The 72,089-nt window shown below is 37.8% G+C and overlaps 1 protein-coding gene across 1 annotated transcript; it reads left to right on the top strand.

Annotated features, from left to right (window-relative positions):
• Positions 1-55,587: 55,587 nt before the first annotated feature.
• On the top strand, positions 55,588-57,846 carry LOC133788473 (pentatricopeptide repeat-containing protein At3g62470, mitochondrial-like). The gene has a single exon (XM_062225965.1). It carries the CDS (start codon positions 55,739-55,741, stop codon positions 57,707-57,709), a length of 1,971 nt encoding a protein of 656 aa, XP_062081949.1. The 5' UTR covers positions 55,588-55,738; the 3' UTR covers positions 57,710-57,846.
• The last annotated feature ends 14,243 nt before the right edge of the window (positions 57,847-72,089 follow it).

Raw genomic sequence — 72,089 nt, 5'->3', positions numbered from 1 at the left:
TCGATGTCTCGGAGGCTAGGTTTTGGTTTGGGAACCTTTGTTATTCATTTTATTGATGGAATCCCATAATTGGTTATGACCAGGTAACCGCTAAGGGACAAAAAGATAGGTCATTCTCAAGGGTAGTTCTTATATTAATTCTCGCTCGAACCAGAGGTAAGAGAACTGCACCCCATATGTGACATGCATGGTTGTTCATGAGGCATGTTGATTGTGTAAATGTGTTCATGGATTGATTATCGAATGCTTAGCAAATCTTGCTCACATGTGCATGGTACTGACTAATTAGTCAGATTTGGCAAAGGTGTCAGTATCAATTGTGAAGTTGGGACTTATTAGTCAAGTTCGGCAATGGTACTGGGTGCTGGTCACACAGTGCTGACTTATAAGTCAGGACGGCCTTAGCGTGTTCAACGCCTTCCAATAAAGACTAGATCTAATCGATATCTGCATTAAACGACTCAGAAGAGCGTTAATGTCGGACCGACCTCAAGTTTGATGAAAACTAAAAGCGCTTGTGTGACTTACCCATCAGTCACTCATCTGTTAAGTTAGAGACTTATCCATCAGTCTCTCATCTGTTTGAGCTAGTGACTTACCCAGCAGTCACTCATCTGTTAAGGCTAGTGACTTACCCAGCAGTCACTCATCTGCTTAAATTAGTGACTCGCTTGTCAGTCACTCAGTATGGTTTACCAGAACCTCAAGTGTTGAATCACTCATCTATTTAAGAGCTATAAGCTCTGTGTGATTATAATTATAATCAGTTGTTAATATCTATATGCATTAATGTGTTTTCTTGCTGGGCCATGGCTCATGGGTGCTATGTGGTGCAGGTAAAGGGAAAGAAAATCTCACCCAGCCTTGAGTGGAGAGCTTAGGTTGTGATGTGTACATATGCGGCCGCTTGACCACCACGGCCAAGGAGTTCTCAGAGGAACTAGGGGGTTTATCCTATTTTTGCCACTTAGGTCGACGGGTTTGTAAATTTGAAACAGTAATGACCATTTCGAGTTGTAAATAACTTGCAAATGTTTTTATGGGCCCATGAACAGTTTTATGTATTTAATAAAATATATCCTTTCCTTTTATTGGTTTTCCACCTTAGCCTGTTAATAACACTTAGATGCACGTTTTTAACCAAAGGACTCGGGTAGCGAGTCAAATTTTCGATTCACCGTAACTGTTCTGGGGTAACCAGGGTGTTACAAGAACATATTCGTATCGTAAACTCATGGAAAATATATCATAATCATATTATATTCATACTCATAAATCATAATCATAATCATATTTATACATCATGTTGACTAATGATTTAGCCAACGACACAGAGTCACTAAAAACAAAAGAATTTATAAGCTGAATGCAAGAACTAAACAGCACAAAGATATATATTGGTTCGGCCCCAAAGATTGGTAATAACCTACTTCCACTTAGTGTTTCCACTGATGTAAATTCTGAAACCTATGATCAGCAAACTAGGGTTCACTAAGTTTCACAAGCTCCAAAGGGGGATACAAAAGTCGTGTATAAAAACATTTGTTCTCTCCGAATACAAATTATTGTGTGTCTTTAAATGAATCTCATGAGTCCTATTTATAGGCTCAAAGATATACATATGGGTCAATGGGCCGTGTTTAAACTTTGTTACAAGCATATTTGAATAATAATATAAATCATAATAGTTACATATAAAGAGGGTAAAATATCTTAGAAATATCCAACTTATAACTGTATTTAAACTCTGGCTTCATTACTACGATCATACCTGGTCGCATATATCAACACATCTTCTTTCATATTGTTTAGTATATTTCTTGAATCCGTCGAGCAGTTGCTATCCTAGTCGTTGGTCGACCAGACTATCATAGTAATGATCGTAGTAATGTGGGGTATAGGTACATCGATATCAGGTTCAAAATCGAAGTGAAAATTTGATTTTGAGTATTTTGGAAAAACTGGGTTTTTCCCGCTTGTTTTTAGAGTTGAAAAGTTATTTCGAAAAAAAATTTCACATTCACTTTTTGATCTATTTTTTCAACCTTCACACATGTTCATTGTGTTTTTATCAGGATGTTGTTGGTCATATAAAAGCTTAACTTTTATACACGAGCAACGTTATCCTTGCTTTTCTCTTTCTTCTACCTATTGGTCGTAGATTCTCACTTCCCCTTTGCTCTTCTTAGATATTCATGCATGATCCCTAGGAGGTGAGAGACCAATAGATGAAGACCTTCTCACTATGTTGTTCAAGGATCAAGAACAGCCTTCTCTGCCTTTTTCTGAGCCTTCAGTCTCACACCCAAACCCTACGACCAGTCCTCCTTACAATCCGTCACAGAACCAATCGAACATGAGTTGTGTCAAACACATTGCTCGTAGAAAAAAGAAACCCACAAAATCTCCTTCCAACCAGCCTACAGCCAATGTCGAGTGTCCTTCAAGCAATCCTCAACCTTTAAACTTTTCACCACCAGATATCCAGCCCAAAGCTCGTCTTCGTGATGGCCCTTGAGCAAAGGTAGCCTAGTACATTTCCCCTATTAGCGTCATATCGACCAGGATGGTGGCCAAATATCCCAAGAAGTACGGGCTTCCTAGAATTACTTCATACAAACCTACACCTGACCAGAGGACAAATGTGCGTGGAGGCGCCTGGTCAAGGTATCATATAGAAGCAAGGGCAATCTTTCCCTTGCATGACTTTTTTTGGGGGGTGGCTAATTATTTCGAGGTCACCCCTTTCCAAATAACCCCAAATGGATATAGAGTACTTTCAACACTCTATATCCTATATAATCACAAAAAATTGCATGTGCCTAACATGTATGAGATCAACTATTTGTTCGATCTCAAATCTAACCCCAATCAGAACAACACGGGGCTTTTTCATTTCTACCACCAGGAATCCCCTCGCACATTCTTGAGTAACATTACCTATAATTCCAATGTAGGAAGGTAATTCCAAGAATACTTCCTCACGACCGACTTGGTTGCAGACAATGTGACCTTCACACGAGGAGGTAAACTTTTAATCTCTGATCGATAATTATCAGTCATTTTTCATCTTTCCTTAGTTGAATGTGTCACTGAAGAGGGAATTAACTGTGGGGAGTGCACTGGAGAGGGCACTGAAGGACAAGAAAACTCCAAGCAGTAGCAGAATGGGTCACAACCCAAAGGCGCTGACCAACAAGAGTGACCATTCGAGAACCTACCCCCAACACTCGAGCAGCTAATACCCCTCCCCAACATGGGAGGGGAAAACAAAATCTACCAGAGTACACTGGTCCTATACTCGAATCTCCGATGAGAACGATATATATTTCTCACTCTTAAATAAACTGCCCATCCCTTATCAATTATTTGATAGGGATGGCAACTTTAAATTTATGACCAATAATTTTAGCTCGGACTTCTTCGAGGCAGATAGTGAGTGTAGCAGTAGTTCTTTAGATAATGTTGCAACCAGTAATAATAGTTCGGGTATACTACTTAGAATTTCTTTTTAGTTTGTTTCTTTATTGTGCCAAACTATTTCGTGACATATCTGCTCATTTGTTTTTGTTTTGTAGTCATTCCATTCGACGATGCCTTCGATATCTACGCTTCTGTAGACACTCCAACGAGCAAGAAGGAGTCGAGTAGAAGAAACCCTGGAGAAGGCAGTGGGGAACCTTTAAGAAAAAGGGCTCAACAAGAGGTCCCTCCAGCTCCCATTCCTTCTAGATCAACTATGCCTCCTCCGCCTCGAACTGATCCTGCTACCGACCAGACAGGGAAATCTTTTGCTGCAGAATTGCTGAGCAATGCCTATAGCTCAACGAACGACAAGCTGCAGAAATTGGCTAAGCACAATCGCAGCCAGGAGGCCTTTGCCTATCTTTCTTCATTGAAACCCAGCCAGGTCCTTGCTTGTTGGTTCAATGAAGTCCTCAGCGTAAGTTTCTTCTGTATTGTGTTTTAGTCGAACAACATTTCCTTTGATGATCTCTAAAATCTTCATTCTTCTATTGTTTGCAGGGTATCTTGACAATGAACAACGGCTGGCACCGCCCTGAGGAAGTCGATGTAAAGCATGCCGAGGAGATCAAGGCATGGGAAGCCAAGGTTAAGGCAGCTGCCAAGGAGACTAAGGCATGGGAGGCCAAGATTAAAGCAGCTGAAGACAAAGTTTCCATTTTAACCGAGGAGTTGAAGAAGAGCCAAGAAGATCTGGCCAAGGCTATTGCTGCCAAGAAGAAGTTTAATGAAGCCTCCGAGACCAACTACAAGGAAGCAGCCAAGCTTCAAGAGGGTCTGGAGGCAAGCATGAAGGAGGCCATTATTCTAGAGGAGCGAGTCAAGCTGCTTGAGGAGAAAACCCCCCAAAACTTGGAGAGGTTCCGAGGAGCCACCTTCAACTGTTTCTACATGTTTTGGAAGAATAATCCAGAGGCAAATTTTGACTACCTTCCCAAGCAGGTAAAACAAGTCGAACTTGCCAAGTGTGCTTATACCCTAGAGGAGGAGAAAATTTTTCAAACTGCCTTAGATTCTACTAAATTTCCTTGGCAACAGGCATCATTGGTGCTGAAGAAGAAGTTGGACCTTCATTCGACCAACACCCTCAGTAGGAGCCCCCTTCAGCTGCACAGTAAAAAAAAATATTTATGTAATTAAAACACACAAACAATTGTTCATGGTGTTAAGATAATTTGTTGCCTAAGGCAGCTTTTCTTTCCTTTTAATATTTTTAATTACATCCGAGCAGAAATTGCTAGCGGTGTAAAGACGCTTCATTGTGATATTATAATATATTCTTATTGCTATTATAACATCTGCTCGTATGACTGAACTTAGCATAACACTTTATTAAGATTTCACAAAATTGACTAAATTTTTTGAAAAATAAAGTGTCGTAGTATGCTTTCCCTTATTTTGCTCGTGTGTTTACATATGTCTATGTTGATATGCTTTGCTCGCTTAGTATCTTATATGCCCCCCAAGTGATCGTGGAGTCTAAGGTTCTCGATCACTTGCCATGACCAATACCTATTCGAACATTACTGCTCGCGTACTTATAAATAATCAATGATAATATAGCAAAACAACACACGTAATGAGCAAATACTTGTAATAAACACAATGATTGGCAAGAATAACTGGCTGCGCACAGTTCCTTTTATTTCTCGTAATAAAATGGACAAGATTCGTGTCTATACGAGTGATCAAAAATTGATCTTACACTTATAAGCAACCAACCATCTAACTGGCCAGCCCTTGTTCACAAACTTGTATAAAGTAAAATTAATACAAGCCAACTCTTTAAAAAGAATTGTTCATTGATAATACTTGCGCAGATGTTCTCCATTCCAATAGCGAGGAATGAGATTTCTATTTAAGTGGGCAAGTTTGTATGTGCCTGGTTGAAGAATTTCTTCAATTTGATATGGACCTTCCCAGTTCAGTCCGAGTACTCCAGCAACCTGATCGCGAGTGTTTAGAAAAACTCTTCTAAGTACTAAATCTCCCATGTCAAACTTTCTTCCGCGTACCTTAGAGTTAAAATATCGAGCGACCTTTTGTTGGTAAGCTGCAACTCAAAGTTGAGCCTGCTCGCGCCTTTCGTTGACCAAGTCCAAAGACTCCATTAATAACTGATTATTCATTTTCTGGTTGTATGTCAGCCTTCTATGCATTGGTGGATCCAGCTCATCGAGTAACATGGCTTCATACCCATAGGCCAAGGAAAATGGTCTATGGCTTGTTGCTGTTCGGTGAGATGTTCTATATGACTAGAGTACTTTTGGCGATTGTTCTGGCCAGACTCCCTTTGCTTCTTCGACCCTTTTCTTCAACGTGTCCTTCAGGGTTTTGTTAACAGCTTCAACCTGTCTGTTGGCTTGTGGATGAGCAACTGACAAAAAGCTCTTTGTGATACCATGCCACTCGCAAAAATCGGTGAAAATTTTGCTGTCAAATTGTGTACCATTATCTGAGACAATTTTTTTCGGCAACCCATATCAGCATACAATTGTTTTGACAACGAAATCCAATACTTTCTTGGTCATGATTGTTGCGAGTGGCTCAGCTTCAGCCCACTTAGTAAAGTAGTCGATAGCAACTACTGCATACTTGACATTCCCTTTTCCTATAGGAAAAGATCTGATTAGGTCAATTCCCCAAACCACGAATGACCATGGGCATTGCATCTATTTAAGCTCATTTAGGTCTACTCAAAGTATCTTAAAAAATTGTTGGCAGTTATCACACTTCTTAACAAATTCCATAGAATCTTCAATCATTGTAGGCTAGAAATACCCTTGCCGGAGAATTTTCTTTGACAAAATTCTCCCCCCAGCGTGATCTCCACAGAAACCTTCATGTACTTCTCGCATCAATTCCTTAGCTTTTTCCTTAAAGACACACCGTAATAAAGGCATCGAGTAATCTCGTCTATATAAAACTCCATCGAACAAAATAAATTGAGTCGATTGCCTTTGAAGCATCCTTGCTTTATTCCTATCTGCTAGTAATAATCCTTGTTTGAGATATTGTATGATGGGAGTCATCCATGTGTCGGACACTTGTATTATTAGCGAGGATTCTTCCGCTTGAATGCTTGGTGCCAATAAACGTTCGACCGGTACTATGCTCAAAGTGTCAGCATCTTTGGCACTTGCTAACTTAGCTAAGGCATCAACATTTGAATTCTAGTTGCGAGGTACTTACTGGAGAGTATATTTTTCAAACTGTCCTAGTAAATCCTTCGCCTGGTTTAAATAATCAACCATCTTAAGACCCCTAGCCTGATATTCTCCAATAATCTGATTAACTACTAGCTGGGAGTCACTATATATTTCTAGTGACTTTATGTTCATGTCCTTGGCTAGTCTTAATCCTACGAGTAGAGCCTCGTACTCGGCTTCATTGTTGGAGGCTATAAAGTTGAATCTGATCGTACAGTGAAACCGATGTTCCTCAGGGGTGATTAAGATTAGCCCTGCCCTTGTGTTGTGCTCGTTAGAGGACCCGTCTACGAACAGTTTCCAAGCAAGGATTTTATTTTGATTATCAGTCTCTATCATCGGTTCGCTGGCAGGGAGTCCAGTGAATTCTGCAACCAAATCCGCTAAGGCTTGTCCCTTTGTGGTTGCTCGTGGTGCATAGGAAATTTCAAACTACCCCAACTCAACTACCCATTTTAATAATCGACCAGAGGGTTCTGGTTTTTGCAAGACTTGCTGTAGTGGCTGGTCAGTAAGCACTATTATAGGGTGAGCTTGAAAGTAGGGTCAAAGTTTTCTAGACGCCAGTATCAAGCAGTAAGCCAATTTTTCTATAGGCCGATATCGTAATTCTGCTCCCACTAGCCTTTTGCTTAAGTATACTGCTTTTTGAATGTTGTCTTTCTCTCTGATTAAAACAGCACTAGTAGCATACTTTGTTATGGCTAAGTAGATGTACAAAGTCTCTCCTTCGACCGGCTTGGACAAAATGGGTGGTTGCAACATGTGGACTTTGAGCGCCTGAAAGCATGTTTGCATTCCTCTGTCCATTCAAACTTTTTGTTTCCTCTAAGTAGATTAAAAAATGGGACACACTTATGTGTAGACTTAGATATGAATCTACTCAAGGCAGCAATTTTTCCTATCAGGCTTTGCACATCTTTGACTTTGGCAGATGACTGCATCTCGATCTATGCTCGAATCTTTTTTCAGGATTGGCTTCGATTCCTCGTGACTTTACTATGAATCCCAAAAAAATTCCTGATCCAACACCGAACAAACACTTTAGAAGATTTAGCTTCATCTAATATTTGTTCAGGATGTTGAAGCTTTCTTGTAGGTCCTTGATGGGTTCACCGGCCTTTTATTACTTGACCAGCATATCATTGACGTAGACCTCCATTTTGTTGCCGATCAGCTCTTTGAACATGTGTTTGACTAGTCGCACCATCGTTTTTCAAACCGAAGGGCATTACTTTGTAGCAGTAAAGTCTCGTATCTGTTCGAAAGCTAGTGTGATCTTCATCAGGTGGATGCATACTAATTTTATTATAACTGGAGTACACGTCCATGAATGATAAAACTTCATGTCCTGATGTAGCATCGACCAACTGGTTGATTCTTGGAAGTAGGAAACAATCCTTCGGGCAGGCTTTATTAAGGTCTGTGAAATCCATGCATGTCCTCCATTTACTATTTGGCTTGGGAACTAGTATGGGATTAGAGACCCATGATGGATAAAATGCTACCCTGATGAATCTATTTTCCTTTAGTTTCTCAACTTCTTCTTTTAGGGTTTTAGATCTATCTTTGTTGAGCAACCTTCTTTTTTGTTGTACAGGTGGATGATTTTTATCTATATTCAAGACATGGCTAATTACTGCTAGGTCTATCCCAACCATATCTTTATTCGACCAGGAAAATACGTCCTGGTGCCTCCTCAGAAACTCCACCAATTTGTTTTTTATAGTTGTCTCTAAGTTTTTATTGACTTTCACATCCCTGGTCGGATCTTTCTCTTCTAGTTGGACCTCCTCAAGCTCCTCCACAGGCCTAATATTTTCTTCAAAATCCCCAAAGCAAGGATCCAAATCTGTATCCTTACTTTGAGCAACGCCGTATTTGGTGACTTGTTCACCTGATTGGGCTTGCGCCTCATTTACCACTAGCAACCTTTTTTTGGCTCCGCTTCCCGATCCACCTCTTCTTGCCTTTGTGATAGATGAATTGTAGCACTCTCTGGCTTCTCGCTGGTTTCCCAACATGCCCCCAACTCCTGCATCAGTTGGAAACTTCATGGCCAGATGCCAAATCGAAGTTATGGCTCGCAGATCGACAAGTATGGGCCTTCCAATCACAACATTATATGCGGACGGACAATCACCTACTATAAAAGTAACGAGCAATGTCCTATCGCAGGTGCAGTTCCTGCTGTGACTGGGAGTCTGATCTACCATGTTGGTGCTAGTCCTTCGCCAGAAAAAACTATAGATGGTTTGGTTGCATTGCTCTAAATCTTCCAGTGACAATTTCATTCTTTTCCAGTGAAGACTTGTACAAAATGTTGACCGAGCTTCCTGCATCCACCAACACTCATTTTACCATCATGTTGGCGATCTGAACATCCATGACCAGAGGATCTAAGTGGAGAAATCGAACATGTTGTGCGTCTAGCTCGGAGAAAGTTAGTAATTCTTCCTCTGTTCGAGCTTTTTTGGGAGTTCGCTCCTTGCGTTTAGCATTTCGATGTCCTGATCATGACGTAGTGTAGTGCACCAAATTTTTTTTAGTTATTAAATTTTTGTGTTTTATTTTATTTAATTGTTAAGTGTTGTGAATTATTTTATTTAATTGTTTGTTTGTTTAAATTAATTGTTAGAATTGTTTGGTAGAATTTTGTGAATTTATTTGTTAAATGTTATGAATTTATTTTATTAAAAAAAATTGATTATCTGAGTTTTGGTTGAATGGGCTATGGTGCATGGTAGGTAGTGATGCACCCTAGTTGCACCCTAGTTATTGAGTGTGTACATGTGCATGGTTGCATGGTGCGCAGGTGTAGAATTTTCTACACACTTGTGGTTTCCTTTTATTAGATTTAATTATTTATAAAAAAAATAAAAGGGAAATGATAGGCTTGGATGTGTAGAGTAAATGGGAAAGGAGGATTTTCTTTACCCATTTTGTGTGGATAAATATTGGTTAAAATGGAAAAGATATTGTCATCTTTATTCCATACCAATTAAAGATAAAAAAAAGTTAATAAAAAAATAAGAGAAAATAATTAGGAATAGGAAACTTACCATTTTATTTTATTATGCTATTATGAGGGAATTAAGATAAAGGGGGAAGGAAAATTGGAGAAGAGCCATTATGCTCTTGGCTGCCGAAATTAGAGAGAGAAAGAGAGAGAGGGACGTGAGCTAGAGAGAGAAGGAGAAGAAGAAAGAAAGGAAGAAGAAGGAGAAGGGAAGATCAAGTATAGGGTATGCCTTTTTGTGTTTATTCTTGTTTATTCTCTTCTTTTGATTCTAGTAATTTTGACTATGATTTTTATTGTGTGTTGTTGAATCTCTTCTTCTTCTCATGGTGGATTTCGAAAAACCCTAGGCTTGAACAAGGGGTGGTAAAGTTTGGGTATTGGTCACCTTGTGTTCTTGATTCTATCAATCAAGAAAAGTAATGAACCCTTAGCCCTTATGTCTTTATGTATTGATGGTTTATATGAATGGACATGTTGATTTTTTTACCCTTTTGATGATGGGATTGAAGGGTTGTATTGGGTACATGTATGGGAGATTTGATCTAGGCATGGCTATGACTTTGTGTGGCAATTTTTGGAATGATAATGTTCATATGTTCCTTGGTGATGAGTTTGAGAAGGGTAGATTGTCAATTAAGGGTTTCGGCCTATGGGGTTTGGGGTATATTGTGTTGTTTGTTTTTCTTGTGTCACATACATGTTAGAAATATGCTAGGTTTTATGTGAAGGTTGTGTTTTGTGTCTATGTTGCTGTGATCATTTTTAAAACTATTGATTTATGTAAAGGCATACAAGGGTGATGTTCAAGCATGTTTGTTTTCCTTGTATGTTTTAATTGTGATCTTAGAAACATGCTAGGCTAATTTAGATAAAAGAAAGGATTGTTTTGAATTTCTATAAATTGATATATTAATAATTTCATGAAGGTTATGGATTGGGTTTTGAGAAACATCAACTAAAGATGAATTTCATGATGATTTATGCTTGCTGATTTTGTGAATAATTGGTGAAAAGTTTGATGAAATAATGATATGCATGCATAAGAAATATCTTTTATGATGTGTTGTATTTATGAGAATAAAAAGGTGTTTTATTTCACACTTAAAATGATATTTTTGCATAAATAATTACCCGCATATATATATATTTGTATTTTGATGAGAATATGAGTTTCTAAAAAATAAAAATGGTGGTTTTAATGGTATAATTTGTTGCTGGGATTTTTGTAAAAAAATGTGAAGTTATATTTTGATAAAAGGAATTTGATGTGTGTGTTGAAATAAGTTAATGCCTTAAATGATGGAAATATTAAAAGTTGTATTTTTAATATAACATGAGTGATTGTTTTAATGGTTATGATTTTCCTTTATTTTAGTTAAGAAAAATGGTAAATTTAGTTTATTTGTGAATCTTTAAGTAAATCAAATAATGACTGAAAGTTTAATAAAATATTTTTAAAATAATTATTGAATTATAGCTTATGAATTTATTCTATTTTAAAATTAAGTCTTAAAAATAATACAAGTAAAAATATATTTTTCCACATCTAAAATTATATTTTTCTCACATTAAATTTATAAATTTGATAATTTTATTATAATGTTATTTTCTAAGCAAACATGTTAAACTATAAGTATTTCACATAGTTTTAGTTTTGTTATTTTGGGGATTTAAAAGTAAATAATGGGATTATTATATTTTAAATTATTAAATAAATTATTTTATGAAATAAAATAATGTCTTGAGAGATCTAATCAACCTAGAAATTTGAAGAGGACAAACAATGGAAATCAAAGCATGTTACAATTTCATTATTTTAAAAAATGATAGAAATAAGCACGTAGGACTTATCGTTTTTAATGCTGCTTTTTAACAACGTTCCCACGTATGCATGTCGCGTGCAATTTCACTTTTACGTTAAAAAATATGTCTATTATGCAACCATGTAGCTTTTATAGCGAGACCATGCATGTAATGTAGGTAGAATGTGCATCATTCTTTTATGACCTTATGTGTAATATGCCTTGTTTAGATGTTGTGAGTAGTTTTCACCATGTGTGCATGGCCCATGCACACATGCGTTATATGAGTGGGAAAATAGAGTTTATGTGATGCTAAGGGACGTTATTTTGGTTATGGTATAGGCTTCTTGTGAAGTTGTCATTTTGCTTTGCTTGGACCTGAGGTAAGGAAGTTAGATAGAAATTTTGTTTATTTATGCTGTGAATGGTAAGATCATTTGTATGAATGAGAATGTTATGATTAATGATACTTTGCTCTATGAATTATAAGATGCTTTAATATGATGATGTGACTGGATTGTCTGTCATTTTGAATGTTGTATGCTATGAATGGATGTTAGCGTGATGAACGTGACACATCAAAAAGGGGTTGCTACGGATATGAAGACGTAACCCGAGTTACTAAGGATAAGAAGACCTAACTCCAAGGGCGGACGCACCGAGGTTATTCAAGGACCAGAGATCCTGTTTACCTCAAAGGGTGACATGGAAAAGTTAGCAGGCCATGATCACAAGGATATGATGTTTATGTGATAATGTTATGATGATGATGATTTTGCATATGATGCCAATGTTGTTATGATTATGTTTATGTTTATGATGTTGATGTTATTACGATAATGATGTTATGATGTGTGACGATGTATGATGCGATTGTGATTTGTTGTGATTTACTTGTGTGCTATTTGTACTTCCTTACTGGGCTTTTAGCTCACTCCCTTACTTTCCCTTCTAGGTAGCAAATAGGTTTCTCTATGGCATGTGTGGTGATGTGGGGAGTGTTATCGTCGTGGTGTGTATGGTGTGGGGGCATCCTATGGACGAGAAATGATCAGTTTAAACGCCATTTTCTTTTAATAATGTTATGTTAAATTGACTTTCTAAACTTATCAGTGGGACTTGAACTTTGGTTGTTTTTAAGAACTTTGCATGAAAATTTATATTTTTCTTTTTAAACTATTGGGCCCAACTTGCATGTTTTTATCAAGACCCCATTGGGATTTTTATAATAAGTGGTTTTTCTCTTATGAACCTATGAATATGTGAATGTTTTATAAAGCACTAGATTATGGCGTTTTACACATAGGGCTCTTGCATATCTATCCCTCGCCTTACCATTGTCACCTGATATATGTGGTCCTCTGCAGATGGTCAACAATGTATCGGTGACAGGAGCTAGTTGTAGAGGAGGCGAGCGTTGGCGTACAAGTGCATGCTTGTTGCCTTCGTGAGCCTCCTGCTGAGAACTTCCCCCTGTTTGCACATATCTCCTCAGATGTCCTTGTCGAATAAGAAACTTGATCTCGTCCTTGAGCTGGTTATAGTCGTTTGTATCATGGCCATAGTCATTGTGAAAACGACAAAACTTGGTCGTATCCCTTTTGGATATGTCTTTCCTGATCAGGGCTGGTCGCCTAAAAGGAACGGTGGTATGACTGGCCTGATACACTTTAGCTCGGCAATCGATCAAAGCAGTGTAATTGGTGAACCTTAGTTCATATCTATTTTGTTTAGGGTGCTTGCAATCAGATGTCGCTGGCTCAATGTTTGCCCTTTTCCCCCATCCTTACCGTTACCTTTGTCATTGTCGTTGGGTTTACCAGACCCACTAGCGGATATGGTCGGGTCTTTTTTCTTACCCTGGTCGTCCTTTGGGGACTTTCCTTCATTGGCAATGGTTTCCTTGAGTTTGATATATTTTTCTACTCGATCCAGAAATTCTTGAGTGCTCTTGACTCCATTCTTCTGCAGACTACTCCAGAGGGGAGAATGGCGTCGCACTCCAGCTGTGAGTGTCATCATCTTTCCCTCGTCTCTAACAGTATTGGCCTAAGCAGTCGCTCGCATAAACCGCTAGATATACTCCTTGAGAGTTTCTCCTTCCTTCTATCGAATGTCGACCAGCTGATTAGCCTCTGTTGGATGTATTCGACCAGCATAAAACTACCCATAAAACTCCTTCACAAACTTCTCCCAGGAAACTATACTGGCTGAAGGGAATTTGAAATACCATTCTTGAGCAGATTTAGACAAAGTGGCAGGAAAAATCCTGCAGCGAACATCTTTGGACACCTTCTGGATGTCCATTTGTATCTTAAACTTGTTCACGTGAGATACTGGATCTTCTCCTCCCGTGAAGTTGGGTAGAACTGGCATTTTGAATTTCCTAATAACTTCTGCCATAGCAATTCTATTGACGAATTGGGTGCCCTTCCTTCGATAAAACTCTATGTGGGATATTTTATTCCCAACTAACTACTGAACGGCCTGATTCCACGCATCTATCTGTGCATGTACAACATCTGATATTGCTGGAGTGGCTGGAGTCGGGGGGAAGTACTCGTCATGTCTTTACCTTAGGTTATTGATCACATCCCTTAGATCTTCATCCCTACGTCTCTGCTCGCTTGCACCTAGTCGGTCAAAGACTTTGAGCTGTTTAGGCTGTCCCTCAGCATTTTGGCTCGTCAGTCGGTTCTCCATTGGCGGAGGATTTTGTTGTCCGCCTCTCTCCTTTTGCTGTTGGCCATTGTTCCTCCTACCAGAGTCCACCTCATTATAATCATGGCCATCTTTGAATTGTGACATATGAGTGTGCGACCTGCTATACGCATTATTCCCCTCTCTTCCTCCTAGTCCGTCTCGATAAAAAGGTGGGGGCCTGCGTTGGTCATTAGGTCCTCTAAAATTACTATGTCGCGGGGGATCTCGGGCTGCAGAGCCTGAGTCCACTTGCCTTCTGCTTCTCGAGGGACGTTGTCCCTTGCCAGCAGGGTTCTATTCCCCAATGGTTTGGCATGTAGGGCTTTTGGGACACTACTCGGCTCTATTCTGTCTGTGTTATTGAACGTTATCTCGACCAGATCAAGAGGATGGTTACTGCTCGATGTTTCTGTCAGGATCTTGGGTTGGTCTTTCCTGCTGAGCAACGAGAGGTTGCTCTGGTCTTTGAGGACTCCTTGGGTGTGGTGGATTGTGATGATATTGTGGATGCTCTGACTGTGGATTTTGGTGAGGGTGAGAGCTTGGTGGCTGATCTGGTTGAGAAGTTGGTGCAGGATGTCCTTAAGCCAACTGAATGGTTGCTTCTAAAGCTGTCGTGGCGTCTCTCTGCTGGCGGTCCATGTCAGCCTACCACTCATTCAGTTCTCAACGCTACCGGTCAATCTCCATTTGCTCCATCACCATCATTTCAGCCATATTCTCTTTATTAGCTTTCATAGTAGCTAATTCCTCTTGCAATACTATCAAAGTTGTTCGCAAAGTTTCAACATCCATCTCTTCCTCTTCTAGTTCAACTTGTGGCTCGTCCTCCGCTACATTTTGTGGAGGAGGTTGATTTGGTATACTCTCAGATGTCTGCCCCATTTGACTCGCATTCCTGGAGGTTTTCGCCATTGTTTATCTTGAAGTTCTTGAGTTCAGCTATCAATGAAAGCACCAAAATGTTGACTGAGGATTTAGCCAACGACACAGAGTCACTAAAAACGATAATAATTTATAAGTTGAATGCAATAAACAACACAAAGATTTATAGTGGTTTGGCCCCAGAGATTGGTAATAACCTATGTCCACTTAGTGTTTCTATTGATGTAAACTCTGAAACCTGCGATTAACAAACTACGGTTCGCTAAGTTTCATAAGCTCCAAAGGGGGATACAAAAGTTGTGTATAAAAACACTTGTTCTCTCCAAATACAAATTATTGATTGTCTTTAAATGAATCCCATGAGTTCTATTTATAGGCTCAAGGATGTACATATGGGTCGTTGGGCCGTGTTTAAACTTTGTTACAAGCATATTTGAATAATATTAGAAATCATAATGGTTACATATAAAGAGGGTCAAATATCTAGATATCTAATTTATAATTGTATTTGAACTCTAGCTTCGTTACTATGATCATACCTGGCCGCATATATCAACATATCTTCTTTCGTACTATTCATCATATTTCTTGAATTCGTCGAGCAGCTGCTATCCTGGTCATTAGTCGACTAGACTATCATCACTAAACAGTCACGTGCTATCCACGTGCACCCCGATTGTGCCACGTCAGCAAGTAAATATTTTTTGGGTAAACACATCATAATCATACGTCATGTGATCATTGCACCTCTATTGTCCATGTCACATCATGAGGTAACCAACAAAAGCATAAATTGGTAAGACCTCCTCTATGAGGTAAACAGGATCTCAGGTCTTCGAATAACTTGGGTCCGTCCGCCCTATGAGCTAGGTCATATCCTTAGTAACTCCTTTGTTGTGTCGCGTTCAGCACGCTAACAACCTATTGCTTTTCATACAACATACCAACACATGTATAGCAGTTCATAACATTACATAGAAATTCATACTTTTCATAACACTTTACCTTACCATAGCTCATACATTCCATAACACCATAATTCATGCTATCATTTCAGTTCATACCTTTCATAACAAAATTCATAGAAATTCTAGCTAACTTCCTTACCTCAAGCCCAAGCAAAAAGTAAAGTGCGGGTACGTCACAACGAGCCTATAATCATATCAAACGTTCGTTTTAAAATCATGTATAATTACACATGCTCAAAATACATACCCCACGTGTGCATGGGCCATGCACACGTAGCACAAGTTGCACTACAACTCTATTCGCATAACAACGTCACATAAAATCATAAAGAATAATGCCAATTTTGTTGGGGTTTTATGCCCTAATTAAAACTCAATTTCTTTGTAACCTCATTTTATTATCAATAAAAGAATAGAAATCATTTTTGGCTTGGCCAATCACTTTGCTCACATATTTTATTTTTCATGACTATTTGTTTAATATGAACTTCTATTAAATCCCAAGCATATAGCTAATCATATTTATAGTGACATAATCACAGTTGAATATAAATATGATTATATGTTCAAAAATATGCAAGTCGTAAGATTAGTCAGTGAACAGGATATACATTGACTTGCCAATCTACGATATGATCTACTTACACATTGTAGTGTTATGTTCTTTCAAGAGCATTAGCAAAGTAGATAAGATTTGATGTATTTGTTACATCGGACTGGACCGATATTGACAATAGATAGGATAAGTAAACATGTTGTTATTATCTATTCTAGACATATCATATAGTTGACCATATGTCAATTCAATCTCAATTCTGAGTGGTTAGTCTTCTAACTAATTGTATTACTTGAGTTCTTTCACTTGTTCGTTACCAGCTTACCATACGGACTAGCCCATGCTTACATCTTGGGAACTCAGTAGTATAATTGAGTGGGAGTGTTAATCATAGATTTGAACATCTATAGCTTCTGACGAAGAAGTAAAACGATGATTTCCTTTTAGTTTGGTTCGAGGTGTTAAATGATAGAGATCTCATTTCAATAATTAATATTAGTTTACTGAAATATCATTTACAAGGAACTAAGTGTTTTAAGGATAAAACATATTGAGGGGTAAAATGGTATTTTAGTCCCATCTCATTGTAGATCGTCTATAGATGATTGAGTGATAATTATGGTTGTAAAAATGATTGAGTGATAATTATGGTTGTAAAAATGATTGAGTGATAATTATGGTTGTAAAAATGGATAACTAATAACATATCTATATTACTTATATAGCATTGTATAAATTCAAGAATGAAATTCTGAGTCTTTAGTGGAGTCACGAGGAATTAATAAGTTAGTAAATTTATTTGTTACATTTATGATAACTTATTGGATCTTCAGACCTCGAGCTTGATTTTCTCCAATGATTTGATTAACCACCAGCTGAGAGTCACTGTATATTTCGAGTGACTTTATGTGCATGTCTCTGGCTAACCGTAATCCTGCGAGCAGCGCTTCATACTCGGCTTCGTTAATTGAAGTAGTGAAGTCGAATCTAATCGCACAGTGAAATCGATGCCCTTCAGGCGTTATCAAAATCACTCCTGCTCCAGCGTGATGCTCGTTAGAAGAGCCGTCCGTGAACAGCTTCCATGAGGGAATTTGGCTTTGAGGTTCAAGATCTTCAGGCCCTTATGGTTGCTCGCTGTTTGGAAGCCCAGTGAGCTCTGCGACGAAGTCGGCCAGAGCTTGTCCTTTTATTGCTGCCCGTGGTAAGTAAGAGATATCAAACTTCCCAAGTTCGACCGCCCATTTCAATAATCGACCTGCGGCTTCTGGCTTTTGCAGAACTTTTCCGTAAAGGTTGGTCAGTCAATACTGTGATTGGGTGAGCTTGGAAGTACGATCGCAACTTTCTGGATGCTAAGATTAGGCAATAGGCTAATTTTTCAATAGGAGGATATTGCAGTTCCGCTCCTATTAGCCTTTTGCTTATATAATAGACGACCTTCTTCATGTCCTCTTCCTCTCTTACTAGAACAACACTAGCAGCATATTATGTGATCGCCAAGTAGATGAACAAGGTTTCTTTATCAACCGGCTTTGATAGAACCGGTGGCTGTGACATGTGGGTCTTTAAAGCTTGAAAAGCCTGCTCGCACTCCTCCGTCCATTCAAACTTCTTGTTGCCTCTGAGCAGATTAAAAAATGGGACGCATTTGTCCGTAGATTTGGAGATAAATCTACTTAGAGCAGCAATTCTTCCGGTTAATCTTTGAACATTCTTGATTTTTGTCGGCGATTTCATTTCGACCAGGGCTTTGATCTTCTCGAGATTGGCCTCAATTCCTCGCGAGTTTACTATAAATCCCAAGAATTTTCCTGATCCAACTCTGAAGGAACACTTGAGGGGATTTAGCTTCATCTGATATTTATTCAAGACGTTGAAGCACTCTTGCAAGTTCCTTATATGTCCTTCTGCCCTCTTCGACTTAACCAACATATCATCGACATATACTTCCATGTTTGTACCGATCAGCTCTTTGAACATGTGATTGACTAGTTGCTGGTAAGTCGCACCAGCGTTTTTCAAACCGAAGGGAATCACTTTGTAACAATAAAGCCCTGTATCGGTCCAAAAGCTAGTGTGATCCTCATCAGGTGGATGCATATTGATCTGCTTGTACCCGGAGTATGTATCCATGAATGAGAGGATCTTGTGCCCTGCAGTGGCATCGACCAGCTGGTTGATTCTAGGGAGTGGGAAACAATCATTAGGGCATGCTTTATTAAGGTCTGTGAAACCCACGCACGTTCTCCACTTGCCATTTGGCTTGGGAACCAGTACGGGATTAGAGATCCATGATGGATAAAATGCTACCCTGATGAATCCGTTCTCCTTTAGCCTCTTGACTTCTTCCTTTAGAGCTTTTGATCTGTCTTTGTCGAGCAGCCTCATATTCTGTTGTACTGGTGGAAAATTCTTGTCTATGTTCAGGACATGGCTAATGACCGCAGGGTCTATTCCAACCATGTCCTTATGCGACCAGGCAAAGACTTCCTGGTTTTTCTTTAAAAATTCCACTAGTTCTTGTTTCGTTATTGTCTCTAAGTTTTTACCGACTTTCACAACCCTGGTCGGATCTGCTTCATCAAGTTGGACCTCTTCAAGGTCCTCGATGGGTCCTATTTCTTCATAAAAATCCCCAAAGTGAGGATCCAAATCCCTGTCCTCACATTGGGCAACACCCTATTTGGTGACATCATCACCTAATTGGGCTTGTACATCACTGGCCGTTTGCAACTCCTTCCCAGCAACTTCTCTCGATCCACCTTTCTTCGCCTTAGATATTGAGGTGTTGTAGCACTCCCTCGCTTCTCGTTGGTTTCCCAGCACGCATCCTACCCCTGCGTTGGTTGGGAATTTCATGGTAAGGTGCAAAACCGAGGTGACAGTTCGTAGGTCGATCAAAATTGGCCTCCCAATTACAGCGTTATACGCTGAAGGACAATCAACTACTATGAAAGTAGTGAGTAATGTCTTGTTGCAGGCGCAGTTCTTGCTGTGACTGGGAGCCTAATCAACCCTGTCAGGGCAAGCCCTTCGCCAGAAAAACCATATATGGTTTGGTTGCACGGCGCCAGGTCCTTGACAGAAAACTTCATCTTTTCTAGTGAATACTTATAAAAGATGTTGACTGAGCTTCCTTTGTCAACCAACACCCTTTTAAGCATCATGTTGGCAATTTGGGCATCAACGACCAGCGAATTGGAGTGTGGGAATCGGATGTGCTGAGCATCGTCTTCAGAGAAGGATATCAACTCCTCCTCTATTCGAGCTTTCTTTGGTGCACGATCCTCCACACTCATCATCTCGATGTCCTGGTCGTGGCGTAAGGTCCGAGCGTATCATTCTCTTTCTTTCCCACTATCCCCTACAAGGATCTTTATTTATTTTCATGTATATCTAATATTAAACAAATTAATACGAGATAGCCTAAAACATGTTTCTAAAATTGAATTCAAAGAGAAACAAAGAATAGAATACTTACAATATACGCAACGGAATGAAACAGTCCTTCCTTCAGTTTCTCTAACTCTTGTATCCTCTCTGTCGCTGAGTATTATCAAGAAACTGAACCTATCTTCTATTTTCTTCACAATCTTCCAGTGTATCCTTAGAACCACCTAGACTAGTGTGGGAAATTCTCAACACATGAGATAGATATAGAGAGAAGAAGAGAAAATAACAAAGAGGCTTAGAAAAGGACTTGCGTTTAGAGAGAATCTAAAACTATCAGAAAATCTGAATTGTGACTTATATTTTGACTTCTCTCTAAGCACTCCTTTTATAGACTCAATTAGGCCATTTAATCTAATTAAAAAATCAATAAAATAATAGCTATTTTGAACGAAATTATCATGGGCTATAGGCCCATGAAATTTCTCATTTGATTATAAGCCCATTGGACTTAAAATCAAGGCCTATATTATTTTCTATTGATTTAATTAATTAAATCCTTTATCAAATTAATTATTTATAATTTGAACCTTGATTTAAACTTATTTATTAATTTAGATACCAATTTATCTTAATTAATAAATCTTCCATAATTTCTCTTTATTCTTCTCAAAATTACACAACTCTGTGAAACTATCCAAAATTGACCTGGTCAACTTTGATAATTCTAATTGATAATTAAATCAATTAATTGAGACTATCTAGATGATTTTATCCAAGGTACAATGGGGACCATGGGCTTATGAAATCAAGCTCCAATAAGTTATCATAAATCTAACAAATAAATTTACTAACTTATTAATTCCTCGTGACTCCACTATAGACTCGAAATTGCACTCTTGAATTCATAGAACGCTCTATAAAAAATATAGATACGCTATTAATTATCCATTGTTTCAACCATAATTGTCACTCAATCCTCTATAGACGGTCTACAATGAGATAGGACTAAAATACCGTTTTACCCCTCATTGTATTTTATCCTTATAACACTTAGTTCCTTGTAAATGATATTTCAGTAAACTAATTTAATTACTGAAATGAGATCTCTATCATTTAATACCTTGAACCAAACTAAAAGGAAACAATCGTTTCACTTCTTCATCAGAAGCTATAGATGTGCATACCTATGATTAACACTCCCACTCAATTATACTACTGAGTTCCCAAGATGTAAGTATGGGCTAGTCCGTAGGGTAAGTTGGTAACGAACAAGTCAAAGAACTCAAATAATACAATCAGTTAGAATACTAACCACTCAGAATTGAGATTGAATTGACCTATGGTCAACTATATGATACGACTAGAATAGATAATAACGGTATGTTTACTCATCTTATCAACTGTCAATATCGGTCCAATCCGATGTAACAAATACATCCAGTCTTATCTACTTTGCTAATGTTCTGGAAAGAACATAGCACTGTAATGTGTAAGTAGATCATATCGTAGATTTGCAAGTCAGTGTAAATCTTGTGCACTGACTAATCTTAGGACTAACTTATTTTGAACATATAATCTTATTTATATTCCACTGTGATGATGTCACTATAAATAAGATTAGCTATATGCTCGAGATTTAATAGAAGTTTATATTAAACAAATAATCATGAAAATAAAACATGTGAGCAAAGTGATTGACCAAGTCAAAAAATGATTTCTATTCTTTTATTGATAATAAAATGAGATTACAAAGAATTTGGGTTTTAATTAGGGTATAAAACCCCAACAAACTCCCACTTGCACTAATTGAAACTAATGCCTTAATTCTACTAATCCCATCTTCTTGATATGCTTATCAAATGTAGCTTCTTGTAGTGTATTTGTAAACGGATCCGCAAGATTGTCTTCAGTTGCAATCTTCATAACCTTCACATCTCCCCTAGCCACATATTCTCGAATAATGCGATACTTCCTTTCTATATGCTTACTCCTCTTGTGACTTCGAGGTTCTTTCGAGTTGGCTATCTCTCATGTATTGTCACAAAACAACACAAGCGGTTTATCCATTTCTGGAATAACACCAAGATACGAATAGAACTTCTTTAGCCAGACTATTTCCTTATCTGCTTCTGACACGGCTATGTACTCAGCCTCCATGGTCGAATCTGAGATTGCAGACTGCTTTACGCTTCTCCAAATCACAACTCCACCCCCAAGAGTAAACACCATTCCAGAAGTAAACTTCCTGTCATCGACATCAGTGTGAAAATCGGAATCGGTGTAGCCTACAAGGTTCTGAACACCACCCTTATAGACTAACATATAATCCCTAGTCCGTCTCAAATACTTCAAGATATGCTTAACTATTATCCAATGTTCCGGTCCTGGGTTTGACTGATACCTGCTTACTACTCCCACTGCATAGCAGATATCTGGTCTAGTACACAACATGGCATACATCAAACTTCCAATTGTAGATGCGTAAGGAACTTTTCTCATTGCATCTTCCTCTTCAGGAGTCTGGGGAGACTTCTTCTTTGAAAGATGAATTCCATGGCGGGACGATAGACACCCTTTCTTGGAATTTGTCATCGATAAATGTTCAAGCACTTTATCTATGTAAGCTGCTTGAGATAGAGCTAAGAGTCTGTTTTTTCTATCCCTGATGATCTGGATACCTAGAACATAACTTGCTTCACCCAAATCCTTCATCTGGAATTGAGTGCTCAGCCAATTCTTCACATCTGATAATTTCTTAACATTGTTTCCAATGAGTTAGATATCATCTACATAAAGAACTAGGAATACCACTATTAGATTTGCCTTCAGTTGGTAAACACAGGGCTCATCAATATTTTTTTCAAAGCCATAGGTCTTGATTATTTCATCAAACCTAAGATTCCAAGAACGAGAAGCTTGCTTAAGTCCATAGATGGACCTATTCAACTTGCAAACTTTTCCTTCTTGTCCAGATACTTTAAATCCTTCTGGCTGATCCATATAAATGACTTCGTCAAGCTTTCCATTAAGAAAAGCTATCTTGACGTCCATTTGCCAAATCTCATAGTCGAGAGCGGCTGCTATGGATAGGAGGATGCGAATGGATTTGAGCATGGCTACTGGACTAAAAGTTTCCTCATAGTCCACACCTTCTCTTTGGGTATAACCCTTTGCCACTAATCGAGCTTTATAAGTCTCGATATTTCCCTCAACACCTCATTTCTTCTTGTAGATCCACTTGCACCCAATGGCCCTAAAGTCACTAGGTGCTTCCACAAGATCCGAGATGGAATTTGAGTACATGGACTCCATTTCCTGTTTCATGGCTTCGAGCCATAGTTCCTTTTCAGGGATAGCCATTACCAGTTTGAAAGACAACAGATCATCATCACTAGTGTCACCAACAACCATATTGGTTTCACCATCCAAACCATAGCGAACTGGGTTTCTAGAAACCCTACCACTACGATGAGGCTCCGTGACTGTTTGCTCAGGAACAGTGGTACTTTCTTCATTTAAATCGACTTGCGTCGGTTGGACGTGAAGAGTGGTAATTTCATCATTAACTCGCGCTGATGACGATGGATCATTGGTTGGAGTCAATTCTTTAACCATCTCCTCTAAAACTACTTTGCTGCGAGGTTTAAAGTACTGGACATAGTCATTTTCCATAAAAGTAGCATTTATAGAAGTAAACACTTTCTTTTCTGAATGACTATAGAAAAGTCCACCCCGAGTACCTTTAGGATAGCCAATAAACATGCAAACTTCAGTTCGCGGTTCTAGCTTTCCCTCCTTTTTCCTCAGGACGTGAGCGGGACACCCCCAGATTCTATAATGGCGTAAACTAGGTTCATGACCATTCCAGTGTTCTAAAGGTGTTTTGGGGATTGATTTTGACGACACGACGTTGAGAATGTCATTCGCAGTTTCAATTGCATGTCCCCAGAATGAAGTTGGTAGAGTTGAGTAACTAAGCATGCATCTAACCATTTCCAATAAAGTTCTGTTTCGGCGTTTCACTACACCATTTTGTTGCGGAGTACCTGGGGCAGTAAGTTGTGATAAAATCCCAAGTTCAGTTAAATGATCTTGGAACTACATATCCAAATATTCTCCACCCCTATCAGATCGCAAGATCTTTGACGTTTTACCTAATTGGTTTTGAGCCATTGCTAGAAATTCCTTAAACTTTGAAAATGTTTCTGATTTCCTATGCATTAGGTAAAGACATGAGTATCTAGAGTAATCGTCAATGAAAGTGACGAAATACTCAAAACCACCCCTGGCTTGTACATTCAAGGGTCCACAAACATCTGAATGCACAAGACCAAGTGGTTCTTTGGCCCTATCACCCTTTGAAGAGAATGGACGCTTGGTCAGTTTGCCTTCTAGACAAGATTCACAGACAGGTAATTCACCTAAGGTGAGTTCCCTCAAAGGTCTCTCCTTTGTAAGTCTTTGAATCCTATCATAGCCACTGTGACCTAGTCTCAACTGCCATAAATACGTCATATTATTGTTATCGGTCTTTTGACGTTTATTGGTCCTAGGTTTAGCTACGTTGAACAAATCATTATTAAGAGCGAGGGGTTCATTAGGTCGCAGAATATAAAGCTTGTTTTCCAAACATGCAATACACAATTGTGATCCATTGAAAGAAATAGATATATTAAAACTTGTGAAAGTCATAACAAATCGTTCTAATTGCAACATGGAAACTGCAATTAAATTTCTACTAAAATCCAGAATAAAAAATACATCTTTTAAAATTAAAAAATTATTTCCGAACTTCGGACGAGCTCTTCCTCTAGCTTGAAACGCAACGAACGCTCTGCTCCCAACTCTAAGCTTTAAGCCGCCTTCGTTCACTTCCTCCCACGATTCAAGAAGCTGTAAAGAGTTACAAACATGGTTAGTAGATCCAGAATCAATAATCCAAATAGATTTATCATTCTCTAAAACACATGTTTCCAAGATAAATGAACTATAATCATTACCTTTGTTTTTATCTGCTAGAAACTTGGGGCAATCTTGTTTCCAATGCCCCTTCTCTTTGTATTGAAAACATTTACCTTTACCTTTCTTGTTTTTCTTGTTTTTCCCCTTAGGCATCTGTGCACTTGGTTTTGCACTCGCCTTTGTAGCCTTTGCAGGTTTGGGGTTGTTGTTTTGCCCACCTTTCCTCTTGTTTCCAGCTTTTGAAGACGAAGCTTGGTTAGCTTCAGCCTTAGCTGGATCAGCAGCAGTAGTAGTAGTTGTCTTCTTTTCTCCTCCCTTACTAGGTCCACCCATGATAGACTCAAAAGTCTGAAGCTCATTCATGAGCTACGTCAGACCATAGTTGAGTTTATTCAACACATAGTTGGTAGTGAATGGAAGGAAAGCTGGGGAAAGATTGTTGAGGATTAAGCCAACTTGAGTTTCCTCATCTATTATGGCTCCATGCAGTTCAGCTTCCTGAAAGTATTTTGTCATCTTGATCAGGTGATAACGAACATGTTGAGAAGGTGCCAATCGAGCATTGGCATATTTCTTGGTGGCCTCAAAACGAGTATGCGCTGACTTGGCACCAAACATGTCTTGGAGCTAATCCATGATTTTGTAGGCTGTCTCGACATTCTCCATCTTTGTCTTGAGAGTGTCGACCATACTAGTCAACATGTAGTACCGCGCCTTGTTGTTAGCCACCTGCCAACGCTCATACTTGTCCCTCACAGACTTGGTAGCTCCTTCAGCTAGAACTTCTGGGGATTCCTCAGTCATGACGAACTTGGGGTTTTCACCAATCAACACAATGGTGATGTTTTGCTTCCATTTAAGGAAGTTTTCTCTAGTGAGTTTCTCCATCGAAAGTTGAGAAAGGATGGGAGTAGACACAGCCATAACTCAAAACTACAAATTACCAATAAAATAGAAATCAATCACATTTGCTCAATAAAACTTCCATTCACACAAATTTCAAGAAATAGCACACATATACCAAAAATATGTAAGATATGAGAAAAAATACTAAAAACAATCATATCTCTATTTCTTTAGGTTTTTAACTAATCTATGATATCCTTGTCTCGATTGGCGAGAGTCAAAAATACCACTAGTTAAATAGAGTTGCAAATTCATTTATTAATGGACACCACTATTAACAACCTACTATTCGATCAAAATAAGAAAACAAAATCTCTTATTTTATGAGCTAGACCGACGGTTTCAATAATCATAGATTTAGTCCTAGTAGTCACCGTAGGGGTGAGTCTAGTATAATTTGACCTATAATTATCTATCTTTCGAAATCTAACCTTGTCAAAATAACTAATGAACACCTTCTGTAGGGGGACGAATCAAAGCGCCCCAAGGCCCCATTAAGCTATTGACTATGTTAAACCAACGGTGGAGATCGAATAAAATTCTTAAAATAAGCTCATTATAAAATTAAAAATAGTATTTTTATTATTTATTTTTAGAAAATTAATGACTATGGTTTTCTAAAATAATAAACAGATTAAATTTTTAAAACCAAAGTCCTATAATTTCCTATTAATTCCAAAGTGTCACATTGAAATAAATTCAGTTAATTTAGAATTAATTTTTTGCTAATCAATATTTAGGTTTAACTAATATAATGAACCTATACAATTAACTCCAACTCAAGTAAATGGGCCTTAACAATTGGGCTTGTATGGAGGAGTGATGGACCCAAAACGGGTATGTTTAAAGATTTATAAATCGCAAGCGCACGAATAGTTCATATAGAATAGTGATCGTGTAAGCAAGGATATCGAACCCAAAGGAGTTGTTTAAAATCGAAAAGAAAACTATTTTAAACCAAAATTAATAAATTCTAACCTAGTTCCAAAGATTTATGAGAATTTGTAATAATAAAAATAAAATAAAAGATAATAATAAAGAAATTAAAGACAATATATATAACTAAATTAAAAGTAGAAATCAAGATGGTAAAATAAGATTATTAAGGATTAGAATCCACAAAATATAAGTTCAATAATATTTATAAGTACATTGATTCCCAAGTTTTAGTGATAGTTAAAATAAATCAAACTATCATTTTCTAAATAGATTTATAATTTTAAGCACAAATTATTTCTAAAAAGATAGGATTTTTCTTCACTTTTCAAAATTATAATTTCAAAGCATTTAGTGTAAATCAATCTAATGAAATAACAAATAAATCAATGAACATTATTTATAAGGCAAAACATAATATTTTTGTTCTAAGCATGGATGTGTACAATTTAATGACACATCTTACACAAAGAATATTATGTATTTGCACTAATGAAGAACAAAGTTTAAATATGTGCTAACAATCCAAAATACATGATATTTAAGATGAAAGAAGATATTTGAAGAAGAAAATTCCATAAACTTTGTTGCACAAAATGGGAAATCAACATACAAAATAAATACTATCTAGTTACAAATTGTTTCATCATCACCTTAATAATCTTAAAAAGATTAGAAACTCATAACTAGAATAACAAATACACAAAAAAAATTACAAACATAAATAGGAAAATTTGGAGGAGAAACTCCCAAATTGTCCCTCTAAAAATACATAGAAAAAAATAAAAAGAAGAAGAAGATGAAGAGAATAGAGAGGTTTTGAAATGTGTAGAGATTTTGGTATGGTAACCTCCTCTCTAAAATGGACACCCTAAATCCCTTATTTATAGCCAAAAATGATGATTAAAATAATCAATTCAAATTAATTAAATTAATTATAATATGGAAAATAAGGATAAATTATAGGGTGTAATAATTATGTTTTGGGGTAAAAAGTGTAGAAAGTGGGGTAAAAATGTGGTATTTTTAGACATAAAGGCAAAGTGATATTGTTGGGCTCAATACAATTGGAGGCTTTATGGGCGTGGGGAGCAGCTGTGGTGATTTTTGGGCCTGGGGAAATGGGCTGGGGCAGCTTGCTTTAGGCCAGGCGGCTGGGAGCAGATTGCTGAAGGAGACCTGCCTGGGGGAGGAAATGTGATGCCAGGCGTGGAAGTCTTGAGGTAGCTAGGGAGCTGGTGGAATGAAGGCAGCAGGTACGTGGAGCTCCTTGCTGGGAAGGAGAAATTGGGCTTGGGCCCATGGCTTGATCATGGCATTTTTAAAAATGTCATTTCCCTTCTTTCTTTTCCTTAAAAATGTCAATTTTTCCTTTCTTTTTTAGCTTTCTTTTCAAGAGCCAAAGTGTCATAAATTTCCCTACAAAATAAATATAAAATAAATCATAATAAAATATTTTCAACTATAAAATAAATCAATTTAATTCTTTGAAAATATTAATTATAACTTAATTTATATTTCACATTTAAGTTCAATAATACACCATTTTTTTACCACTAAAAAAAACAATAATTCAAATAATTAAACTACAATATATTACAACAAAATAACTATAAAAACACACAAAAATATATAAAATCAAAATAAGACTAATAAATTCAAAATTACTTAAAAACTTAATAAATCAATTAAAAACTCAAGAATTAAGCAACAATTAGCACATAAAAAGTGGTAAAATAACTCTATTTTGTAGAGTTATCAAGGAGGGCTGGGTCCAGTATGTCGTTCCCACTATAAAGGCTCAATTTCTTCCATACAAGATTCAAAAGACAGGAATTTAAACATTCGTTTTATTAATTATTATTAATTGATTAGGCCCACTATAGTCATGCAAAGCAAATGGGCCTTCACAAGTGGAATAACCCACAATAGAGGAATTTAAACTTTACATTTTCTAATGGGCCCAAATAAAACCTATCATTTTATGAATATTTTATTTGGCAAAATACCATATATCTAACGAACCTATGGGCCACTATATGCATCTAAGCCCAATTGCAAAAATACCACATATAGTGCAAACTGACATGTTATAATTAGATGGGCCTAATCATGTTCCTATATGAGCAACTCTATGAATTTATGCAAAAATACCATAATTTATTTCATTTGCAAAAATACCACAATTAATTGTCTAGAATTTATCAAAAAAAAAATTCAAATTAATTAAAATTTTACAAAAAATAAGTCAATTTAAATGAAATTTATCAACAATTAACAATAGTTAATTTAAATTTCATTTACCAACAATCAACTTGGTGTTATGTTAATTTGAAAAAAAAAATTAATTTAAAAATGATTTATCAACAATTAACCAAAGTTAATTTAAATCTTATTTATTAACAAAAATATTTTACTAATTGGCTGAAAAAAATGATATTTTTCAAAATTTAACCAATTTTAAAATCAACATCTTAACTATTTTCCAAAATATATTGTGTTGTTACAACTATTAGCTAATATTTTAACCATTTAAAAAAATATATAAATAGTTATAACAACCCTAAAATATCTCAAAATAGTTAAACGAATTCAAATATCCATAATATCTAACTAACAATATTCAAATTTCAAATAATTTAAATATTAAAAACTATAGAATAAAAAGATATTTATATTTTCAAATAAAGATTTAATAAAAAAAATCAAGAATTTAAATAAAAATATCTTAAATATCTGATATATTAATTCTAATATTTTAATATATTAAAAGATTTTAAATTAAGTTGTTAATCTATTTTTTAAATTGGAATTTGAATGTTTGTAGAAAATATCTAATTATTTAAATCTCAACTAACAAAAATATCTTATTTAAAAAAAAATTTAAATACAAAACAAATCTGATATTTTTGGCTTTGATTATAAATAATAATTTTTCAAAATTCTTAATTTTCTTTAATTTAAAAAATATATATAATTGATGAACAGTACATGTCCGTACGGGTACTATTCACTGGCTGGGCTGCTCGGCTTGCGCGCGTGGGCAGGCAGGTGGTGCGTGTGTGCGCGCGCACATGGCAACCAGTGCAAAAAAAATTTGAAAATTTTTTTTTGTGCAATTTTTCAAACCAAAACCATTTTCTAATTAATTTTTAACATGTTTTACCCAAAATAAAGCATATATAAAATTAATAGCATAAAAAACACAACAAAATAACCTAAAAATTGCTAAAAATCACATAAAATCAATATACTTCATAAAAACATGAAAATCCATCCAATTATTCAAACATATCAAATAATCCAATTTTAAACATATTCATGCATGAAAATAAAGATTACCAAAGGCTCTAATACCAGTTGTTGGATTAGCTTATACAAGATCTTTATTTATTTTCATGCATATCTAATATTAAACAAATTAATACGAGATAGCCTAAAACAAGTTTCTAAAATTGAATTCAAAGAGAAACAAATAATAGAATACATACAATATACGCAGTGGAATGAAACAGCCCTTCCTTCAGTTTCTCTAACTCTTGTATCCTCTCTGTCGCTGAGTATTATCAAAAAACTGAACCGATCTTCTATTTTCTTCACAATCTTCCAGTGTATGCTTAGAACCACCTAGACTAGTATGAGAAATTCTCAACACATGAGATAGATATAGAGAGAATAAGAGAAAATAACAAAGAGGCTTAGAAAATGACTTGTGTTTAGAGAGAATCTAAAACTATCAGAAAATCTGAATTGTGACTTATGTTTTGACTTCTCTCTAAGCACTCCTTTTATAGACTCAATTAGGACATTTAAATTAATTAAAAAATCAATAAAATAATAGCCATTTTGAAGCCCTAGGTCGAAATTATCATGGGCTATAGGCCCATGAAATTTCTCATTTGATTATAAGCTCATTGGACTTAAAATCAAGGCCTGTATTATTTTCTATTGATTTAATTAATTAAATAATTATTTAAATCCTTTATCAAATTAATTATTTATAATTTTAACCTTGATTTAAACTTATTTATTAATTTAGATACCAATTTATCTTAATTAATAAATCTTCCATAATTTCTCTTTTCTTCTTAAAATTACACAACTCTGTGAAACTATCCAAAATTAACCTGGTCAACTTTGATAATTTTAATTGATAATTAAATCAATTAATTGAGACTATCTAGATGATTTTATCCAAGGTACAATGGGGACCATGGGCCTATGAAATCAAGCTCCAATAAGTTATCATAAATCTAACAAATAAATTTACTAACTTATTAATTCATCGTGACTCCACTATAGACTCGGAATTGCACTCTTGAATTCATATAACGCTCTATATCAAATATAGATACGCTATTAATTATCCATTGTTACAACCATAATTGTCACTCAATCCTCTATAGACGGTCTGCAATGAGATAGGACTAAAATACCGTTTTACCCCTCATTGTATTTTATCCTCAAAACACTTAGTTCCTTGTAAATGATATTTCAGTAAACTAATTTAATTACTGAAATGAGACCTCTATCATTTAACACCTTGAACCAAACTAAAAGGAAACCATCGTTTCACTTCTTCATCAGAAGCTATAGATGTTCATATGTATGATTAACACTCCCACTCAATTATACTACCGAGTTCCCAAGATGTAAGTATGGGTTAGTCCGTAGGGTAAGCTGGTAACGAACAAGTCAAAGAACTCAAATAATACAATCAGTTAGAATACTAACCACTCAGAATTGAGATTGAATTGACCTATGGTCAACTATATGATACGACTAGAATAGATAATAACGGTATGTTTACTTATCTTATCAACTGTCAATATCGGTCCAGTCCGATGTAACAAATACATCCGATCTTATCTACTTTGCTAATGTTCTGGAAAGAACATAACACTGTAATGTGTAAGTAGATCATATCGTAGATTTGCAAGTCAGTGTAAATCTTTTGCACTGACTAATCTTAGGACTAACTTATTTTGAATATATAATCTTATTTATATTCCACTGTGATAACGTCACTATAAATAAGATTAGCTATATGCTCGGGATTTAATAGAAGTTTATATTAAACAAATAATCATGAAAATAAAACATGTGAGCAAAGTGATTGACCAAGTCAAAAAATGATTTCTATTCTTTTATTGATAATAAAATGAGATTACAAAGAATTTGGGTTTTAATTAGGGCATAAAACCCCAACATGGGCCGCCACTGATGGTGAGTAACGTACCTGCCACAGGAGCTGGCTGTAAAGGTGGCGAGCATTGGCTTGCAGGCGCCTGCTCGTTGCCACCTTGAGCCTCTCGCTGAGTCCCTTCTACGGATCGAATGTATCTCCTTAGGTGTCTCTGTTTGATCAGGAACTCGATCTCGTCCTTCAACTGGTTACACTCATTGGTGTCATGTCCGTAGTCGTTGTGAAAATGACAGAATTTTGTTGTATCTCTCTTGGAGATATCCTTCCTTATAGGCGCTGGTCGCTTATAAGGGACATTGGCTGTAACATCCCAAATTTCCCAATATGGCTTAGTGCTTGGATTAGGGGGCCGGGAGGCAATAGTTGAGTTAATATGTGAATTATATTATAATATAATTATGCTTGTATGTTAAAGATATTAAATATGTGTATGTGGGCCCATTTCTTATAAGAAGGGTATATTAGTAATTTGACCCGTTTGGGGTATAAATGTGAATATGTGTTTGTGTGATTGAGACCACATTATTATGTGGATATATTTGGGTTACTCGGCGAGAGGCGATCCCGATGAGCAAGTTAGCGAGAAAGTCACAACGGGGACTTAATACCCGGTTCGGGGTGAACTTAGGGGTATTCTAGTAATTTAGTACATTATCGGGAATTAGTGGGTAATGAGAATTTATTGGTAACCATGTGAGAATATTGGAAGTAGCGGGAATTATAGGATGCAAAATTGTGGATAGCGAGATTTAAAGCAAAGGACAAAATTTCCCTTGTAAACACTTGATGAATAGGATAAGGGCAAGGGGCAAAATGGACATCTTTGGGCTAAGTGTAGTGTTTGGGTGAGCTGGGATTGCTGAGAAGACTAAGGAAACTAAAGGAAAAAGAAATTCAGCAGCTCCCTTTCTCTCTCCCTCGTTTTCTCTAGGTGCTCCATGGAAGCTTGAGTAGTTCTTGGATAATTGAAGAGGAGAGCTTGGGAAATCAAGGTGTTGGGCTTGGGAAAAAAAAATTAGAGGCTAGGTTCAAGAATTTCATCACAGTTAAGGTAAGAGTTCTGAACTGAAATTGTTTGTTTAGCTTTGCTGAATTATTAGAGAAAAGATGTTTATGCATGCTTGATAATTGAGAGGATGGGTTTGGTAAGTTTGATGAGTTTTACTGAGATAATTAGCAGAGTTTTATTGGTGAGAATGAGTATATATGTTGTGGGAATTGAATTGGAGGTGTGGGTCGGATTTGGTTAAGTTTTGGCTAGGTTCGGTTGAAGAAAAACACAGAAATTTCTGGGTTTGTGGTGGTGAGTCGCGGCCTGCGAAGGGATTTTTGAGCCAGCAGGGCTCGGAGGCAGGGGCGGGCCGTGGCGCGCGTTGGTTTTCAGGGAGGCCGAGCCTCTGGAATTATAGGCGGGCCGCGGCTCGGGTGTGAGGGGCCGTGGCTCTTAAGGGGAATTTTTGCTTAAATGAGATTTTTAGATTGGGAACCTAACCATTTGGGCTCGGGATTGATTCTACTTCCTTGTTAAGTGGAATTTGATGTCCCGGGGGCTAAGAGTTGGTCTAGAGGTTGTTATTTACCTGTTATTGATGGGAACTTCCTTATCGCGGTTGTGACTAGGTTTTCGCTAAGGGCTTGAATCAGGGGTCGTACTCAGAGGTTCATCGCTAATAACCCGCATACAGACCAAAGGTAAGAAAACTGCACCTATTATGTGAATGCATGATTATAGCTTAGTTAAGGTAATGAACATGGTTATAATTATGTTGCGAATGTATGATTAGGTGCGTTGTAACATGCATAATTATGATTATGCTTATGACTGTTGAGTGAATGTATTATAATGCATTGTGTGACTAATTTATAAGTATGCTATATGAAATATACGACTGTGTGTTATGACTGTGAAGCTTAGTTTATAAACTAGGGTATTATTAGGATGTTAAGTGGGGATCAACTTATTAGTTGAGAATATGATGGGCTCTAGGGGACCCTTATTAGTTGAGAATCTCAAGGCTTTAACTTATAAGTTGGAGGCACGTGGTGGCTTGACTTATAAGTCAAGGGCATGAGGAACTTAGTTTATAAGCTAAGATTGGCATAATGCACGTGGAGTGTAGGCCACCATGGCTGGGCCACCCTGGGAGTGCAACATGCACTTGACTGGCTCGGATGCCAACAACCTGAAAGAAAATGCAACATGCACTTGTGTGGCTCTGTGGTCTCCAATTGGATTTAATGAATGCACTGGATTCAGTTATTATTGTTTGATGGTTGTTTTATTCACTGAACTGTTGATTATGTTTTCTTGCTGAGTCTTCTGGGTCACAGGTGCTTTGTGGTGCAAGTAAAGGTAAAGAGAAGCTCAACCAGCCATGAGTCGGAGGGCATTAGCAGTGGTATGTACATATGCAGTCCGCTCGACCACCATGGCCGAGATGCTCAAGGGAACTAGGGTTAAACCCAGCTTTTGCCGCTTAGGACGGCTTAATGTGTAATCTGAGTTTTGTAATAAGCTTTTAAACTAACATTTTTGGAATCCGATGTAAAGAACATGTTTACAACTTAATGGAAATATTTATGAGTTGATCAAAAATTTTAATACCTAAACCCTTAGTGGCTTAATCACATGTTTAGTCCAAATGACTTGTTTAGCAAGTCCAGCACTGGTCTTAAACACACTCGGTAATGGACCCTAATTAGCAGGGCGTTACAACTTGGTATCAGAGCAGCCAAGGTTTAAGGGTTCCTGATGCTAGACTGGGCATGTACATTCACTGCTAAAGACAAGCTCGACTCAGGGTTGGGTAACTATTAATATAGTTATGTGTATATTTGCTTAAATGAGTCATATGTGCCTTATCTGCTAGTTTAAATAAGAAGCATGAGTTTTCCTGATATGGCCTGGCCCTTGACTACTGCATATAGGTTGAGAACGTGTCCATTAGCATGATAGATATTGGTAAATGTTGTAGGATTGCTTATTAGCGTCATTGAACTTGATGAATGTCAGAAATACTTATTAGCACTGCTGTATATGTACCCTAGATAGAGGATGCTTATTAGCGCCGTAGTATGCTTAAGGAAAATGTTTATTAACATTGTTAGGTGGTTATGCAAGCCAAAGAATATGCTTATTAGCATTTTGTTTAGATGATGCCATGAATTTCTCTTCTTATTAGCTTGATTACTGAGTGTGAATTATTGGGATGATTATTAGCATTGTCAATGCATGTGGATGCTTATTCGATCGGTTTTGAATCGTGGGTTGATGTGAGATACTGTTATTACTGCCTGATAAGCTGAGTCATTGATTGCAGATAGACTTGGAAGTATGCTTCCAGGGCAATCCAATGAGCCAGCCAGCGCTGGAAATCAAGTCGAAGGTAATGATCAGGGTCAGAACCCTCTGCCAGCCCCTGAGAACTGGCAACAGGTGCTTGCAGACTTGCAAGCTCAACTACAAAGGCAGAATGAAGAGACACTACGATTGAGGCAACAGCAGGTTCCGACTGTGAACACTGCTTCAGGGGCCCCATCTGCTGTTTCAGTACTGGCCGTACAGCAGCAGACAGAGTTGGAGAACCGTTGGGAGTTGGTATATGAGCGGTTCAGGAAGCAACACCCTCCGGTATTTGAGGGTGGCGCAGATCCACTTAAGGCAGAGCAGTGGATGGCTATGATTACGTCCATCTTTGACTTCATGAGAGTTGTGGGCAATGAAAGGGTGGCTTGTTCCACGTACATGTTTCAGGAGGATGCCCGAATCTGGTGGGAGGTGGTGTCCCAGACTAGAATTGTAACTACAATGGGTTGGGAAGAGTTTAAAATCCTCTTCAATGAAAATTATTACAATGAGGCTGTTAAAGCTGCAAAGGCCGAGGAATTTAGTAAGCTTTTGCAAGGGAATATGTCAGTGACTGAGTATGCCCTGAAGTTTGACAGATTAGCCAAGTTTGCTCCAGACTTGGTACCCACTGATGGGACAAGGAAGGAAAGATTCCTTCAGGGGCTATAACCTATGATAGCCTGGGATGTCAGAATTACCACTGTACCTGGAGTGACAACTTATGCTCAGGTAGTGGAGAGAGCCCTTACTGCAGAGGGTGCTCAGAATAAGATCTGGTGTGACAATGCAGCCAGGAGGGATATGAGGAGGACGGGACCTCCCTTCTTAGGAGTAGGTAGGGGCGAAGGCCCCAGTGACCAGAAAAGACCCCGGATACTAGTGTGGCTCCTAAACTTGATAGGAGGCCACAGGGTGTGCAGATTGGCCACCAAGGCGGCAATGAGAACTGGAAGACATATCCAGAGTGTGCCAGATGCATGAGACGTCATTTGGGTGAGTGTCGGGCGAAGGCCTGTTTTGTATGTGGACTTGTGGGGCATCTTAAGAAGGATTTCCCAAGACTGAAGAAAGAAGAACTTAAGAAGCCAGATAGCACGACTCAGGCTCGAGTATTTGCATTGACACAAGCTGAGGCTGAGGCTAGGCCTTCAGTGGTCACAGGTCAGCTTTCTAGTGCTACACAATCATATGTATCTAGTAGGATTGTTGATAGTTTGTGTAGGCCCTGTGAGTTTTATGTTGTGGGATTTGGGACACTGTTACCCACTGGGGAGTTGATGGTTTCCAGGAGGTGGGTTAGGTATTTACCAGTGATGGTAGATGGTAGGGAGCTATCAGTTGACTTGATAGAGTTAACCATGACTGATTTTGACATGATTTTGGGGATGGACTGGTTAACTAGATATGGAGCAACCATTGATTGTAAAAAGAAGATGGTAACTTTTGAACCTGAGGGTGAGGAACCTTTTGTATTCATTGGCACTGTAAATGGACCCCGAATGCTTATGATTTCGATATTGAGGGCTAGGGACCTACTACAGGAAGGTTGCATAGGTTTCCTAGCCAGTGTGGTTGATACCACGCAGGGCATGCTAGTGGGACCATCAGAGACTAGGTTGGTCTGTGAATTTCTAGACGTGTTTCCAGAGGATCTACCAGGATTGTCGTCGTACCGAGAGATTGATTTTGTTATTGAGCTGGCACCAGGGACAGAGTCAGTGTCTAGGGCACCTTACAGAATGGCCCCAGCTGAGTTGAGGGAACTCAAGGTACAGTTACAGGAGTTGTTAGATCTGGGTTTTATTAGACCCAGTTTCTCACCATGGGGTGCGTCGATGTTATTTGTGAAGAAGAAGGATGGTTCATTAAGGATGTGTATAGACTATAGAGAACTGAATAAGTTGACCATCAAGAACAAGTATCCCCTACCAAGGATAGATGATTTATTTGATCAACTACAAGGTAAAATGGTATTCTTAAATAAAGATCTTCGATCTGGTTATCACCAGTTGATAATTAAGGATGAAGACATACCCAAGACAGCTTTCCATACTAGATATGGGCACTATGAGTTTCTCGTTATGTCATTCGGTTTGACTAACGCTCCAGCAGCTTTTATGGACCTAATGAACAGAGTGTTCAAGGACTATCTGGACCGGTTTGTGATCGTCTTTATTGATGATATCTTGATTTACTCACAGACAGAGGAGGAGCATGAGCAACATCTTAGGTTAGTCTTGCAGAGACTGAGAGAACACAAGTTATTTGCGAAGTTTAAGAAGTGTGAGTTCTGGTTACCGCAGGTGACATTCTTGGGTCATATTGTTAGTAGAGAGTGGATCAAGGTAGATCCATCTAAGATTGAAGCTGTTACGAATTAGCCAAGGCAAAGGATTGCCTCAGAGATTAGAAGCTTCCTTGGGTTTGCAGGCTATTACAGGAAATTTGTGGAAGGATTCTCCAGAATATCATCTCCATTGATAGAATTAACACGTAAGAACCAGAAGTTTACATGGTCAGATAAATGTGAGAATAGCTTCCAGGAGTTGAAGCGGCGTTTGATTACCGCTCCAGTCTTGAGTCTTCCAACTGGTCAGGGGAAATTTATGGTTTACTGTGATGCCTCAAGGCAAGGGCTAGGTTGTGTCCTTATGCAGGCAGAAAAGGTGATTGCTTACGCATCACGACAGTTGAAGGATTATGAGCAGAGGTATCCAACTCATGATTTCGAGTTGGCAGCAGTGGTCTTTGCATTGAAGGTATGGAGGCATTACCTTTATGGGGAAAAGTGTGAGATATATACAGACCACAAGAGCCTCAAGTAATTCTTTACACAGAAGGATTTGAATATGAGGCAGAGGCAGTGGCTGGAACTGGTGAAAGACTATGATTGTGATATTCTCTATCATCCAGGGAAAGCCAATGTGGTGGCTGATGCCCTAAGTCGGAGAGGTCCAGGGCAATTATATAGTGTGAGACAAATATCCAGAGAGTTAGCTGAGGATATGACCAGAGCATGGATTGAATTGGTAGTGGGCCAGTTAGCCAACATTACCCTGCAGTCTACTCTCCTAGATAGGATAAAGGAGAGTCAGTTGCAAGAGCCACAGTTGGTGAAGGTTAGAGAGAATGTTCTAGCTGGAGCAGCTAGGGATTATTCTATATCTGATATGGGCCTGCTAAGATACAAAGATTGGATTTGTGTTCCGATGGATGCCATTATTAGACGAGAGATTCTGGATGAATTTCATACCACCCCGTATTCCTTGCATCCCGGTACCACCAAGATGTATAAGGACTTAAGAACTTTGTATTGGTGGCCGAGGATGAAGGGTGATGTAACTGAATATGTAGCTAAGTGCCTTCAGCAGATCAAAGCTGAACATCAGAGACCTGCAGGATTATTATAACCCTTAGACATTCCAGAGTGGAAGTGGGAAGACATCGCAATGGATTTTGTGGTGGGATTGCCTAAGACAGTGGGTTAGGATGATTCAGTTTGGGTGATAGTGGACAGATACACTAAATCAGCTCACTTTCTACCAATGAGGACAACTTTTACCGTGGACCAGTATGCAGATCTCTATGTTAAAGAGATAGTACGTCTTCATGGAGCTCCGAGGTCGATCGTGTCAGATCGAGATCCTACTTTTACTTCCAAGTTCTGAGGAAGTTTGCAAAAGGCAATGGGCACGCAACTAAATTTCAGTACAGCATATCATCCTCAGACCGATGGTCAGTCTGAGAGGACTATCCAGATACTGGAGGACATGCTGAGAGCATGTGTACTAGATTTTGAGGGGTCTTGGAGTAAGTATTTACCCCTGATAGAGTTTTCCTACAACAACAGCTATTAGGCAACCATAGGAGTGGCTCCTTATGAGATGTTGTATGGTAGGAAGTGCAGATCACCTATTCATTGGAATGAGTTGGGTGAGCGCAGATACTTGGGTCCTGAGGCAGTTCAGAGGACCAATGAAGCAATAGAGAAGATCAGAACTCGGATGCTCGCATCGCAGAGTAGACAGAGGAGTTATGCGAATCCAAAGCATAGGAACGTGGAGTTCCAGGTGGGAGACTATGTCTTCCTTAGAGTCTCACCGTTCAAAGGGGTGAGAATATTTGGCAAGAAGGGCAAGCTGAGCCCTAGATTCATAGGACCATTTGAGATCTTGGAAAGGATCGGTCAGGTAGCCTATAGGTTGGCATTACCTCTGGCGTTGTTAGCTGTGCACAACGTGTTTCATATCTCGATGCTACGGAAGTATGTTTCTGACGAGACTCATGTGCTAAGTTATGATGATCTGGAGCTGCAATCAGATTTGTTCTTCGAGGAGCAACCAGTCCAGATATTAGACAAGAAGGACAAGGTCCTGAGGAATAAAGTTATACCTTTGGTGAAGTTATTATGGAGGAATAGCAGGGTCGAGGAGGCGACCTAGGAGTTGGATTCAACTATGCGGGATCAGTATCCCAAGCTGTTCAGGTAAAATTTCGAGGACGAAATTCCTATAAGGAGGGGATAGTTGTAACATCCCAAATTTCCTAATATGGCTTAGTGCCTGGATTAGGGGGCCGGGAGGCAATACTTGAGTTAATATGTGAATTATATTATAATATAATTATGCTTGTATGCTAAAGATATTAAATATGTGTATGTGGGCCCGTTTCTTATTAGAAGGGTATATTAGTAATTTGACATGTTTGGGGTATAAATGCGAATATGTGTTTGTGTGATTGAGACCACATTATTATGTGGCTATATTTGGGTTACTGGGCGAAAGGCGATCCCGATGAGCAAGTTAGCGAGAAAGTCACAGCGAGAACTTAATACCTGGTTCGGGGTGAGCTTAGGGGTATTCTAGTAATTTAGTACATTATCGGGAATTAGTGGGTGATGGGAATTTATTGGTAACTGTGTGAAAATATTGGAAGTAGCGGGAATTATAGGATGCAAAATTGTGGATACCGAGATTTAAAGCAAAGGACAAAATTGCCCTTGTAAACACTTGATGAATAGGATAAGGGCAAGCGGCAAAATGGACATCTTTGGGCTAAGTCTAGTGTTTGGGTGAGCTGGGATTGCTGAGAAGACTAAGGAAACTAAAGGAAAAAGAAATTCAGCAGCTCCCTTTCTCTCTCCCTCATTTTCTCTAGGTGCTCCATGGAAGCTTGAGTAGTTCTTGGATAATTGAATAGGAGAGCTTGGGAAATCAAGGTGTTGGGCTTGGGAAAAAAAAAATTAGAGGCTAGGTTCAAGAATTTCATCACAGTTAAGGTAAGAGTTCTGAACTGAAATTGTTTGTTTAGCTTTGCTGAATTATTAGAGAAAAGATGTTTATGCATGCTTGATAATTGAGAGGATGGGTTTGGTAAGTTTGATGAGTTTTACTGAGATAATTAGCAGAGTTTTATTGGTGAGAATGAGTATATATGTTGTGGGAATTGAATTGGAGGTGTGGGTCGGATTTGGTTAAGTTTTGGCTAGGTTCGGTTGAAGAAAAACACAGAAATTTCTGGGTTTGTGGTGGTAAGCCGCGGCCTGCGAAGGGATTTTTGGGCCAGCAGGGCTCGGAGGCAGGGGCGGGCCGTGGCGCGCGTTGGTTTTCAGGGAGTTCGAGCCTCTGGAATTATAGGCGGGTCGCGGCTCGGGTGTGAGGGGTCGTGGCTCTTAAGGGGAATTTTTGCTTAAATGAGATTTTTAGATTGGGAACCTAACCATTTGGGCTCGGGATTGATTCTACTTCCTTGTTAAGTGGAATTTGATGTCCCGGGGGCTAAGAGTTGGTCTGGAGGTTGTTATTTACCTGTTATTGATGGGAACTTCCTTATCGCGGTTGTGACTAGGTTTTCGCTAAGGGCTTGAATCGGGGGTCGTACTCAGAGGTTCATCGCTAATAACCCGCATACGGACCAAAGGTAAGAAAACTGCACCTGTTATGTGAATGCATGATTAGAGCTTAGTTAAGGTAATGAACATGGTTATAATTATGTTGCGAATGTATGATTAGGTGCGTTGTAACATGCATAATTATGATTATGCTTATGACTGTTGAGTGAAAGTATTATAATGCATTGTGTGACTATTTGATAAGTATGCTATATGAAATATACGACTGTGTGTTATGACTATGAAGCTTAGTTTATAAACTAGGGTATTATTAGGATATTAAGTGGGGATCAACTTATTAGTTGAGAATATGATGGGCTCTAGGGGACCCTTATTAGTTGAGAATCTCAAGGCTTCAACTTATAAGTTGGAGGCACGTGGTGGCTTGACTTATAAGTCAAGGGCATAAGGAACTTAGTTTATAAGCTAAGATTGGCATAATGCACGTGGAGTGTAAGCCACCATGGCTGGGCCACCCTGGGAGTGCAACATGCACTTGACTGGCTCGGATACCAACAATCTGAAAGAAAGTGCAACATGCACTTATGTGGCTCTATGGTCTCCAATTGGATTTAATGAATGCACTGGATTCAGTTATTACTGTTTGATGGTTGTTTTATTCACTGAACTATTGATTATGTTTTCTTGCTGAGTCTTCTGGCTCACAGGTGCTTTGTGGTGTAGGTAAAGGTAAAGAGAAGCTCAACCAGCCATGAGTCGGAGGGAATTAGCAGTGGTATGTACATATGCAGTCTGCTCGACCACCACGGGCGAGATGCTCAGAGGAACTAGGGTTAAACCCAGCTTTTGCCGCTTAGGACGGCTTAATGTGTAATCTGAGTTTTGTAATAAGCTTTTAAACTAACGTTTTTGGGATCCCATGTAAAGAACATGTTTACAACTTAATGGAAATATTTATGAGTTGATCAAAAATTTTAATACCTAAACCCTTAGTGGCTTAATCACATATTTAGTCCAAATGACTTGTTTAGCAAGTCCAGCACTGGTTTTAAACACACTCGATAATGGACCCTAATTAGCAGGGCGTTACATTGGCACTGGTCGCCTGGTAGACCTCTGCCCTACTTTCGACAGGGGTCGTATAGTTGATGAATCTCGGCTCATATCTATTGCCTTTGGGGCGTTTGTTTTCATATGTTGATGGCTCATTGCCCGCCCTTTTTCCACCATTTTTGCCATTTTCATTCCAATTGCCTTTGCCGTTGCCATTGGGTTTATCTGACCTGCTGGCGGCTTTGGCGGGATCTTCCTTTGGTCCCTTGTCTTTCGTAGGAGACTTCCCCTCGTTGTCAATCGCATCTTCGAGCTTGATGTATCGATCAGCTCGATCCAAAAATTGGTGGGTACTCCTTACCCCATTCTTTCTCAGGCTGTTCCAGAGGGGTGAGTGGCGTCTAACCCCCGCAGTTAGGACCATCATATTTCCCTCGTTGCCCATTGTTTTGGCTCCATCCTTTGCTCGCATAAAGCGCTGAACGTACTCCTTTAACGACTCTCCCTCCTTTTGGAGTATCTGGACCAGCTGGTTGGCCTCAGTGGGGTGTACGCGACCCGTGTAGAATTTTTCAAAAAATTCTTTTACAAACATTTCCCATGATACTATACTAGCAGGAGGGAACTTAAAGAACCACTCTTGAGCAGTGTCAGACAGAGTGGCGGGAAATATCCTGCAGCGAGCATCGTCCGACACCTTCTGAATATCCATTTGTGTCTTAAACTTGTTCACATGAGATACTGGATCCCCGTACCCATCAAAGTTCTGCAGTACTGGCATTTGAACTTGCTGGGGTTTTCTGCCAAAACAATCCTCTGCACAAACGGAGTGCCTCTCCTCTGTTCGTACTCTATGTGGGATGTTCAGGTCCCGACCAGCTGCTGTACCACTTGGTTTAGAGCATCAATTTGAGCCTCGACTGCGTCTGGGATCGCTGGGACGACTGGGGCCCAAGGAGCATACTCATCGTGCCTCTCACGTCTGTTGTTGAGTATGTCCCTCAAGTCATCATCCCTACGCCTTTGTTCGCTAGCGCCCAGCCGATCAAAGACGTTATGCTGCCGGGGTTACCCCCCAGCGTTATGGCTCGCAGGCCTATTTTCTCTTGGTGGGGGGTTTCTTTCTCCACCTCTTTCCTCATGCCTTCGACCATCATTCCCCCTGCCGGAATCGGCTTCATTGTAGTCATGGTCATCCCTAAACTGCGGCCGATTATGGAGCGATCGGCTGGTCACGTTGTTTCCTCCTCTTGCTGGTATCTCCCGAGCATCAAAGGGAGGCCAGCGCTGGTCGGTGGGTCCCCATGCATTATTATGCTGTGGGGGGCCCCTGACCGCAGAGCATGACTCGTTATGCCTTCTGTTGGCAGAAGGACATTTCCCCCTGCTTTGTGGATTTGGCTCATCGTCCCCTAGGCGTCTAGGGCTGCGGGGCGGCTGCCCGGCCCTATTCTGCCTCTGGCGCTGGGGATTGCCACGACCAGCTTGAGAGGGTGGTTGTTGCTCAAAATCCTGAATTGGGACATCATCCTGAGCAACAGGTGGCTGCTCCGGCCTTTGAGGGCTTGCTGGCTGGAGCGGAGGACTCGGATTAGGGGCCCGTTGCGGTGGTGCATTCGGTGGCTGATCTGGTTGAGAGGCCGGCGCAACATGTCCTTTGGCCAACTGAATGGCTGCTTCAAGAGCGGACGTGGCATCTCTCTGCCGACAGTCCATGTCTGCCTGCCGCTCATTCAGCTCCTAGCGCTGATGCTCAATCTCCCTTTGTTGCAGCGCCAAGGTCTTTGCTATATTCTCCTCATTGGCCCTCAGATTGGCCAACTCATCCTGCAACACCCCCAATGTTGCACTCAGCGTCTCGGAATCCATTTCCTCCTCTTCAAAATCCAAGTGTGGTTCATTTTCAGCCACATTTGGAGGAGGAGGTTGAGATGACGCAGCGCCAACAGCCTGTCCAGCTCTCTTGGATGTCTTCACCATTTGATCTTCCTAAAGATTTTTTGATTAATCTCTCAATGAAAGCACCAAAATGTTGACCCTTGATTGGCCAACGACACGGACTCAAAATAATGACAAAGAATGAAAAGGAAATTAAGAAGAGAATCAAATAGGAAGAAAGTGACACAAGCGATTTATAGTGGTTCGGCCCCAACTGTATGGTAATAACCTACGTCCACTTTGTGTTCTTATTAGTGTTAAATCCCAATGCCATGATCAAAGAACTAGGGTTCTTGAGTTTCACAAGCCTTAGGAGAATTACAACTTTTTGTGGATAATCACACTATGCTCTCTCTATGAGTATTCAAGTTCAGGGTTCAAAAGTCCCTTCCTTGAGCCCTCTCATTCATATTTATAGGCTCAATGGGGTTACATGGGCCAATGGGCCTTAATTATCCTTAATATCAGCGTATCAAGGCCATAAAGAGAAAATATAATAAATGTAGTCATTACAAGATCGCGTATCTTAAAGGAAATAAATTGAAGCATGCAACCAAACTGGTCGCATCTAAACGCGAGATCTGATGAAGCCATAAACATCTGGTCGATAAGCGAACAGCATCCCTTCACTTTAACGCTACCATGTGCAAACCATGTGTAATAAATTCTTGCCACGTCATCAGGAGCCATTTTTTGGTAAACAAATATAATGTTTTAGATTAAATAAATGTGACAAAGAGTGTCACATATTGTAACATATAATAGAGAGTTACAATATTTAGATATATGAGAAATATCCAAATATGTAACATATTTGGTGTTACAAATTCAGCTACAAATTTGTAACTTCCAAATATTACCCTTTATTGTGTAAATTTCGTGTTACAAAATATTGAGATGAATTTCATAAAGCCATATGTGAAATGTCTGTTAGAGATATGATGTTAACCCCAATAATGTGTTTTGGGGGTTACAAAATCATTTGGGAGGGTTTGGAACCGTTTGGAAAAACAACACAAATTTTTATGCTGAAAATGGTCAATGGCCGCGGCCACTGAATGTTGGTGACCGCGACCTATGGGATAGAGAGCAGTGGTCGCGACCACTAATGTCCCTGGCCACGGCCACAGGCCAAAAACTGACCATTTTTTTTCTTCAGTTTTTTCAATCTTTGTTGAACGGCTCAAAAAACCTAAATAACTCACAAATCTCATTTTTAATTCCATAATAATCCAATTAATCATTGGTAACAGCCATAGGGGTTGGTGGAATTTGAAATTCAAAGGGTGTCTCTAAACTCTATAAATAGGAGCCTATTGCTCACTTGAAAGACACAACTTTTATGTCCACTAGAGCACTTGGCTAGAAACACCTTGAGGCTTGATTATTCTAGAAAGCATTTCCTATAATCTATGAGAGATCCCTTAGTGCTTGAGTTAGGGGGAAATAAGCTTTTAGACAAAGGTTTCAAACCTTGTTCAAGTTAGTGATCCCCAACACTCTTCACGTTGGTTGTGTGAGTGAGAGTTTCTTATTATTTTGTTTCTTTTCTTATTTTCTTCTATTGTTTTTCTTCTTATCATTCTTGTTATATTTACTTGTATGTTTGCTTAAGAGTTGTAATCTCATCTACATCTTTCTTTTTACTACCTCAAGTTTATTTGTATCTTTTTGTCAAAAATTGTATTTTCTACTTTAATCATCTTCTTCTTCTTTCTCTATATTTATTTGTATTTTCAGTTATAGAGTTGTAAGACTCTTTTTAATCAAACATTATTTATTTGAAATATATTGCATAGAGTTGTATTTTCTTACCATTTCCATTGAGGCAAATACATATTTTCCTTATATTAGCCATAAGCCAAACTATAAATTCTCTGATACAACCAAGAAAAGATGTTTATTCTATATGTTCTAGTCCTTGCCATAATGCCCAATCATGTCCTTCCTACCAAGAAGCTTTTTCTGAGGAGGCCAATGCTCTTCATGCTTATGGGAAACCAAATGATAGCCCATTTTAATCCACCTACAATCCAAATTGGAGAAACCATCCAAACTTTTCATGGAGACAAAATCAACCTCAAATGAATCAAGGGCACCAATACAACACGCAAAACCAAACTCATGCCCCACAAAATCAACCATATCCTCAACAAAGGAAACCTTCCTTAGAAGATACTTTACAACAAATTATGCAATCCACTCAACAAATCCTACAAAATCAGTCTCAATCAATTACCAAACTCGAGACACAAGTAGGACAACTCGCCACTGCTTTAGCTGATAGAGAAAAAGGAACATTCCCTAGTCAACCTATCCCTAATTCAAAAGGTCAATATGAGATAGAAAAGTCTAGTCATAATGGAGAAGTCAAATCAATTTCAACTCGTAGGTCCGGAAAGAACATTGTTAAACTCGATTCCATACCCGAGGTTGAAAAAGAAAAACAAAAGAGTGAGCCTTCTAGTTCTAATGCCAATGACTCTTCAAACAAGGAAACTCCAATCCATCCTTTCATTCCAAAATCCTCATTCCCACAAAGATTACTTCCAATTAAAGAAGGCGGCCAATATAATGACATCTTAGAAGTTTTCAAACAAGTTAGTATCAATATCCCTTTCTTAGATGCCATTAAATAAATTCCTGCCTACTATAAATTTTTAAAGGATCTTTGTACAGTTAAAAGAAACGCTAATGTTCCTAAAAAGGCGTTTTAATTGAACAAGCTAGTTCCATTATTCAATATAAGAGTCTTGTTAAATATAAAGATCCTGGGTGTCCCACAATTTCATGCATTATTGGTGATCATTTTATTAACAAGGCTTTACTTGATTTGGGTGCTAGTGTGAATTTATTGCTTTATTCTGTTTATAAGCAACTTGGTCTTGGTGAACTAAAACCTACTTCTATAACTCTTCAATTAGTCGATCTTTCTGTGAAAATTCCTAGAGGCATTATAGAGGATGTTTTGATAAAAGTTGATAAATTTTACTTTTCTGTTGACTTCATTGTTCTTGATACTCAACCTGTGGAAAATATGCATGCTCAAATTCCTATCATTTTAGGTAGACCATTCTTAGCTACATCTAATGCAATCATAAATTGTCGTAATGGTGTTTTGAAATTATCTTTTGGAAATATGACTGTTGAATAGAATTTTTTTAATGTTGCTAAATCTGTTGAGTGTGAGGAAGTGCATGAAGTTAACATGATAGATAGTATTTATGAAGATGATGGAAATGACTTAGTTGACTTCTGTGAAAAATACTTTGGTATGAACTTGCATGTTGATGATTCTAATGATGATGTGAATTCTTTGCTAGAGTCTATACCCTTAAATGAAACCAAAGTTGAACCTCTTTCACCCTTAGATCATGTTCAATCAATTTCTGAGTCTCCAAAGTTAGACCTTAAACCTTTGCCAGAAAATTTAAAATATGATTTTCTAGGAGAGTATGAAACATTACCGTTATCATAGCATCCGCTTTAGATAAAGAACAAGAAGATAAATTGTTAGATGTCCTTAGAAAACATAAAGAAGCCATAGGTTGGACCATTGGAGACATTAAAGGAATTAGCCCATCCATATGTATGCATATAATCCATCTAGAAGAAAATGCTAAAACCTCTCGGGAATGTCAAAGAAGGCTAAATCTAAATATGAAAGAAGTAGTTAGAGAAGAGGTCATAAAATTATTAGACGTAGGTATCATTTACCCTATTTCTGATAGTCAATGGGTTAGTCCAGTTCAAGTTGTGCCTAAGAAGTCTGGGATCACTGTTGTGGAAAATGAGAAAAATGAATTAATCCCTACTAGAGTACAAACGGGGCGGAGAGTGTGCATAGACTAGAGAAAGTTGAATAATGTTACTAGAAAAGACCATTTTCCATTACCCTTTATTGATCAAATGCTTGAACGTTTAGCTGGCCATGCATGTTATTGCTTTCTTGATGGGTATTCGGGATATAACCAAATCCCCGTTGCCACAGAAGATCAATAAAAGACTACTTTTACATGCCCTTTCGGAACTTTTGCCTATCGTCGCATGCCTTTTGGATTATGCAATGCACCTGCAACTTTTCAAAGGTGTATGATTTCAATTTTCTTTGACATGGTTGAAAGATTTCTTTAAGTGTTTATGGATGATTTTTCTGTGTTTGGTTCTTCATTTTATGAATGTTTGCACCATCTTTCACTTGTTTTAATTCGTTGCAAAGAGAAAAACCTTGTGCTTAACTGGGAAAAATGTCATTTTATGGTTAAACAATGAATTGTTTTAGGTCATATAATCTCATCTAAGGGAATAGAAGTTGATAAAGCTGAAGTTGATCTTATTTGAAAACTTCCCCCACCTAAAATTGTGAAAGAAATTAGATCATTCCTAGGCCATGCTGGTTTCTATAGAAGATTTATAAATGACTTTAGCAAAATTTCTCGGCCTTTATGCCATTTACTTGGAAAAGAAAATGCTTTTGTCTTTGATAATAATTGTCATGTTGCCTTTGAAAAATTTATTGACTACTGCACCCATTATTCGACCTCCTGATTGAAAAATACCTTTCGAAATAATGTGTGATGCTTCTGATTATGCTATAGGTGCTATCTTAGGACAAAGACTTGAAAAAACACCTCATGTAATTTACTATGCTAGCAAAACTTTAAATGATGCTCAATTAAATTATTCCACAACCGAGAAAGAATTGCTTGTTGTTGTTTTGCATTAGAAAATTTTAGGTCTTATCTGTTAGGATCTAAAATTATTGTCTATTTTGATCATGCTGCATTAAAATATCTCTTATCGAAAAAAGATGCTAAGTCTCGATTGATTCATTGGATCCTACTTTTACAAGAATTCGACTTAGAAATACGTCATAAAAAGGGATCTGAAAATGTTGTTGCTGATCATTTATCTAGACTAGTTTTTGAAACTATACATGACTCCACTCCTATCACTGAAACTTTTCTTGATGAACAATTGATGCATGTTTCTTCCTTGCCTTAGAATGTTGATATTGTTAATTATTTGGTCACTAAAGAAATCCCATCTCATTGGTCTAAGCATGATAAATCTAAATTTTATTATGAGGTGAAAAACTTTATTTGGGATGATCCTTACTTGTTTAAATATTGCCCTGATCAAATAATTAGAAGATGCATTCCAAATTGTGACCAATCTAAAATCATATCTTTTTGTCACGATCATGCATGTGGAGGACATTTTAGTGGTAAGAAAACAGCTACTAAAGTTTTACAATGTGGTTTTTATTGGCCTACTATCTTTCATGATACATATGTTTATTGTAAAGCTTGTGAACGTTCCCAAAAGTTAGGAAGTTTAACTAAAAGAAACATGATGCCTTAAAATCCTATTCTTATTATTGACATATTTGATGTTTGGGGCATTGATTTTATGGGACCATTTCCTAACTCTTTTGGTAATCTTTATATTCTTGTTGGAGTTTATTATGTGTCTAAATGGGTGGAAGCTATTGCATGCCACACTAATGACCACAAAGTTGTACTTCGGTTTTTGAAAGAAAATATATTTTCCCGTTTTGGTTCACCACGTGCTATCATTAGAGATAACAATACACACTTTTGTAATAAACCATTTGAACATTTGATGAAACAATATGGCATTACACATAAAGTCTCAACACCATATCACCCACAAACTAGTGGTCAAGTCGAAGTGTCTAATAGGGAATTTAAGCACATTTTAGAAAAAACTGTGAATCCAACTAGGAAAGATTGGTCCTGAAGACTCACTTACTTGTTGGCATTATGGGCATATCGTACTGCGCACAAAATGCCCATTGGCATGTCACCCTACAGACTTGTGTATGGGAAGGTGTGTCACTTACCTATTGAGTTAGAACATAGAGCATTTTGGGCTATTAAGCAATTAAATTTTTCTTTAGACAAGGCAGGTGAGAAACGAAAGCTTCAACTAAATGAACTAGACGAAATTAGGAATGATGCATATAACTATTCCAAAAAGTATAAGGATCATATGAAATTTTACCATGATAAAAATATTTTGAGAAAAGATTTTTCTCCAGGTCAGAAAGTCCTTTTATACAACTCTCGTTTATATTTATTCTTGGGAAAGTTACGCTCTAGGTGGTCCGGTCCTTACATTGTTCGTATTTATTTTCCACATGGAGCTATTGAAATTAAAAATCCAAATGGTGATATACTTAAAGTTAATGGACAAAAATTAAAACCATTTTTAGAATTGAAAACCGATGAAGTGGATGAAATCCTCCTTGAGGATCCTATTTACCAAGTTATTTGTTTGCTTGCAATTACTCTTGGTAACTTGTGTTTATCTGTTTTGTTATTTTTGTGTGTTTGTTTTCATGTTTACTTTTGTGTCTTATACTTTTTGTTAAGTGCTTCTTGCTCTCTTGACGTTACACCACGATGAGGTACGACCATTCTAAACTCTAACCTCTTGTCAATTGTAATTTATATTTATATTTTGACATATTGAGGACAATGATAAATTAAGTTTGGGGGTAGTGAGTTTAATGGTTGTTTACCATTCATTATGTTGAAAATGAGGGTAGAATTGTGTTAAGTTTGTTTTGAAAAAAATATATATATAAATAAATAATGTTTTATTGTGTTTTAGTGTTTTGTTCCAATAAAAAAAAAACTGTGTTTTAAATTTTCTTTTGTTTGAGAACTAGCAAAACTTTAAGTTTGGGGGTGTGATAACTCTACAAAATAGAGTTATTTTACCATATTTTATATGTTAATTATTGCTTCATTCTTGAGTTTTTAATTGATTTGTTAAGTTTTTAAGTAATTTTGAATTTATTGGGCTTATTTTGATTTTATATATATATATTTTTTTTTTTTGTGTTTTTGTAGTTATTTTATTGTAAAATGTGGTAGTTAATTGTTTGAATTATTGTAGTTTAATTTTAGGTAAAAAAATGTTGTATTATTGAACTTAAATGGCACATATAAATTAAGTTATAATTAATATTTTCAAAGAATTAAGTTGATTTATTTTATAGTTGAAAATATTTTTTTTATGATTTATTTATGTTTATTTTGTAGGGAATTTATTGCATTTTTGTGCTTGAAAAAATAAGGAAAAGAAAGAAAAAAAATGGCAAAAGTGAAAACAAAGCCAGGCCCCTTTAGCTAGCCCAATCCGCACCCACCTGGCTCACCACCTTCCTGGGCCGCCTATTTCCTCTTCAGCCTAGCTGCCCTTTCAACCCTCTTGGGCCCGCCCACGCAAGGCCCACCCGAAGCAGATTCACGGCCCCAGCCCACCAGCATGCCTGCCCAGCTGAAGCCCCTTTGCCCAGCCGCCTAGCCCCTTGTACCAGGCCCACTCAGCCCACACCAGGCTAAACAAGGCCCACACGCCCAGCTACCAACCGCCACCACCAAGCCACCTTTCCTTGAGCCCATCAATGTACCTTTGTCCCCTATGTCTAAAATGTTATTTTTTTACCCAATTTTTCTACAACATTTTACCCAAAATCATCATCACTCCTACAATTTACCCCTACTTGCCATATTAGTATTAGTTTAATTAATCTAATCAATTTAATTAATTTAAATTTATTATTTTAATAATCTTATTTTGGCTATAAATAAGGGTTTTCAAGACCATTTTGAGGTGCTTAATTTTTTGTTACCATATTCTTTTCTACCATTCTCTCTTCTATTTTGGGGTTTTTCAAGAGCATTTTCAAGTATGTATTTTGTTTATTTTGTAATTTCTATTCTAGTTATGTGCTTCGAATTTTTTTCATAAGGTTATTAAGATCATGATGAAGCAAATTGTAACTAGATAATATTTATGTTGTGTTATATTATTTTATAATATAATGTTTTAGATTAAATAAATGTGACATAGAGTGTCACATATTGTAACATATAATAGAGAGTTACATTATTTGGATATATGTGAAATATCCAAACATGCAACATATTTGGTGTTACAAATTCATCACAAATTTGTAACTCCTAAATATCACCCATTATTGTGTAGATTTGTTGTTACACAATATTGAGATGAATTTCTTAAAGCCATATGAGAAATGGCTGATAGAGATGTGATTTTAACTCCCATATTGTGTATGGAAGTTACAAAATCAAGTGGGAATAAATTGGAACGTTTTGGAAAAAACTGAAAAAATGTGTTGCTGAAATTGACTGAGGGCCGTGGCGCCTGGAACTAGCGCCGCGGCCCTAATGGCTGACAGCTTCTATAATTTCAGTTTTTTATCCAACTTTGAACGATTCCAACAGCTAAGTAACTCCCAAATCTCTATTTTAATTCCATAAAACACTCAATTAATCATTGGTAACAGCCATGGGGTTGGTGGAATTTGAAATTCAAAGGGTGTCTCTAAACTCTATAAATAGGAGCCTAATGCTCACTTGTAAGACACCATTTTCTATCCACTAGAGCACTTGGCTAGAAACACCTTGAGGCTTGATTATTCCAGAAAGCATTTCCAAAATCTGTGAGAGATCCCTTAGTGCTTGAGTTAGGGGGAAATAAGCTTTTGGACAAAGGTTTTAAACCTTGTTCAAGTTGGTGATCCCCAATCCTCTTCACTTAGGTTGTGTAAGTGAGAGTTTGTTTGTGGTTTATGTTCTTCCTTTTATTCTATTGTTCATCTTCTTATTCTATTGTTTTATTTACTTGTATATTTTGTTTAAGAGTTGTAATCTCTTCATTTGGTCCAAACACTTTATTTTATTTGTAACTTTTGTTTTGAGTTGTATTTTACTATTCTCTTCTTCTTCATCATCTTCTTCATTTCCTTTGTTTTATTTGTATTTTCAGTTATAGAGTTGTAACACTTTATTTAATCAATCTTGTCCATTGTAATATTTTGCATAGAGTTGTAATATTATCTTACCATTTCCATTGAGGCAATATTATTTTTCCTAACATGTTGTATGTTGATTTCCCTTGTAATGCAACAAAGTTTATGAATTTTTCTTCTTCATATATGTCTTTCATCTTTAATATCTCATATTTTTTATTGTTAGACAATATGCACTTTGTTCTTCATTTTGCAAAACATAATATTTTTTGTGTAAGATGTGTCATTAAATTGTACACATCCAATGCTTAGAACAAAAATATTATGTTTCGCCTTATAAATAATGGTATTTGATTTTTTTTTTTGTTTCATTAGGTTGATTCACATTAAATACTTGGAAATTATACTTTTTGAAAAATGAAGAAAAATCATATCTTTTTATAAGTAATTTGTGCTTAAAATTATAAATCTATTTGGAAAATGATAGTTTGATTTATTTTAACTATCACTAAAACTTGGGAATCAATATACTAATAAGTATTATTAAACTTACATTTTGTGGATTCTAGTATCTTAATAATCTTTCCTTTTACCACTTTTTTTAAAAATCATTATTGGTTTACTTTCATTCTCTTAAATAGCTTTATTTTAAATCTTCTATTTTATATTCATGACTTTAAATCTCATCAATCTTTGGAGCTAGGTTAGAATTTATTAGTTTTGGTTTAAAATAGTTTTCTTTTTTTTATTTTAGACAACTCCTTTTGATTTTAGACAACTCCTTTGGGTTCGATCTCGTGCTTACACGAACATTATACTTCATATACGATTCATGCGCTTGCGAGTTATAAATTTTTAAAACATACCCGTTTTGGGTCCATCAGAACCCTTACACAAAACATATTATATATAAGAGTTTATACATTTTTGGACTCTGTATTTTGTCTCATTACTTGTTTCGATCCTGTGTTTTGACAAATTATATTTTGGATCATATATTTTGTAAAATGGTTCAAATAGAACCATAAACCTGATTTTGGTCAAAGTTTTGTTATCTGAAATCACAAATAATTCACCAAACTAACAATTCAGAACAAAAATAAAATCATTTTGCTTAAAAAATGTGTTGTTATATTCAATTTTTTCTTTATCAAAATTGAGTTTAGGGTTCTATTTGAACCATTTTACAAAATATAGGGTCCAAAAATGAGTTTTTTTTTTAAAAACACATGGTCCAAATATGTAATCAGAAAAAACACAAGGTCCAAAAAAGTGTAAACCCTATATATGATTTACTTTTTATAAAGAATTTTGAACATTTTGAATACATACATGCTCCAAAGGCTAATTTTAAAAAATAAAAGTTCAAAACAGATAATCAGCTAATATAGAGTGTTCAAATAATTGATCTATCTATTTATATTTTTAACCTTTTGACAAAATATGAAATGTAAAAGTTAATTTTCAAAAATAAAAAGTAATTGGCCAAAATAATTATTGCACAAAACATAAATTTCTTTATACATAATTTAGACTTTTAATAAAAAATAATATAAAAAGTATAATAATAATAAATATATGAATAATATTAGGCGTACAACAAACTATTTAAATTTTATTTTTGACATTTTAATTATTTATTATACAATAAATACAATAAAAAATTAGAAAGACTTTAAAATATAGACCATTTTAAAATTTTTAAGGACCTGATTGGTATACAATCACGATCCTATTTTATGAATTTGGAAACAAAAAACCAGTGGGCCCAACAAAAATACATGATTGGTTCAGTGATTTCAAAAATTATTTTCAAATTTGAATCAAAAAATTAGACCAAAAATTGAAAACAATAATATTACGTTTTCATTTTATCCAATCCTAAAATCCAAAAAACCCAAAGTTTGACTTTTTTTAAAAGAATGCATTAAATTTGACTTAAATATTTAATAATATATTTCAATTACTTATTTCATTAGAAATGCTATTTGGATGTGTATATGTGTTTATTATAAATCTTAAAAATTTAAAAATTTAAGGATTTTTTTGTACTTACATTCAAGTAATTTTATAATTATGTATTAATTATAAAATAATATATTTGATTATAAATTAAAAAGATAAAAAAAATATATTTAGAGTTTAATGGGTAGATAACCTAAATATTAAAAAATATAAAAATATTATTGATAATTAAAAGTAAAAATTTGAACAAAATAACATAAATATATATATATATATAAAATATTATTGTATGTAAATGATATAAAAAAATTTAATTTGATAAATTAAAATTTAATATCATGCAATATTTTTTTATAATTATTAAATTAATTTTTAAATTTAATTGAACTAATTATATATTCTTATTGATATATTTTCAGATTTTCTCCTCATCATAGATCTAAAAAATTGAATTCACACTGTTGGATGAATCATATGTTTAGAAATATATTTTCAGTATTCAAATTTTTATTTGAGAATAACAGTTTTTAAAACTACTGTTTTTGTTTTTCAGGACCAACCAATCAACCCTAAAAGATTTTACCTATGGCTGTTCCGGAGTGCTCTTTCCTATTCTATTTTACGAACTCATCGATCTTCATTGAATCAAACCACAAAGGAGTTTGAACTTTTTCTTTGCTATATTCATGGCGGCTCAATGTCGTTTCTTATAAGAAATCCCACCCAGTTCTCACTCTTCCTCAGCCGTTTTCCGCCCTCTCAACCCATCTCGTCGTTCCCAGATGACCACCTTCGCCGATGCTCCTCCACCAAGCTATGCTCTGTCGACAATGGACACAGAACGAGACCACAAAGACGACGCCGTCGAGGACAAGTCGAGTTTCCTTGTGGTAGCTCTCTGTCCCTGCTTGGTCTGTTTCATTCTTCTCGTTTTTATAATTTTTATCGTTCTTATCGTCAAATTCCATTTCCTTTGCCACACCCCGCTTCATTCTCTACTCTACAAGAAAAAATGTTGATACCCATTTGGAAAATCTCATATAGGAGACCTTTTCCGATGGTTTATAGTAGTTTAAGGGAGAATTTGGTCGATTTTGATTATAGCTACAGGGGATTTTCTAATGTTTGTGGTAGTGAAGCTGGGGATGATTCTCGGGCTGATGTTGAGCATTTTGATGATGGTGATGAGATGGATGAGAATGAGGACGTTTTGGTTGAATCGGGTGCGGATCCTAAGGAAGTTGATTGTGTCTGCAAGGTGATCGACGAATTGTTTGAACTAGATCGGAATATGGAAGCGGTTCTTGATGAGCGTGGGGTTTGTTTGTCACATGATTTGGTTGTAGATGTGTTGGAACGGTTTAAACATGCCCGGAAGCCGGCGTTTAGATTCTTTTCCTGGGCTGGGTGCAAGCCAGAATTTGCCCATGATTCGAGGACTTATAATGCAATGATGAATATACTGGGGAAGACTAGACAGTTTGAGACTATGGTGTCTATGCTGGAAGAAATGGGAGGGAAAGGATTGTTAACAATGGAGACTTTTATGATTGCCATTAAGGCTTTTGCCTCTGCTAAGGAGAGGAAAAAGGCGGTTGGGATGTTCGAGTTGATGAAGAAGTACAAGTTTAAAGTTGGAGTGAACACTATTAATTGCTTGCTTGATACACTCGGAAGAGCCAAGCTTGGAAAAGAAGCACAGGCACTTTTTGAGAAATTGAAAGGGAGGTTTACTCCAAATTTACATACTTATACCGTACTGCTTAATGGATGGTGCAGGCTGAAGAATTTAATAGAGGCCGGAAGGTTGTGGAATGCGATGATTGATCTGGGTTTTAAGCCTGATATTGTTGCTCATAATGTCATGCTAGAGGGGCTGTTGAGAAGTAGGAAGAGGTCTGATGCAATCAAGTTGTTTGAGGTCATGAAGGCCAAGGGCCCTAGGCCTAACGTGAGGAGCTATACAATTTTGATTCGGGAATTTAGCAAGCAAGGAAAGATGAGGGAAGCAGTTGCATATTTTGATGATTTGATTGAATCTGAAAGCCAGCCTGATACTGCTGTCTACACATGCTTGATTACAGGATTTGGAAATCTGAAAAATATGGACATGGTCTATGAATTGTTGAAAGAGATGAAGGAGAAAGGTTGCACACCTGATGGAAGATTCTACAATGCCTTGATCAAATTGATGACCAGCCGGAAAATGCCCGATGATGCAGTGGGGGTATACAAGAGAATGGTACAGAGTGGTATTAAACCATCAATTCACACTTATAACATGATTATGAAGTCTTATTTTATAACAAGAAATTTCGAAATGGGTCAATCTGTGTGGGATGAGATGATTCAAAAGGGGTTTTGCCCTGATTGTAATTCCTATACTGTTTTCATTGGAGGGTTTATAAGACAGGGAAGATCTGGAGAGGCATGTAAATATTTGGAAGAAATGTTAGAAAAAGGAATGAAAGCTCCTCAGCTCGATTACAACAAGTTTGCGGCCGATTTCTCAAGAGCAGGGAAGCCTGACATACTTGAAGAATTGGCTCAGAAAATGAAGTTCGCAGGCAAGTTTGAAGTTTCAAATGTGCTTGCAAGGTGGGCTGAGATGATGAGGAAAAGGGTTAAGAGAAGAGATCCTATTAAAGTTGGTAGCAAGTGTATCTAAGTTATTTGTCCGAAGCTAATGATTTTTCTCGTTGTAAGCAGATGAGCAGTAGTTTGAAAGCAGATTTGTATACTTTAGAACTTGTGAAATGTAAACCATTGCCAATTTTTTCAATTAGTATTTCAAATTTGTTCCAATATTTTGTTGATAAGTTGTTTTTTTAAACTAATTAATGAACTACAAGATTCTCATCAATCTTTACAACAACAAAGTTGGTACTTTTGAGTCTGAATCAGTAAGTGCTTGTATTTCTTACCTGTGAAATTGGCCAACGGTCATATTTACAGTATACGACATTTTTTGAATGAAATAAATATAATAAACGGCACAGTACGAATATCTTAAACAAACACACATAAATTTTATAGTGGTTCAGTCCTATTCTGACGAACAGTAATAACCTAATCCACTTAGTTTTTAGTATTGAATCATTCGACAATTACACTGATCAACAAAAGTATTCGCTCGTTTCTAATTTTCTTAGAATTTCTCTCCAAATGTTCTTCAGATCTCCAAAATTCCAGAAAAAACCATCCTTTGAAATGAAGCCCTAGGTCCTTTATTTATAGTACCTAGGGGCTATTACATGATCAGTAATACTGGGATCATAGTTTGGTACACGATTATCAAGTAGTGGAGATATGTGTCCACCTCTCAATGATTATGAGAATGTGAGTTTCTCGTTGTTTCTCTAGATCGTGGTAGATAATGCATGGTTGAAACCTCTGGGGAAATGTTAAATCTTGGTTGGTCTATGAGACCTAGGTGCTAGGCCGGATGACCCTTCAAAGCTTGGGTACTAGGCCTGGTGACCCTCTAGGTGCTAGACCTGTTAATCCTCTGGGTGCTAGACCTGTGATCTTCTGGGTGCTGGACCTATTTGATCTTAGTTTGAACGAGTGCGAGTATTTCTTAGTGAAGTGTACTTGGGAGTTTAGGTCGACCACCCTATGGAGGATAAGGTAGGCCGACCAGCCAGGTGGTTGTTGAGCATGACAGGCCGACAACCCCTGGGGTAGGGGTCAGGTCGACCACCGCTAGGGCCTCTTGGGCCTGCTTAGGCCGACCACCCCTAGGGGTAGGAGTCAGGCCGACCACCCCTAGGGGCTAGGGCCAGACCGAACACCCCTACGGGGTCTTGGCCTGACCGACTACCCTATAGGTCCTGGACCTATCTTTTTTTTCGTCGGTCTTTTCTCAATACTTCGTCGTTTTTCCCTGATTTGTGATGGCACGTGTCGCTTTCTCATTCGCCACGTCATCCTCGTATTTTTTAGGGATAACATTTGCCTCCCAAGTTTATTGTAATGTATTAAACATTACGGTAAACTTGATCCTGGCTCGAGAAACATACTGTAGCAGTACTTTAACAACCAAGTCCCTCGGGATATTACGTAGTACTTTTTTAACTATCGATAATTTGCTCGGCATGAATTTTTCAAGGATAATTAGTAATTCCTAAAAATAATTAGGTTTTCAAGGAAAATTAATTTCTTGAAAATTCAGTATATTTTTCAAGGAAATCTGAAGTCCTAAAAATATAATATATTTTTGAAAGAGTTTTGACGTCCTCAAAATATAATATATTTTTGAATGATATTAATTCCTAAAAATACAAAATATTTTTCAAGAAATTTTAATTCATAAAAATATAAGATATTTTTAAAGGAATTTGAATTCTTAAAAATATAGATATTTTTCAAGGAAATTTGAATTCCTAAAAATATCTTGTCAGCTTGAGAGGTTATAAATAGGGCCTTACTGGTCATTCTCTTGTTCTGTGCGCCTCACCCATAGGAGTCTTCAAGCCTGATTTCTTCAATTCTTAATCAAACTCATATCTTTGATAAGTACTTTCTCCTAATCCTTACACCATTTAATTTAAATGTGTTTAGATTTAAAGGAAATACTTTGAATCTTTAAGGAATTTTGTCTGAATCTTCTTGTTTTGTTTTATTTTGATCCAAAATAATTGACTTATTTGAATCAAGTTACGATTTCTTTGTGAAATTCCTTAGCCTGGGTGATTTCCAGGGTTACAAACCCTAGCACATGCGACTTCAGGGATGTAAAACCCTAGGCCGACCACCTCTTTGAGATCCATTAGCCTACGATTTCTAGAGTTTCAAACCCTAGCATAGGCAATTTCCAGGGATGTCTATTCCCTTATGGGTCGACCACCCCTAGGGCTTCATTATGGGTCGAGCACCTCCAGGGCTTCTCTCCTTATGCGATTTCCAAGTCTAGGATTAGGGTTAGGGCCGACCACCCCAAGAGTTTCCATCCTGGGCCGAGTACCTCCAGAGCTTCCCTTTCCTTGCCTTATGCGATTTCTAGGTCTAGGATTAGGGTTAGGGCCGACCACCCCTAGAGTTTCCATCCTGGGCCGAGTACCTCCAGGGCTTCCCTTTCCTTGCCTTATGTGATTTCTAGGTCTAGGATTAGGGTTAGGGCCGACCACCGCTAGAGTTTCCATCATGGGCCGAGCAGTGCTTACCTCATGGGCCAACCACCACACCCCTGGACAACTTCTAGGGATCCAGGGTGGTCGGCCCAAGCATAAGCCGACTACCTGAGACCCTAAAAATAATTTTTTCTCTTCTCAACTGACCTCTTTGGGGTCTTCCTTGTACTGAACAAATGATTTTTATTGGAGACTTGAACTTTAGTCCTCTGGAATTTTTATGAGGTTTGCATCCCTGGGGTGGTCGGCCTAAGGTGGTAGGCTGACCACTTATGCCCCATCTTTCATGCATTGTAATCTTATGGATACAGGGTGGTCGGCCTAGGTTTAGTCTCACTGGGTCGACCCTCTATATAGACTTTTTCTCCTGATTTGTTCATTTTTGCTCCTTAGTTCATGGATATGCCCCCAGCTATTGGCTTCAGTATGTTCACTTACTAACTTTACTCTTTATTTTTCTTCTGTTGCAAATGTCCAGCTCCTCTTCACCAGACAAGTCAGTAAGCGAGCGTACTCCCCAGGAGTTCTTGGAAAGGGTGAAAAGGTTTCTCCCTCGCTCCGCTTTATATGTGTTCAGTGAGGAAGACTTCTTGAAAAGGTATAACCCAATGGCGAGAGTAAAACAGACAACTCGACAACCTTTCGAAGATGATCCTCATATTGTCAGGCACATCACTTAGGGCTCTTCGCCGGGCTCTTCTCAGATCTCTTCTCAACACAGTACGCCCCGCGACTCTCAAGGCACATCTCAGCGAAGTCATTCTTCTCAGCGGAATATGTCCAGTCAGCGAGACTCATTGCAATGCCATTTGCATTGTGATACTAGTCAGGTTCCCCATCACTCTTCTTCTCAGCAAGAACATACTGAGTGTTCTCATCGCCATGCTACTCATCCTCAGGAGCGTTCTATTCATAGGCTCCAGCCCAAGGTGGTTCGCCCTCCTTCCAAGAGTAAGACATTCTCGCCAGCTATGCAGCAGAAGAAGAGACGGCAAAATAAATTCCATTCATCACATTCTGGGGCCACCTTGGCCAGTGAGATCATATGCAAACTGGTTGAGAAGGCCTCGCCCTGCTAATTATGAGGTTGTGTGGTTCAAAGGGGCTGCCTTTGACATGATTGAAGAGAAGGTAAAGAACTTAAGGAAGACCTTTGACCTCTTTGGCGTGTCTATTACTATCCCTGGTCCAGACGACAGAGCTAAGGACTGTTGGGGTTTTATGCCCTAATTAAAAACCAAATTCTTTGTAATCTAATTTTATTATCAATAAAAGAATAAGAAATCATTTTTTGACTTGGTCAATCACTTTGCTCACATGTTTTATTTTCATGATTATTTGTTTCATATAAACTTCTATTAAATCATGAACATATAACTAATCATATTTATAGTGACGTAATCACAGTGGAATATAAATATGATTATATGTTCAAAATAAGTTAGTCCTAAGATTAGTCAGTGCACGGGATTTACACTGACTTGCCAATCTACGATATGATCTACTTACACATTATGGTGTTATGTTATTTCCAGAACATTAGCAAAGTAGATAAGATCAGATGTATTTGTTACATCGGACAGGACCGATATTGACAGTTGATAAGATATGTAAACATACTGTTATTATCTATTCTAGTCATATCATATAGTTGACCATATGTCAATTCAATCTCAATTCTAAGTGGTTAGTATTCTAACTGATTGTATTATTTGAGTTCTTTGACTTGTTCGTGACCAGCTTGCCCTACGGACTAGCCCATACCTACATCTTGGGAACTTGGTAGTATAATTGAGTGGGAGTGTTAATCATAGATATGAACATCTATAGCTTTTGATGAAGAAATGAAACGATGGTTTCCTATTAGTTTAATTCAAGGTGTTAAATGATAGACATCTCATTTTAGTAATTAAATTAGTTTACTGAAATATCATTTACAAGGAACTAAGTGTTTTAAGGATAAAATACAATGAGGGGTAAAACGGTATTTTAGTCCTATCTCATTGTAGACCGTCCATAGAGGATTGAATGACAATTATGGTTGTAACAATGGATAATTAATAGCGTATCTATATTTTTTATAGAGCGTTCTATGAATTCAAGAGTGTAATTCCGAGTTTATAGTGGAGTCACGAGGAATTAATAAATTAGTAAATTATTTGTTAGATTTATGATAACTTATTGGAGCTTGATTTCATAGGCCCATGGTCCCCATTGTACCTTGGATAAAATCATCTAGATAGTCTCAATTAATTGATTTAATTATCAATTAGAATTATCAAAGTTGAACATGTCAATTTTGGATAGTTTCACAGAGTTATGTATTTTTTAGAAGAAAAGAGAAATTATGGCAGATTTATTAATTAAGATAAATTGATATCTAAATTAATAAATAAGTTTAAATCAAGGTTGAAATTATAAATAATTAATTTGATAAATAATTTAAATGATTATTTAATTAATCAAATAAATAGAAAATAATACAGGCATTGATTTTAAGTCCAATGTGCTTATAATCAAATTGGAAATTTCACGGGCCTAAAGCCCATGATAATTTCGACCTAAGGCTTCAAATTGGCTATTATTTTATTGATTGTTTAATAAAATCAAATGGTCTAATTGAGTCTATAAAATGAGTGCTTAGAGAGAAGTCAAAATATAAGTTTAATCATTGGTTTTCTGATAGTTTTAGATTCTCTCTAAACACAAGTCCTTTTCTAAGCCTCTTTGTTATTTTCTCTTCTTCTCTTTGTATCTATATCATGTGTTGAGAATTTCCCACTCTAGTCTAGGTGATTCTAAGGATACTTTGGAAGACTGTGAAGAAAATAGAAGATCGGTTCAGTTTCCTGATAATACTCTGTGACAGAAAGGATACAAGGGTTAGAGAAACTGAATGAATGACTCATTCATTTCGCTGCGTATACTGTAAGTATTCTTATCATTGTTCCTTCTTGAATTCAATTTTAGAAACATGTTCTAGGTTATCTCATATTAATTTGTTTAATTTTAGATCTACATGAAAATAAATAAAGATACTGTATAAGTTTTTCCTCACAACTGGTATCAGAGCCTTTGGTAATCTTTATTTTCATGCATGAACATGTTTAAAATTAGATTATTTGATGTGTTTGAATAATTGGATGATTTTTCATGTTTTTATGAAGCATATTGATTTTATGTGATTATTAGCAATTTTTAGGTTATTTTGTTGTGTTTTCTATGCTATTAATTTTTATATATGCTTTATTTTGTGTAAAACATATTAAAAATTAATTAGAAAATGATTTTGGTTTGAAAATTGCTCAAATTTTTTTTAGAAAAATTGGTCTGGCTGCCCATGCACGCACACGCCCAGCCACCTGCCACACGATGAATAATACCAGTGGTACTGTTCATTTATTTTTTTTTTATTAAAGAAATAAAAAATGTTAAAATTAATTATTTATAATCAAAGCCAAAAATATCAGATTTGTTTTTGTATTTAAAATAAGATATTTTTGTTAGTTGAGATTTAAATAATGAGACATTTTCGACAAATATTCAAATTCAAATTTAAAAATAGACTAACAATTTAATTTTAAATATTTTAATATATTAAAATATTAGAATTAAGATATCAGATATTTAAGATATTGTCTTTTAAATTCTTGGTATTTTTATTAAATCTTTATTTGAAAATATAAATATCTATTTATTATATAGCTTTTAATATTTAAATTATTTGAAATTTGAATATTGTTAAATATATATTTTTATGGATATTTAAATTTGATTAACTGTTTTTAGATATTTTATGATTGTTATAACTATTAATATTTTTTTATTTTTTTAATGGTTAAAATATTAGTTATAATTGTAACAACACAAGATATTTTAGAAAAACAGTTAAGATAATTATTTTAAAATTTAAATTTTGAAAAATATCATTTTTTTCAGCCAATTAATAAAATATTTTTTTAATAAATGGAATTTAAATTAACTTTGGTTAATTGTTGATAAATCCTATTTAAATTAAATTAATATTTTTTTTTCAAATTAACCTAAACCAAGTTGATTGTTGATAAATGAAATTTAAATTAACTATTGTTAAGTGATGATAAATTTAATTTAAATTGGCTTATTTTTGTAAAAATTTAATTAATTTGAATTTTTTTTATAAATTCTAGATAATTAATTGTGGTATTTTTGCAAATGAAATAAATTATGGTATTTTTGCATAAATTCATAGAATTGCTCATATAGTAACATGATTAGGCCCATCTAATTATAACATGTCTGTTTGCACTATATGTGGTATTTTTGCAATTGGGCTTAGATGCATATAGTGGCCCATAGGTTTGTTAGATATATGGATTTTTGCCAAATAAAAGATTCATAAAATGATAGGTTTTATTTGGGCCCATTAGAAAATGTAAAGTTTAAATTCCTCTCTCGGGAGTGATTCCACTTGTGAAGGCCCATTTGCTTTGCATGACTATAGTGGGCCTAATCAATTAATAGCAATGTTGACCCAGATTTTGGTCAACTGACACGGAGTCGGAATATGCTTGATGTGAATGAATATGTTAAGAAGAATCAAATGACCAAAAGTAATAAGAAAACGATATTTTATAGTGGTTCGGCCCCAAGATTTGGTAATGACCTACGTCCACTTAGACTGTTATTGATATAAGAATCAGAGGAGTGGTCAAAGAACAAGGGTTCAATGAGTTTCACTAACCTCTGAAGAACAATACAATATTCCAAGGAGAATTACTCTAATCTTCAATAATTCCCAAGCCCAAAAGTCCCTTCCTTGAGCTCTCTTTTTCTATTTATAGGCTCAAGGGGGATTACATAAGATCGTTACAGATATTCTCTCCTGAATAATTGGATACTCAGTAGATTGTGTGAGTTAAATTCGGGATTTACAAAGATCTTCGCAGTAATGTTACATTACATGCGGAACCATCGACCGGACTGGTCGCACGTAAGACTGGGCTGCTTACTGCTTCTAATACGTCTTCTGGTCGATGCACTAGCAGAGTTCCTCCAGATGTCAGCCACGTATCCAGGGATCAGTTTCCACATCATCAATGCCAATTTTTTGGATAACATTTGCCCCCCAAGTTTATTTATTACGAGCAATAAATAAACTTTTGAGCGAACGACCCTTTGGTAACCCCGCCTTACGTGTCAGAACTCTTCGTGTGTTCTTGGAAAAAGCAACCTACTCCTGTCTAATCATGAATTTTCGGTTCCCCAGTAATATTTCGGCGGCCATTCCTCTTCCCCATATTTCGAAAAAGGGAAACTGATGATTACACCTTTCTAATGCCACAGACAAACTTATATAACATCTTCGAAATCTTCCTTTTCATTTTACGCACGCCACTACTCTTTCCAGAAACCCTAAAACCAGAGCTCTCGTCTTCTCCCAGAAACCGTCCTTCTGCACCTTCCAAGTTCATCTTGAAAGCACCTCGACTTCCGAAGACTCTCTACCCTTCTCGACAATCTTTTTTCTGGTAAGTCTTCGAATTTTTATGTTTCGTATCTTTGCAATGCATGCTTCTGTATGTCGACTGTTTGAGTTCATTTGTTTCTGGTTTGAGATGCTTGTGGGTAAAAAGATTTACGAGTTAGTTTGATAGTTAGGATCGTACTTTTAGGACGTAAAATCGAAGTAAAAATTCGATCTTTAGGCTAGTTGGAAAATAGGTTTTTCCTGCCCTAAGGGGAGTTGAAAAAGATTTTTTGAAAAACTTTTTACTTTCACCCTTTGATCCGTTTTCAAACTGTTCGTGTGGAAAAATTTAGCTTTTTGTTAGAATGCTGTTGTATAAAAGTTTGGCTTTTATACTCGAACAACGTTATTCTAAAAAGCCTGTAAAAATTCTCCATCTTCACCTCCCCATTCTTCTGTTTGCAGACATTGATGCCAGATTTGTGGGGAGGTGAACGACCCATCGACGACGACCTTCTCGCCCAGCTGCTCGAAGGCGAAGAACAACCGGCCGCCCGAATCCACGAGATTCCTTTTTCTCGATCCTCATCCAGACCTCGTCCTTCTCCTCCTCAAATGGCTCGTTCCAAATCCGTAGGCAAGAAAAGACCTGACTTCGATGATAGTCCAAACCTTCCTGCTCAGCCTGATTCGCAGGCTTGGGTTCCCTCGACCAGCGGTCGAAACAATCCTGTTCCTGATGCTAATATCCAAATTAGAGCCCGCCCTCGCCATCAGAATCTGCCTGATGTCGAGTGGTATATTTCCCCGACTAGCGTAGTGACCCTTCGGATGGTTGCTAACTATTTCAGGAAGTATCCCCTCACAGGGGTTTCAATCAAAATTCCTGCCGCAGACGAAAGAGCTAACCTCCCCGGAGGTATATACAGCGCCTGGTCTCGGTATCACATAGAGGCGGGGGCTTTCCTCCCTCTACATCCTTTTTACCAGGGGGTGGCTAATTATTTCGATGTCGCCCCCTTCCAAATTACTCCAAATGGATATAGAATGCTGGCCGCACTCTATATCCTGTACAAACTTAAAAAATGGCCAGAACCTACTCCCCACGAGGTCAATTATCTTTTCGACCTTAAATCCAACCCGCAACAATATGGGACGGGTTTCTTCCACCTCTATCACCAGGAGACAAACCGGACGTTCCTGAGTGACACTACGCACATTTCTAACGTGGGGCAGTACAGTAAGGAGTACTTCCTTACTCCGGACATAACCAGCAACAACCTGGCTTTCACCCGAGGAGGTAAGTACCGTCTTTGACTGGTCGATACTTTTAATCAAGGAGTTTCCTTTCATTTTTCTCAAACTGTACTTTGTCTTTCAGGCCCATGGTTACGTTCGACCCCAACACCAGACATGGTGTTGAGGTCCAATAGGCTGGCCAGGATGACAGACGCAGAAAAAAGCGTCAAGTCCCTGGTTACTGATGAAAACCTGAGGCTGTCTGGCCTCCTGGCTCCTCGCCATGAAACAAGAGGGTCCGTGGTAGCTGATGCCACTGCTGAGGGGGTTCCCGAGCAGCAACCTCCTGCATCCCCTCCTCGAAGGAGGCCGACGGGGGTTACAATCAGGGAGCCCACGGGAAATCCTTCCGCAGAAAGGCCTTCTGCTCCCCAAGGCAAGGGAAAACAAAAGGCCAAAGACGAGGCCATTGCTACTCTTGAGGGCAAAGTAAAGCAGCTGGAGCTTGACAACTCCAAGAATCTGGAAAGATATAAGAGGACGACGCTCCGGTGTTTTTACAATTTCTGGAAACACAATCAGGGTACCGACTTCAGCTATCTTTCAGAAGATGTCAGGACTGCTGAGTTGGCTCGCTGCACCGCTCAACTGGCTGAAGAGGAGGCAAGAGCCAGGGTCCCTGCTTCCCCAAGCATTGCTGGCGTAGAGGAAGAAGGAGTTGCTGAGGATGCTGCCAACCAGAATGCTGATAAAGACCCTCCTGATCCCAATGCCTCTTGAGCTTTTTTAATATTTTTTCTTTCTTTTGATTATACGACCCACGGGTCGTGATGTAAAGACAATTCCTTTTTTGAATTTGCTGCATGGGCAGCAAACCTTTTCTTTTATTTGAACAGTTACATCCAAGCAGCGATGCTTGCGGTGTAAGAGATTACATCATGATGCTATAACATTTTCATTTATTATAACATTTGTTCGTATGACCGAACTTAGCATAGTACTTTGGCTTGATTTAACAAAATATAAAATTTGAAAAATACTCTAAGTACCTTAGCATGCTTTCACTCATTTTGTTCATGTGTTTACATACCTCATGGTATGCTTTGCCATCGATGTGCCTTATATGCCCCCCAAGTGATCGAGGAGCTTTAGGTCCTTGGTCACTTGCCTTGACCACGACCTGTTCGAACATTTCTGCTCGGGAGAAAAAGTAATACTTATAATACAGCAAAACAACACACGTAATGAACAAATACTTGTAAATATAAATTCACAAAGGTTGGCAAGAATGACTGGCTGCGCACAGTCCCTTATAATCTCGTATTAATAATGGACTAAACATGTCTTTATGAGTGATTCTAAAATATAATCTTACATATACGAGCGATTAGCCATACAGCGTGGCTAACCCTCTTTGCTAAACTTGTAAAAAGTAAAATTTAATACAAGCCAGTCCTTTAAAAAGGACTGTTCACTGATAATACTTGCGCAGGTGTTCTCCATTCCAATAACGTGGAACGAGATCTCCATTTAAGCGTGCAAGTTTGTAGGTGCCCAGATGAAGGACTTATTCAATCTGGTAAGGTCCTTCCCAATTAGGTCCAAGTACTACAGCAGTGGGGTCGCGGGTGTTTAAGAAAACTCGTCGTAGCACCAAATCTCCGACGTTGAATTTTCTTTCTTTAACTTTGGAGTTAAAGTACCGGGCGACTTTTTGCTGGTACACAGCAACTCGGAGTTGGGCTTTCTCCCGTATCTCATTAATCGAGTATAGGGATTCCATCATTAGTTGGCTGTTCTGGTCTTGGTTGTATGTTAATCGTCGATGTGAGGGGGGATCTTATTCGACAGACAACATCACCTCATATCCGTAGGCTAAGGAAAATGGGGTATGTCCTGTCGCTGTTCGGTGAGACGTTCTATACGACCAGAGGACTTCAGGCAGCTGCTCTGGCCACGCCCCCTTAGCTTCTTCAAGTCTCTTCTTCAGGGTATCTTTAAGAGTTTTATTCACGGCTTCGACCTGCCCATTTGCTTGGGGGTGTGCAACTGAAGAAAAGCTTTTGATAACTCCATGTCTTTCGCAGAAATCGGTGAATAAGTCGCTGTCAAATTGGGTTCCGTTGTCTAAAACTATCTTTCTAGGCAAGCCATATCGACAGACAATGTTCTTGATAACAAAGTCAAGAACTTTCTTGGTCGTGATGGTAGCGAGCGGTTCAGCTTCGGCCCATTTGGTGAAGTAATCAACTGCTACGACTGCGTACTTTACTCCGCTCTTCCCTGTAGGTAGGGATCCAATCAAATCTATCCCCCATACTGCAAAAGGCCACGGACTTTGCATCTGTTTTAATTCGTTCGGAGCTGCTCGTGGAATCTTGGAGAACCTTTGACATTTATCGCATCTTCGTACAAACTCCACCGAATCCTTGTTCATAGTTGGCCAGAAGTAGCCTTGCCTTAGAATCTTCTTTGCCAAACTCTGCCCCCCAGCGTGATCCCCGCAGAAGCCTTCATGCACCTCTTTCATGAGTTCCTTAGCTTTTTCCGGTGTAACGCATCTGAGTAGTGGCAAGGAATATCCTCTTCGGTACATAACACCATCGACCAGTATGTACCTAGCAGCTCGCCTTTGTAGAGTTCTGGCTTTGCTTCTATCCGTTGGTAGCGTACCGTTTGTCAGATACTCCAAATAAGGTGCCATCCATGTATCCTCCATTCAAATCTCCATACTGGATTCGAACGCTTGTATGCTTGGCTTACTCAGTCTTTCCAATGGCACAATGTTCAAAGTGTCAGCATCCTTCGCGCTCGCGAGTTTGGCTAAGGCATCTGCGTTTGAATTCTGATCCCGCGGAATTTGCTGAAGGGTGTACTCCGTGAATTGGGCTAGCAAGTCTTTTGTTTTATTCAAGTAGGCCACCATTTTTAAGCCTCGTGCTTGATATTCTCCTAGAACTTGATTCACCACCAGCTGTGAATCACTGTAAATATCAAGCGTCTTTATGCTCATATCTTTTGCCATCCTCAATCCAGCGAGGAGTGCTTCGTATTCGGCTTCATTATTTGACGTGGTGAAGTCGAACCTAATAGCGCAGTGAAATCGATGCCCTTTCGGCGTTATCAATATCACTCCTGCTCCTGCGTGGGATTCGTTAGACGATCCGTCCGTGAATAATTTCCACGAAGGGGCTTTCTCTTGAGGCTCAGGCGCACTAGGCTGTTTGCACTGCTCGCTGTCTGGGAGTTCGGTGAACTCTGCAATAAGGTCGGCCAAAACTTGTCCCTTGACTGCTGCTCGCGGTGAATAAGTTATATCGAACTGCCCCAGTTCGACTGCCCATTTTAATAATCGTCCAGCCGCTTCTAGTTTTTGGAGGACTTGTCGAAGGGGCTGGTCGGTTAGAACTGTAATAGGATGGGCTTGAAAGTAGGGGCGCAACTTTCTAGAGGCCAGGATTAGGCAATATGCTAGCCTCTCGATTGGTGGATATCTCAATTCTGCCCCGATCAGTCTCTTGCTGACATAATAGACTGCCTTTTGTACGCCTTTTTCCTCTCGCACTAGTACTGCACTAGCAGCAACTTTAGTAATCGCCAGGTAAATAAACAAAGTTTCTCCTTCGATCGGCTTTGATAAGATGGGAGGTTGTGCCATATGGGCTTTCAAGGCTTGGAATGCTTGCTCGCAGTCTCCTGTCCATTCAAACTTCTTATTTCCCCTAAGTAGATTGAAAAAAGGGACGCACTTGTCTGTTGATTTCGAAATAAATCTACTTAGGGCTGCGATTCTCCCGGTTAAACTTTACATCTTTGATCCTTTCTGGCGACTTCATATCGATCATGGCTTTTATCTTGTCGGGGTTGGCCTCGATTCCTCTTGAATTTACAATAAACCCCAAAAACTTCCCTGATCCAACTCCGAAGGAACATTTAAGGGGATTTAACTTCATTTGGTATTTGTTCAATACATCAAAACACTTTTGTAAATCCCTTACATGTCCTTCCCCTTTTTTAGACTTTACCAGCATGTCGTCCACATATACCTCCATGTTTACTGCGATCAGCTCCTTAAACATGTGGTTGACTAGCCGTTGGTAAGTCGCACCTGCGTTTTTCAATCCGAAGGGCATTACTTTGTAACAGTATAAACCCGTATCGGTTCAAAAGCTGGTGTGATTCTCGTCGGGGGGATGCATGCTAATCTGGTTGTAGCCCGAATACGCATCCATGAACGAGAGGATTTCATGCTCTGCAGTTGCATCGACCAGCTGGTCGATTCTTGGGAGTGGGAAGCAGTCCTTTGGGCAGGCTTTATTAAGGTCTGTAAAATCCACGCAGGTTCGCCATTTGCCGTTTGGCTTGGGAACCAGCACTGGATTGGAGACCCATGATGGATAAAATGCCACCCTGATGAACCCATTCTCCTTTAACCTTTCAACTTCCTCTTTTAAGGCTCTCGATCTATCCTTATCGAGTAGCCTTCTCTTTTGTTACACGGGTGAAAAGGTCTTGTCTATATTCAGGACATGGCTGATGACTGCAGGATCTATCGCAGCCATGTCTTTGTGCGACCAGGCGAAAACCTCCTGGTTCTTTCACAAAAATTCCACCAGTCCGTGCTTCGTGGTAGGTTCTAAGTTTTTCCCAACCTTCACGACTCTGGTCGGGTCTTTTTCGTCAAGTTGGACCTCCTCAAGGTCCTCGATGGGTCCAACGTTTTCCTCAAAATCCCCAAAGCGAGGATCTAAGTCTCTATCCTCACTTTAGGCAACACCCTATTTGGTGACTTCATCACCGGATTGGGCTTGTGTATCAAATGTCATCTGCAACCTATCGGAGGTAGTGCTCTTCAGCGTTCCATTCTTCGCCTTTGTGATTGAGGTGTTGTAGCACTCCCTGGCTTCTCTCTGGTTCCCCAACACGCATCCTACCCCCGCGTCTGTTGGGAACTTCATGGCCAAGTGCCACATAGAGATGACGGCCCGTAGATCAACCAGTATAGGCCTCCCAATGACGGCATTGTACGCTGAAGGACAATCGACCACTACAATAGTGGCGAGTAATGTCCTTGTTGCAGGCGCTATACCCGTCGTCACTGGTAATTTGATCAATCCGGCGGGGGCGAGTCCTTCTCCAGAGAAGCCGTATATCGTTTGGTTGCAGGGCTCCAAGTCCTTAACGGACAATTTCATGCGTTCCAGTGTTGACTTATACAGGATATTGAC

This window comes from Humulus lupulus, chromosome 7 (assembly GCF_963169125.1).
Source record: "Humulus lupulus chromosome 7, drHumLupu1.1, whole genome shotgun sequence".
Lineage (NCBI taxonomy): Eukaryota > Viridiplantae > Streptophyta > Magnoliopsida > Rosales > Cannabaceae > Humulus > Humulus lupulus.
The sequence above is the reverse complement of the archived record's forward strand: the minus strand, read 5'-3'. Positions and strand labels throughout refer to the sequence as shown.

Bases quoted from the DNA above. Each gene is read 5' to 3' on its own strand.
- LOC133788473 (XM_062225965.1), top strand. From the start codon at position 55,739: ATGTCGTTTCTTATAAGAAATCCCACCCAGTTCTCACTCTTCCTCAGC.